Source organism: Numenius arquata, chromosome Z (assembly GCF_964106895.1).
Source record: "Numenius arquata chromosome Z, bNumArq3.hap1.1, whole genome shotgun sequence".
Classification (NCBI taxonomy): domain Eukaryota; kingdom Metazoa; phylum Chordata; class Aves; order Charadriiformes; family Scolopacidae; genus Numenius; species Numenius arquata.
This window is the reverse complement of record NC_133616.1, coordinates 65,592,277-65,654,620: the sequence shown is the minus strand read 5'-3', so window position 1 is coordinate 65,654,620 and position 62,344 is coordinate 65,592,277. Positions and strand designations below refer to the sequence as shown.

At 43.0% G+C, this 62,344-nt stretch overlaps 1 protein-coding gene across 1 annotated transcript; it reads left to right on the top strand.

Moving 5' to 3' along the window:
* The first annotated feature begins 4,732 nt into the window (after window positions 1-4,732).
* TRIM36 (tripartite motif containing 36) lies at window positions 4,733-21,269 on the top strand. The gene is made up of 10 exons (XM_074166052.1): window positions 4,733-4,759; window positions 5,743-5,981; window positions 12,871-13,192; window positions 14,728-14,874; window positions 15,893-15,988; window positions 16,932-17,185; window positions 17,839-17,966; window positions 18,506-18,796; window positions 19,101-19,398; window positions 20,915-21,269. The coding sequence occupies exons 1-10, from the start codon at window positions 4,733-4,735 to the stop codon at window positions 21,267-21,269; spliced, it is 2,157 nt and encodes a 718-aa protein (XP_074022153.1).
* Window positions 21,270-62,344: the final 41,075 nt, after the last annotated feature.

The following is a 62,344-nucleotide window of genomic DNA, read 5'->3' as shown; positions in this document are numbered from 1 at the left end:
CAGAACCAAAGGATTAAGATTTGGTATTTTTTGTTTTATGACAAGAAATTCTCAAGTCATCATTTTCATTTTGGAACACCCAAGGTCTGTAGGCCTTTGCTGGCTGTTCAGGGTGATGCAATTGAAGGGCAGTCATCAAGAAGACAAAGATGAGCCTGTATTCCTGTGCCAAAACAGGCACGTTTCTCTCAGGCAGCATGAATTCCTGCCTTATTGTTGAGTGAACGATAGATCTTTCAGCCTGCATGACTAAGAAAATCCCGGGGAAAACAGTGATCTTCAAGGTTCGACTTTTCAGGGCTAAGTAGAGAAGCGAATTCTACCACTGGCAATTTCCAGAGAGTGAGACGCAGGCTAAAACCCCAGTGCATCCGTCCTGGCAGAAAACGCTTCCATTGCAGAGGGAGAAGAGTGTCTCTGTGGTAACTCGGTCCCCAGGACAGTGACATTAGCATGGGAACAAATCCTGCTCTTCATCCTGCGTACCCCGGCATTGGCTGTGCTCTGATGGGAGCCTCGTGCCAGCCCAGTAGCAGTAGCTCAGTCTGAGGGGTGCAGACCAGCAGGGGCTCAGGGCTCAGGGCCGAGCCACGGCTGCAAAAGCAACGTGAAAAATAATGTCTTGGAAAGCTTTGGTCTGAGGACCTGAAGCCAGGAGAGGTGCTGCCCGACTGTCCCCGAGTGCTTTGGGGCAGGGCTGGGTCGCTTCGTGTGGTGGGACCCCAGCCGCTCTGTAAAACCCACTGTAGGATTTTTATGTCTTGTTGAAAACCAGCGCTGCATCCTTCTTTGGATTGTACTGGTGGCTCATGCAAATGAGGGCTTTCTATGATGCCATAACTGGTTGGCTGGATGAGGGGAGGGCAGCAGATGTCATCTACCTTGACTTCAGCAAGGCTTTTGACACTGTCTCCCATAAAATCCTCATTGGAAAACTAAGGAAGTGTGGGCTGGATGAGGGGACAGTGAGGTGGATTGAGAACTGGCTATGTGACAGGACCCAAAGGGTAATGGTTAATGGAACAGGTTCAAGCTGGATGCCTGTAACCAGTGGTGTCCCCCAGGGGTCAATACTTGGTCCAGTCCTGTTCAACATATTCATCAGTGACCTGGACGAGTGGACAGAGTGTATCCTCAGCAAGTTTGCTGATGATACCAAGTTGGGTGGGGTGGCTGACACCCCGGAGGGCCTTGCTGCCATCCAGAGAGACCTGGACAGGCTGGAGAGCTGGACAAGAAAGAACCTCATGAGGTTCAACAGGGAAAAGTGTAGGGTCCTGCACCTGGGGAAGAAGAATGTCAGGCACCAATACAGGTTAGGCGTGGACCTGCTGGAGCCAAGCTCCGAAGAGAAAGATCTGGGAGTCCTGGTAGACAGCAAAATGACAATGAGCAAGCAATGTGCTCTTGTGGCCAGGAAGGCCAACGGAATCCTGGGCTGCATAGGGAAGAGTGTGGCTAGTAGGTCGAGGGAAGTCATTCTCCCCCTCTACTCTGCACTGGTGAGGCCACAACTGGAGTATTGCATCCAGTTCTGGGCTCCCCAATTCAAGAGGGATAGGGAACTACTGGAAAGAGTCCAGCGAAGGGCAACAAAGATGATTAAGGGATTGGAGCATCTCCCTTATGAAGAAAGGCTAAGAGAGCTGGGACTCTTTAGTCTGGAGAAGAGAAGGCTGAGGGGAGACCTTATCGATGCTTATAAGGATCTCAAGGGTGGGTTGAAGGAGGAGGGAGCCAGACTCTTTTCAGTGGTTCCCAGTGACAGGACGAGGGGCAACAGGCACAAGTTGGAACATAGGAGGTTCCACTCGAATATGAGAAAGAATTTCTTCACGGTGAGGGTGACAGAGCCCTGGAACAGGCTGCCCAGGGAGGTTGTGGAGTCCCCTTCTTTGGAGATTTTCAAGACCCGCCTGGATGCAGTCCTGAGTAGCATTCTCTAAGCAATCCTGCTTCAGCAGGGGAGTTGGACTAGATGATCTATATGGTCCCTTCCAACTCTAAAAAAAAAATTCAGTGAAATTCAGTGAAATTCAGACTGCTGCGTACCACTGATTAAATCAACAAGCACATCTAGCCTGAGGTAGGAGGGAAAATCGGGTGACAAATCCCCTCCTGCCCCCCCTCCAGTGTCTGTCTTGTGCTGCTGTCTTGGGAACGCAAAGCATCCCAGTAACAGACCCTGCCTGCTGAGGGGGCAGGAGAAAGTCATGAAGGATGTGCTGGACTACCTTGGCACTTTCCAGGTATGACCTGATGCAGGAGGAGTCCCTCGTTAGCAGAACGGGTGTCCAATCCATGCGCACATGTGGCTAGAAACAAAGCAGCAGGGTAGGTCTGACTTCCATGGCCACGTTGGTGTTACTAACCCCTTCTGCAGAGGCTAACAACAGGAGACTCTCCTGACAGCGGTTTGTGCTGCTCTTACCTTTCCAATGTATCAGTGATTCCTGCTTTTGGGGAGGGGTTTCCTCCCAGTACCTTAAAGCTAATGCGGATTTTGGCATTGCAAATACAGTCGCCTTAGCCTGAGGATGGATCAAAAGGCTAGTAAAAAAGCATGAGTGCAGAAGGGGGAGTTTTGACCTCTGGAGGCCTTGTGTCATCCATTAACACCTTTATGTGGTGGAGGAGGAGGTGGTAATTAAAATCCTGCTCTAAAGTACCCCGAAGCCAGAGCAAACAGGCACACAAACAAGATAATACCTTAATGATCTATTAAGGGAATGAACGAAGAGTCAGTCACAGGTCCTGGCTGTAATGGTAGTTGGCACTGTGGTGTGTCTGAAGGCTGTAGGAGGACAGGAGGAAGATGCGTGCTCCAGGTTTGTCCACATTAGGAATGCCCACCTCTGCTGGCACCTACACCTCTGGCATGAAGTGTGGAACGGTTTGCCTCACTGTGCCACCAAAGGCAAAATTTCTTCACGCTGCTTCAAAGGGAGCAGCAGAGCCAAAGGGGCTTTGTTCTGGTCCGCAGCTGATGATAGTTTATTTGGCCCCAAATCAACCACTACCGGTGTCAGCGATGGGTAGCGTGCTAACGCAGACAAGGGTTTATTAAGAGCTACCTCCTTTAAAGCCTGCCTGTAACATCAGGAAATTTGGGGGTAGTAGAGGTGGTTAAGGGGTAATACAGTTATTCAGATGCTTGCAAATCATTACTCAAAAGATAGCTGAAAGGCAGACGACTCATGTTCTTACCAACCCGTTCTCCCCTGCTGCTAGGTTAAGTGACATGTTTCAGTTCAAATATAGATAATGTGCATTACTGGCATTATCGGAAGCATTTCAAGCACGGTACTCTGTATTTTTATGAGGGTGGTTTCTAAAGTAAATGTGAAATAGCATCTTTACATATGTTCTCTAAAAAGGGTTTTGTAGTACTGGACATGCAAAAACATCGCATCTGCCTGCATGATTTCTAAGTGTAATTTTCCATTCAAATTTCAGGTCCAGGCCATAGAAGCCCAGAGGTAAATAATGACCAAAACCCAAATAAGACATTTCAAGCGTGCTTGTTTCATTGATTCATATGGAGGGTAATTCTGAGGGGAAAAAAAAGGAACTGTTTATCCTGATGTTAGTCTTTTAAATAGGCAAGTAGGTCAAATTTAGGGCTCGTCAAACTGACAGCATTTCATCATTCCTGTAGTCCAGGCTCCATCCGTTTTAATTAACTAACCCCTCTTCCGTTGTGGAATGTAAGGACACTGTATGCTTTCACTCCAAGTTTCCTAACGAGTGATTTTTCTCCCTTAGCCTCACGCTATATTAACTACAGGCAGTGTTGTGTATCCACCCTTGCCAAAACCTGAAGAAGGCGGAGACTTAAAAGTATTTTTTTTTGTTTGTTCTGGCTGGTGGTGAAAAGGGTTTTTTGCTGCCCCTTTTACGATGGAAACACGCTGCAAGGGGAGGGCAGGAGGTGGTGCGGACAAGCAGAACCACCTCCCCACCTCTTTTTCACCCTAGCTGCCCCGAAAGCCGCCCGGAGCCTGCCTGCTGCCCCCTTACAATGCCCCGTCCCGGCTCGCTTTCCCGTGCCCAGCGTACCGGGATGTTCTCCTCTCCAGGGACAGACACACACACCTGTGTGACACCTCTGTCACCGGGGGAGGTTATCAATGGGAGGGGGGGGGGTTGAGTGGGAAATACTGAATACCCCCCGCCGCTGGGCTGGGCGACCTTTCCGCTTGGGGAAAATAAATAAATAAATGAAAACCAAATTTGAAATAAATTTAAAAAGGCGCGCCGTTTTTCCCTGGGGACTGGGGCGGTGCGGGCTGCCGGGGGATGGGGCGGGGGGGAGGGTGAACGCCTCCGGGGGTGGGGGCGACGGCCCCGGGGGTGGGGGTACGGCTCCAGGGGAGGGAGGGTACGGCCCCGGGGTGGGAGGTACGGCTCCGGGGGGGGGGGGGGAGGTACGGCCCCGGGGGTGGGGGTACGGCCCCGGGGGAGGGGGGTACGGCCAGACGGCCCCGCCCCGGGGGCGGTGGCTGGGCGGTGGCTGTCCCCTGCCGGCCCCGCCCCGCCGCGCCGGTGCCCGCGGCCGCGCCCGCTCGCCATTGTGCGCTGGGCGCTGACGTTGGCCCCGCCCGGCGGACGGCAGCCCCCCTCCCTCCTCCCCGATCGCCAGACGCACACCCCCGCCCCCCTCCCGAAGGCCGGCGGGCAGCCTCCGGCCCGGCCCCCGCCGGACGGCGGCCGCTGCGGCGGAGGAGCGGGGATGGAGGGCGATCAGACGGAGAGCTCGGTGAGCGCGGGGGGAGGCGGGGTCGCCCGGTGCTGCGGGGGGTAGCCGTGGGTTGGGGGGGTGTTGGTGTCGTCTCTCCCGCCTCCCCGTCCCGGTGTACCCCGGCAGCCTCCTCCCTGCCCGGCTGGCAGCGGGGGCGGGCAGGGCTCGCACGGAGACCTTCAGGCGCTGGGGAAGCCCTCCCGGAGGCACATGGTGAAAATCGGTCTGATCCCGCGGTTCGCAGGGACCCGGGAGGGGACGAGCCAGGCGCCGGGCCAGCCCGGTGTGCCTGCTCTCGCCACTTGATGCTTCTTCCCTGGCTGGGGTTTGGCTGGCCCTGGGCTCCCCCGGCAGGTACCCCGGCCCCGGAGCGCAGCGTGCCAGATGGCTGCGGGGTCATTAAATTACTGAAAAGCTGCAGGGATCTAGGGGCTGCGTGCTCTTTGTGCGGGAAATTAATAAATAAATAAACAATGTCCCCGGCTCGAACTATTAGCCCCATGGAGGCAAGGCAGTTTCAATCCTTAAACGTGAATTACAAGGCAGGAGAGCCTGTTGTCTAGCCAGCCTGACACTTAATGTTCCCCCCCCCGCCCCCTTCTTGAAAAGCGAACGAGTTGAGTTGAACGTGTGGATTCCTATTGTTAAGAAGTATGGTTGCTTTCGTTTCACTCGGTCCTTGAGTGGAATTAACAGTACTCCCCTCCTCTCCTTTCCTCCCCTGCAATGCAGACATGACCTAAAGATGAACTGAGTTTGCCTCGTGGCAGCGCTCTTTTCAGTTCAAACGAACGTTGTCGGTGCTTTCATAAATGTTAATTGAGATTTGTTTGCGGTGTTAGCCAGAGGAGCGCCTCAAACCAGCTCTAAAAGTGTGTGCAACGATTATTCTGCGGAGATGGGGTTTGGTGACATAGTGACATACAGCTGTGCGGCGAAGTCTTGCCGGCTCACGTTTTCTGAGCTTAACACTTGTTTTTTTCCCTCTTTTTGTCATGAAGGTTGCCATTAAGGGTATTGAAAGAGAGCTCATCTGCCCAGCATGCAAAGAATTATTTACCCATCCGCTGATCCTTCCTTGCCAGCACAATGTCTGTCACAAATGTGTAAAAGAAATACTCTTTGCCTATGAAGACTCTTTTGCTGATGGGGGCTCTGAATCCTCTAATCAGAGTAGCCCTCGAATTAGAATCTCTTCTCCTAGCACGGACAGAATTGACAGGGTTAGTAGATCAGGTACGTATTAGAATTTTTGTTTTCCTAATTTTATGTATTAGACTGACTTGAGCTGAATGGTGTCTGCATTGGTAAAATGTCTTCCCAGTGCTCCTGACACGGTCAAAGAGATGACTTAAGGATAGTGCAACTCTTGTTCATTCTGTGGCAAGAACAATGGGAATATTTTTAAGGACAATGTACTTTATTTCATATATAATAGACTTGTCTTTGTGGCATCCTGTAAATCTTTGTGACCATTGTGTTTTTTTATGTCTGTATTTCAGTTGCATCAAGAGCCAATGGCTTCATGTTCAATAGTGTTGAGATGTAATTTTCAGCAATTTTAATGTCTGTTAGCAGCACTGTTGAGGTGGTTCTCTCAGGTTTTGGCCAGCCTAAATTCAGTAGTTCCAATTTCCTTCTGAGCCTTTGCAGACTTTGCAAATGATGGTTTTGTCCTATCCGTGTCATTATGCTTACAATAAATCGTTTTCCATAGATGATGCTCGTTGCACAGTTGCAGAACTGGAGGACGGATGACCGTAAGAAGACTGCCCTGACAGTCTCTTTCGGTGTGGTCTGCTGGAGGCTGCAGGGAGCACTCAGCTGTAGGACTCCTCATGCTCTTTGTGGTGCCAGAGTAGAAAGATTCTTACAGCCGTCAGTGTAGTCCATGGATGAGCTGACCTGCTTTTACACAGACACATCGAAAGTACTTTGTGCATGTTACACTTCTTGAAAGGAACCTCTGGGCTTTTAGTCTTCCTTCTGACATAATTACCCACTTTAAAACCACAGTCCGCAGTGCTCTGGCAGAGTCACCCACAAGACAAACCCTGAAGCTGTACCTTGCATTTCCTATGTTACTTACTGTTTGGTTCGCAGCACTGCTGTAGTTGCTGGCTCCCCTTCTCGAAAGGTTTAGCTGGACTGCTTTGTTCCACCCCTCACGACAGGGCAAGGAAATTCTACTGCTCCTGCCCCCCCCCCCCCCCCCCAACCCTGAGATAACACCCAGGCAAGTTGCTGCAGGGGTTGTAATCTTTGAATCCACGGTAGTCTGCCACCATCCCGGCAAACTGATGGGAGGTTACGTGTGTTATCTCCTCATGTGACATGCTAGCAGAGGGAGATGGATGCTTTCCTAAAGACTTCATAACAGTTTGATGAGTAGCAAGATAGTGTGGAGGCTTGGAAATAATGGACTTCCCTCTCTTCGTGCCCCCCCCCCCCCCAAAAAAAAAAAGCATTGGGCAGATGCACATCACAGGAAAATTATCCTCTCAGACGGGTCAGATTTGCAAAAATGAAAAGCATATGGAAATGGGAACTTTAAAGAATTCGTTTGGATATTCAGGTTATACTGTCTTTGCTTCTGATGTTGCAGGCGTAGCAGCTCCCTTGCTGTGTGGGGCGTGAGATTTGCTCTCAGGCGTTTGGTACCGGTAGTGTTCAACCAGCTTGCAGCTTGTATTCGTACCACTCTCCTCTTGCACTTGAAGTGCCCACCCTGTGCGTTGCCTCGCCTAATTCGTGTTGTGATCCTTAGGGGAATTTGTAATAAAACAGCCCCACGAGAGAGGAAACGCATAAGAAAACATCCAAAGTGGGGCCTCACATGTGTAACAAAAAGCCATTAGAATTTCTGGTAGCCTTGTGCAGGGCATGTCACTGTTAAAACTTTGCTATATTTCAAAATGTGGATGACACCTTCCTCCCTCTGTGGGTTTTTTTTTCTTTTTTTTTTCACTTAAGGAATCTCTGCTATCTTCATGAGGAGTATCATCTATTTAAAATGATTTTGGCATTTAAATTCTTGAGATGCCAGAAGGAACTGGTCCACATTCTGTGTTTGTTGTGCACATACAGCTTGCGTTTACAAATGCAATTTATGTAAAAAAGAGAGAACTCTTATTTTTTCAGTTGAAACGGAGCATGTGTGCTTCTTAAAATCTAATGTGTTGGTTTAAAAAAAAACATTAAAAAATATGTTGAATATATAAAAGGATAAAAAAAGATATTTGTTATTGCTAATCAGTTTTCTGTAATGTTAGTGTAATTGCAATGTTGGTGTAATTAGAGTAAAGGATGTAATGTGGTTATGTTGACAATTGTGCAGCACTGATGGATGTTGCAGAAACTGAACGTTTGAATTATCTCTCCCTGCCCCATTCCCTCCTCCCCCCCCCCCAATCTCTTCTTTCTCCTTTTTTTCTGTTCTGCTTAAATACTATAGTTGTTTCATGTGCTAGGAAATTAAACATTCTTGCCTTTCAGCCTTGCAGTAGTTTAACAGCCACAGGAGACAAAACAGTTGATGCTTTTCATATGGACCATTGTAAACCAATGGTGTATCATCTCATTTTTTTGATTTCTAAACAGCTTTCTATTCATTGTTCACAGCCTCACAGAGGAGGTCTTTTGGGTGGAGAGGTAGAAATGCTTCACTTCTTGTATTGGCTAGAGATAGTCTAGCATTTAGATCTCGAGTTAAATATTGTTGGTTAGCATATAGCTTTTTGTCAGTGGTCAAGTCCACAAAATGGCTTTTGCAGTGAGCAAAGGTACAGCAAAGGAATTCTATAAGGAAAGCTTTTCATTCTGTTTAACACTGACTTAAAGGTCAACTGGACTGGAATTCAGATTGGGTTATTACTCTTTTTCTTGTGTGTATGGATGACTGACCATATATTGATGGGTGCAAAAATGCACGTTCTCTCTTCCCTTTGAAGCAAAATCCCAACAGTCACACCCCACACCCCCCCCCCCCCCCGCTTTTTAATTTTCAAGAGTTTACACACTCAAGTTTCAGTAGAACTGCTGTCTACTTACCGGTAGTGAAGTGTAATTATTAGGTTGATCTTTGTAACATTGGGAGGTCGTGGTTGGCCATCGCTTTTAAATGGAAGGTAATACCCGTTCCTCATTGTATCTCAGCCCACTTAATTTGATAAAGCAGCAGATTGAAATTTGCACCATGTTAATCTTAGTAGATAGTTCTAGATCTGGCAACTGAGCACGGCACATGAATATATGAGGAAAACTAAATATTTTAAATTGATACGCTTGCAATGTTTGGCATGCTTAGTGACACGGTCAGGTTGGAGGATAGCCAGTGTCTCTTTAAGTACATCTAATTTCAAAACTGAGCTAGTCGGAGCATCTCAGCCACCGCATGTGGCTTGTTGATATAAATACTTTTTTTGATGTGATGCTCTGTCAAAAAAAGGGAGAAAAAACCAACCCCAAAGCTCCATGTTGCCGTAATATTGGCAGACATGTGAGCAATCCATAGAAATATTGTGTCCTTCAAGATAGACGTGTACCCAGCTGAATACAAATCTGAATTTCACACTTGGTGGAGGACAAAGCAGCCACATCGGAAGGGGAAGTTTAAATTGCCTCAGCTGAGGACTGAAAGGGTCATAAAACAAAGATACCGTAGGACACCCTCAGAGTTCTTGGAAAGCTGTCCTTATCTGCTCTTTTTGCAGAAAGCACCCTTGATTTTGGGGAAGATTAAAGTATCTGAAAATGATATTTTGCAGCTACTGTTTTTTTTTTTCTTTTCTTTCTTCCTAAAAAAATCCATCCAAATGCATTAACCGAGTTTGGGGGGGTGGCAATATACATTTATATTTTAAAAAAACCCAACTTCTGTGAGAATCCAGTTGACTTTTAAAATCTTTATTTTTTTAAACTCTCACACATTTAACTTCCATGTCTTCCATAACCATAGAATTCTGGTGATACTGTTTGCTTGGAAAACACAATTTTATCTTGAAGATGTCTTATCCCTTTGCAAACAATCAGCTGCAGTTTGAGCTTTTCAACATTTTAAGTGCTGGTACTTCTCCTTGGGAAGAGGACCTTTAAACATTGTCTTTAAAAGACATACTTAAGATTGGTCTTTGACTTGAGTCTTTGCAATCTGTATCCTAATATTTGGGAGTTTGGAGTCTGAGAATAAGCAGATGTTGTGCTAATTTTTTAGTTACTGATTGAGTTATTCATTGCAAGTGAAACAGTCTGTTTACAAACCACAGTGGAAAATTAATTGTGATGATTCCTGATATTTCACAAAATACATACTTGTTTGTTGTAAACCTGATTGGCAAAGTGTGAAAGAGAATATAGGGAGGACCTAAGTTTCTGTGAGCCATACATCTAAAATTACTACAAAATCCATGGGGTTTGCTGCTCTGTTTTTTTGTGGATGGAGTTGTTTGTTTTTTTTTTTTTTAATATAAGCAGAATCCAGTTTTAGCAAACTGGACACAAGATAGGAAAGATAGTGCTCTAAGTAATTTATCACTGCATCAGTGCTTTCTTTTTAAAATACGAGTGTAGTCATCCTATAAGCAGAAAGCAGACTAATTCTTACTGCGTGTTAATATTTTAACACTCACTAGGCAAAAAGAGAGTATTTCCGTACTTTTTAAGTATTGAAGTGGCAGAGCACGCCCAGAAGCTTTGCAAGTAAACTTCCAGGGTTTAAAACGGGAAAAAATGCCCAACCCTAGGCTCTTGGAATGCTGTCAGTGAAAAGGGATGAGACATCTGAAGGTGGGCAGGAGTTCCTTGGTACTGGGTTGCTTTCCGTAAGCAGGGTGTCACCAGACTTCGCAAGAGCATGGCTGGTGGCCACGGTCTGGTTTCGGTCCACCACGGGCAGAATGAAAGGCCTCCATTGGGATGCAGCTGAGCTCACCTTTGAGTCAAACAAACACCCCGTCCACGTTTGAGCCGCTTGGGCCAGACTTCAAAAGCATGCTACTGGATACCAATTTCGGATTGTATTTTTAAACTTGACCACTGCATCATGTTTTTGTTTGTTTTGTTTTTATCTTGTTACCTTGCTTTGTCATTGCTTGCTCTCTGGTATAGCACACTGTTTCTAGGCAGTCCCTGTACCTATGATGCTGTATCATTATTTTCTTAGTTTTAGCAAATGTTAAGTACTCCAGATCTCTTTCTGTAGCTGTTGTCTGCATGGCACTGCATGCAAAATCATCTTTTTGTGGAGGCCATTGTAGAAGTCTGTGTAGCAGGTCCCTCTGTGTGCAGTGCTGGCTCAGAGCATACGCTGCAAGTGCAGTTTGCCTTTCACTGCTGTTGCTGTGCGTTGCATGAGTGTGTTGATGTGTGTGCCAAGTTACAGGTACTGCAGGACATGTAGTTTGGGTAGTTAATTCAATTAAAGTAAGTACTGAAAAAAAAATAAAAATAAAAATCTCTGCTTCCCTTAGCTAGAGAGTTGTATGCTGGTGACACAAGGCGCTTGTGTCACCCATACCATTCTGCAAATGCAGTCCAGTTGTTCTGCCCAGAACCTACAGAGAGGCACGAGACCAGCTGAGTTTGAGACTCCCAGCATACACACACTTATTCATGCTCTGATTGTAGCTTCTTAGCTGATAGTCATGCATAGCTATCGTGGGGCACATTTCAAAGATTTTTAAAGGACGTAGCTCCTTATGGGTTGGTTTGTTTGCCATTTTTTTTAATGAGACTGTAAAGGCCATGGTAGGAAGGGAGGTTTTGGATTATTGGATGAAGCAGCTGCAGGAGAGCAGCACCTTTCGGGTAGCATCAAAGGACACTTCAGAAAGAAATGAAGCATCAGCATTTCTGATTGGAAGATACTGACTAAATAAATAGATGAGAAAAAATTTCCCTTTCTGAAGAAGAACCAGTTTCAGCACAAAGAATTCAGTTTTTAAGTCAGAACTCCATTTCCAAATTTGTTAGTTGTACCAACATGCAATCCCCTCAAAGGGATTTTAAAACCACTCTCCAACTACAGAGGATGGTTTTTTGTTTCTTTATAAAGGGAAGCTGATAGAATGCATGTTAAGCCTAAACACTGTCTTAGCCTTCTTTAGAAATACATAAAGGACTCTTTTTGACAGTTCTGCCCTGTGTGTTCGTGAGTGAAACATGGGGATGCAATCCCTGTTGGGTAGCCTCAAAGCATTACCCCCTAAATAGCTTTTGGGTCTGCGTGAGCCATGCCCTTGAACAGCCACCATAGGCTCGTGGCTTTACTTGTGCTTTTGGTCACTTTATTTTGTTGGAGGAGGGGAAATTTGTGCGTGGCTCTTGGGTAGGAGTGCAGCTTCTCTGCTGTCCACTTTTGAAATGAAAAGCAATAGAAGTACCTCATGTAATCGTGCAGATGTGTGGTTCCCTGCTTCAGGGTAGAGGAATCTCCCGGGTATAACCATCTCAGCGTCCCCTTTGGTTGTGCAGGGCTTCCTTAGCAGCCCCTTTTTATCAAGGCCATTCATCAAGGGCCAAGTCAGCCTCTGCATATTTTGACTAAGTGATTTGGCTGTGATTTCGCACTGGTGATACCTAGTTCTCTTGTCTTCCTCTATTTTTTTATGATGCCTCTTGGGATGAGCCAGATGAGTTTGACTCAGCCAAAGCAGACTTCAGGGAGCTCGAAGTTGCCTATATTTGTCTGGGAAAAACTAGTCTCACTCTGGGAATAAGCATCATTTGCTTCAATATGTTAGGAAGCTGTTGCTCTCTACACGAGTAGCCAGTTAACCTAAATCCAACTGGTTTCTGGGAGGTTTTGTGTTTAGTGTATTGAAAGGCTGCAGCCTGAGTGCAGGCTCTCTTCATATATGAAGAATATGGGATTGGGACAGCTAAATTCATCTTAACATAGAATTAAGTTTAGAGTAGGAGTTTGTAATGTCCCCTGGACTCAGACATTAACACTGCCTTGTCATGGCAAATGTATTCTCTTTGGCTTGGCAGACTGCACATGAGTTGGTATTGTACTGGTTGGATGATGTAGTTTGGAATTGTTTCATAAATTCCCGTGCTTCTCCCTTTAAAATCTAAACTTCTTCTGTTTATGCTCCTCCTAAATCAGGATCTGCTGTCTACTCAGGCAGAAAGCGCAATTCACTGACTCCTAGATCGAGTCTGTTTCCTTGTCCGGGTTGCCAGCGGGATATTGATCTCGGAGAGCGTGGCATCAATGGCCTATTTCGCAACTTCACTTTGGAAACCATTGTGGAAAGATACAGACAGGCAGCCAGGGCAGCCATTGCTATTATGTGCAACTTCTGCAAACCTCCACCTCAGGAGTCCACAAAGAGCTGCATGGACTGCAACGCCAGCTATTGCAATGAATGCTTCAAAATACACCATCCCTGGGGGACAGTGAAAGCCCAGCATGAATATGGAGGACCAACCACCAACTTCAGACCCAAGGCAAGTATACCTTATCATATAGAATCTGGGTTGCAGCATTCGCATATAGCTTCAGACATATCTGTGCAATGGTGGTTGCTTTTTAGGACCATCGCAGCTTTACTGACTATTGCTGTTACTCATTAAGTGAACCGTAAGATGTTGTTTTTGATGCTGAAGCGAACTTCCCAACAACAGTAAATGGATCTTTACTGTGCTCTTAAAGAGACTTTTCTGGAGGACATTTTGGGCTTCATATAAAGAAAGAAAAGTGCATTTTTGCATTGCACTGCATTGTTAAGACCTGAACCGAATGCATGGAGTATTTGCTGATCTCCTAAACAATGTTCCCAGTCATCGCTTTAATTTACAGCCAGACTGGAGCTCACTTTGTAACGTGTGTGGTGGGGATGGGAGAAGCACATACTGGGCTGATTGTTCTTGAATTTTGAGAGAACTATACAAGGTGATCTGCTGACGTCTTCTGTCGCTAGCTTGCATGCTGTAATTCTTGCTTATATGAGCTGAATGAAAATATGTGGTTTCTGTTAGGTGTGACTGTGCACTGCTGTGGAAAAATTACTTCCACAGACTAACAGCATGACTGTGGTTTTTGGAGATGTCTGCCTGCACAGCTAGTTTTCCTGAAAGTTTCCCTTGTCCTTGGGCTTTTCACCATAGCTGAAGATAATATTTGGGGCTTGAGAGCTGGTTTCGGAGATGGTCCGCAATTTTAGCTTAGAGTGCCCATATCTATGCTACTTTATGCGCCTTTTAGATGCTTTTATCTGTTGCTTAATCTCAGAGTTGAGCAGCACTTTTTTTCCCCTCTTTGAGCAGTTATTCCAACGTGCTCAGTTTTTGGAAGACGAGTTCTGGCGAACACCAGCTTTTTCACAATGCTGCTTAAGCTGATGCTGGAATTAGCACTCGGCATGAACAACTTGTAATTGGAGTCAGACAGAAAAAAACTGACACTGGAGCCTTTTGTCTTTAAAATGATTGTGACTGGTGGTGGTGGCTGCATTTCATTTCTTGCTCCAAGAGCAATGGCTGTGTGGTTGATCACAGTCTGGCTTATACTTAAACCATTGCAGTATTATGTCAACTCTCTCTTTAAGGAACAGTTCATAGCTGTTTTGAGAGATGCTGGTGTGGATACAGTTAAATTGGACAGGGTGGGTTTTGCATTAGATTTGCATATAGAGGGTGCATATTGCATTTACAGCTCTGAACAGGAGTGTAGGGAGCTTGAGGCACGCAAACAACTTGAGGGATTAGCAAAATGGTTGATTGCAGTATGGAGGCTGCGTGATGTGTACATAGGCATTGCTACAGGTTTACTCACTGCAAACCTGGTGAAGCTGTGTTTTCATCTGCTGGCTTTCACTGGCACGAACAAATACAGAAGGTGGAAGAAAAACTGAAAATACAAAAATACACTGATGAATCAGGTGCTGCTGTGGGATAATTGAGTATTTTGATGGTTTATTGAGCACGTCAGTTTTTGGAAGTATACCTGCATATTCTCTGCTCTCTTTTTTTTTTTTCCCCAGATTTTGATGTGTCCAGAGCATGAAATGGAGAGGGTAAACATGTACTGTGAAATCTGCAGAAGGCCTGTTTGTCATCTGTGTAAACTGGGTGGATGTCACGCAAACCACAGAGTAACAACCATGAGCACTGCCTACAAAACCCTTAAGGTAAAAGTAAATATTGTTGGGCCTGGCCTCAGGAAGGGGAAGAGTGCTGAGCTTCTGGGGTAAGGGCAAACTCCCTCTGGCAGGCAGCCAGGATGTGTGTTCAGAGGACACTGAGCTAGTCATGAGGCATGCTGTTGCGCAACATCTGTTAATATATATATTAGTGTGGCATAGCGCACCTCTGAGAAGCTAAGCTATATTTTCTATGAGCTTATTCTAGCCATCTTTACAGCAGTACTGACCAATGCAGAAGGTTTAAGCAGTTAATAGTTTACAGTCTGGCTTTTTTTGAGATGAGCATCCTCACGGTCTGGGGTTAGCTATACTTTACGAGCACTCCCAAAGAATCTGCGTCTGAACTGTCTGTTGGGACCTTGCATGTTCCTGAAGTTGTGTAGCTGTTAGTTCCCCAAGCACAGTGCAACAGGGAAGACTTGCAAACGTTGCTTTGTTGTTGAAGAATGATTGCGGCTGCCTCCTCTTCTTCCTTTTCTTCCTCTCTTGACCAGCCCAGCCTACCTTGTGCTCTTTGCCTTCTCGCCTGTTTGCAAGGCTCTTCCTGTGCAGCTGTTAACTCTTGCAACTGAGGAAGTGCAGGGATACTCATAAGTTCGTGTTTCAAACCTCTCGTTTTTCTGGCGAATCTTACTACAAATGGGTTAATAACTTAACAGGGCTTTTCCGTAAGTTTTAGTAACGTCTCGCAGCCTCGTGTTGCTAGCCCAAGAGAGAAGGCGACTGCTGTGGCAGGGAAAGAGTGAGCCGGCTGAGGCTGTTACCTCTTCTCCTCAGAGGCTGTGCCCCAGTACTGCTCACAGCAGTGGCCTGATGTCCCTGACCAGTCACCGCAGGTCACCGAGCAATCCTCCGTGAGGTTGCTGCTCGTAACTGGTGGCAAGCTCTTGTCCCTGTAGTGCTAGCTTGTCCCCACTGTAGCTGGATGTCCTGCCTGTGCTGGTTGTCGGTTTGGGTGGGATGCCCGTCTTCTGCCTGTCAGCTTGCTGCTTTGTTTTAACAGGAGAAGCTTTCGAAAGACATCGACTACCTCATCAGTAAGGAGAGCCAGGTGAAAGCTCACATCACACAGCTGGACCTGCTGCTGAAGGAAACAGAGGTACGAGTGGCTTGTGGGTTGTCTGGGGATGGCCCTCGCAGGGACGCAGCAGGGACTCGAACTGTTTTCAGTGAAGTGTTTCAGATCCTTTGGGTTTTTCTCAGTTAGCCAGCAACACCATTTCTGAACAGTTTGTGTTAGTCCTGAATCACACATGGAAAGACCTAATCCCGTCAGTGTGGGAAATTTGGGCAACATACAGGGGGAAGTTAAGTTTTGGCTGCTGCTGTGAATTTAGTTGACATAAAGCTTATTTGATATCTTAACCAAAGAGAGGGGAGTAAGTCTTACAGTTCTTGTGTATTAACAGAGCTGCACAATTTGCGTTGTCTGCTTACCTTGAGGATGTTGCAGTAATGTCAGAATTAAGGGCAAAAATCTCCCTGCAGAAGAGTCAGAGCTGGGACCTCACATACAAGCTGAAAAACACGATGGCAGAAATTGCAGGAGCTCCTGATACAGGCTTGTGTCTCTCGATACAGATGGTCTCCATGCTTTGTGGTTTCTTTTACCCAGGGCACTAGTCAGAGGTGGCACTACAGTTCTGAGGGCATATGTGAGAAGCTGGGCTAGACCCCCAGTTCAGGGTGATTGGGGAAGGTGGAAAAGCATGTAGCTCTTGGGCATGAAGATTTCAGAGACCGACCTGCTTTTACAGTGCTTTCCCGTGAGCTGTTCAGACAAACGCTGTGCATAACTCAAGACATAATCAGAGGAACACTGTCCTGCACTTTGTTCTCTGTGTTAAGACAGTAAATGCTTACTAGCTTGGGTGCGGTGCTGATCGCATTTTCAGTGCTGAAGAGTGTAGCAAAGCTCATTAGTCTTGTCTGTCAAATGGATGACTAGATTGCTCTGGTATCTTGGAACAACCCGAAGTATGTTTCTGTACACAGCCACAGTGCTGTGGAATCTGTCTAAAATGCCATTTGTTCCTTCCTAGTGTAACAGTGAAAGAGCTAAAGAAGCAGCATCTCAGAGTTTTGAGAAATTATCTCATGTTCTGGAGGAGAAGAAATCTGCAGCTCTTAGGGCAATTGAAGCTTCTAAGAATTTAAGGCTGGAAAAATTGCAAACACAAGCCGAAGAATATCAAGGGCTCCTGGAAAATAGTGGTCTTGTGGGATATGCTCAAGAAGTGCTTAAAGAAACTGACCCATCTTGTTTTGTTCAAACAGCAAAACAACTTCATGTCAGGTATCTTAACTGTCCTTTGTTTGAGGTACAGGTACTGTTCCAGGATGTCTGGTCAGTCATATTCTTTTGACAGCTGCTAGCAAAGTGCTGAATGCAGTACCTTGTATTGCAGAGGCTCAGAGACAGTCCCAGTAGCAGTCAGTGTAAATTACTGTATTAAGAGTGTGCACTAAGAAACAGCACACAGGAGGGCCTCTGTCCTGTGACAGCCCTGTCCTGCCTTGTTCAGTAGGACTGCAGCAGAGGGGTAGCCCATTCAGCTCACTGACACATTCCTTTGCTCAGAGATTGTATCGAGTATTTGCAAGTTAATCTAACAGGTCTCTTTTGGCTTTAAACTCTTTGATCTTAATAGGTGTTTTCCATTAGTGCTTCCCACCTATTTTGTTCTTTGAACATAATGCCCCGAATTGTTAAAATGTTCTGCCAACTGAACGATTACCTGTTCGTTATCTTTACAGTGATGTACAAAAGGCCTTTAAGTTTTGCATTTGAATTCTGTCTAGAGAGACAGAAATGTCTGGGGGACATCAGTAAGTAGATGAAAACAGAACTTTTTTTTTTAAAGCAATACCTAGCATTTTTACTTCAGGGAATGCACACGTGAATACCCTTTTCTCTCTTCTGCCATCCCTCTGCTTCTGTGTTTTCAGAATCCAAAAAGCTACTGAATCACTGAAGAGCTTCAGGCCAGCAGCTGAAACTACTTTTGAAGACTTTGTGGTGGACATAGCCAAGCAAGAAGAGATCCTTGGTGACTTGTCCTTCTATTCCAATGGTAAATTGCGAGAACTTCAGGTCTTTCTTGAGTTATGACTATAAGGGCTTGTTGGGAAAGAGGCATAACTTATGCAGGGCTGCAGCTGCAGAACTGAGTCTTGTGACTTTCATTGTCCCTTCTACTTCTGTGACCCACAACGCATTACGTGGCAGCAGTGCTAGCTTCAGCTTTGGTAAAGAAGTGAAGATTCTGTTGCATTCAGTATCACTTTACATTGGCTCACAAAATATTGTAGTTAAGTAATACTAGGTCTTTCTAGAAGCATTTTGTTGCATGACAGAAAAGAGTAGGGTTTTATATGTTTTTTTAGCTGCCAGCAAATATAAATAATACAACTTTCAAAGTAAAAACCAAAAATAAGGGACTGATTTTAAGTGCATGAACAGAGCCATACTCATCTGCAGTCTTTGACTGAGTCAGATATGCCCCCCCCCCCAGTGCTATAGCCACTCAACAAAGGACTTGTATGGTTAATTCTAGAACAACATGTATCTAAATTTGAGGTTTCTTTTTCTCCTGAATCTCTGGCATTCCACGTCTAGAAATACCAGAAATCAATGAAGAGCAGAGCAAAATTTACAACAAAGCTCTGATCAGTTGGGAATGCCCTGGGAAGGCAGATTCAGCTGATGTCTATGTTCTTGAGTATCAGAAGCTTAACAGAGAAGAGGAGAGTGTGATGCGGAAGGAGATCAAAGTTTGCAGCAAGAGCAAAATAATATCTGATCTTGATGATGACAGCAGCTATGCCTTCAGAGTTCGAGGATGTAAAGGGTCCGTCTGTAGCCCTTGGAGCCGAGAAGTTGTTTTGCGTACGCCTCCAGCTCCAGGTATTGTTTTTTCTTAACGTCCACAAGCTGCTGAATCTGTGTCTGTTGGTTTTAAGAGCTGTAGGTGGTTTCCAGTAGCTCCCAGACTTCTACTACGCTGTTACTGGTTGCATAAATGTTTAGAAGCACTGTTAACAAACAGGTTAAGTAGGTAGCATACTGTGACGCTGTTAGCTTGCGTGATGTTTCTGGTAGCCTTTAAAAATGAGAAATTCTAGTGCCAGTTGACTTAAAGTGTAGTTTATAAGCACAGAAGTCCAAATACTTAACTAAGACGAACTTTTTTGGGGATACTGTTTTTCAGTTTTCAGTTTTCTTTTTGATGACAAATGTGGGTACAACAGTGAACATCTCCTGCTGAACCCAGAAAGAACCTCTGTGGAAAGTATGGCTGGATTTCCTCTGCTGCTGGGATCTGAGCGCATGCAGGTCGGATGCTACACAACCCTGAATTACATCATTGGTGACACTGGGATAGCCAAAGGAAAGCACTTCTGGGCTTTTCGTGTGGAAGCCTATTCATACCTGGTGAAAGCGGGAGTTGTTTCTAGCAACAAGATACAGAAGTTGTTCCATAATACCCATGATGTGACCAGCCCAAGGTAAACTGCAGACTGTTGATTAATACGTATTTTATATAAGGAGATGGCTTTTTAAAAAAATAAATTAGGAGCAAGTCTGGTCTTGATGAGTACACAAGGTGAACCTAACCAGTGAAAAGTGGCTTGAAGGATATAGCATAGGCAGATTGTCCTGTTCATCCCCTACTATTAGTAGAAAGACGTTCTAATTATCCAGAGTCCTATTTTCTTTCTTTTTGGGAAAGAAATCAGGTTCCTGTAGGTACCAAGATACGTCAGTTAAAGCAAGAAGGTAAAAAAAAAAAATCAGTTGCAAGATTGAAGCAATGCTTAATTGCCAGTAGTAAGACTCTGGCTTAATTCCCTTAGCATACTAGGTTTGGCAGCCATTCAGAGGTACAATGTTCACTGTGCATATCTGTGTATCTTTGCTGTAGCTTGCATCCGGGTGGATTCCAAGTCACTGGCTTATCCCAGGCTATTCATTTGCATACGGTACTGGAGTGCTACTGAGTACAAGCCAAAGTACAGTGGACAAACCAGCAAAAAGATTTCCAGCTCTCAATTACAGTGGTAGTGAGCCTGGATGTGTCTAGGAACTGCAGGCTGGGAGGATATGTCCTAGGGGCTCTTAAGTTTTTCACAAATCTAACAAATGTATTGGCTTCCTCCTGTATAACATACTGAAAGTGCAAAAATGCCAGTGTCATGAGCTTCTGAAAGTCAGATGGAGCCTTTTTGAAAAGTGAGAAATTAGATCCTGATTTCCTGATTTCTTTATTATCCACACAAATATCTGGAAGACTTTAGCTGACACACATCCAACCTTCCCCCAAACACCTCAAAAAACACAAACCTAGCTAGGGATTGACTGCACAGAAGAATGTGTGATTCTCCAGTCTGTCTTGATTTGGGGATGGAAGTAGAGGGAAAAGCATGTAGACCGAACAAAGTTGGCTACAAACTTTCCCCAGTAACCAGCTGGGAAATGGGTTCAAGGAAGCCTCCAGACAGAGCACTTTAAAAAAAAAAAGAAAAAAGAAAAATATCCCCCAAAACAAACCCCAAAACTTAAGACACTCCTTTTTCTGTCATGAATGTTAAAGACCATGTAATACAGCAGCGTCATGGAAAACTCATAGGACAACAGTAATGTTAAATGTATTTACTGGTGTCCTGCTTAGTCATGATTAGTCATATTCGCTAAATTACTTCTCAGGTCAAGTCATTTACTATACCTGTAGGTTCATTAACGATTGCCTAACATGAGTACATTCAGGTATATCCACTCCTCAGTAAAGCTTCTGTGGTCTTGTCCTCCTTAGTGTTTAGCAGTTATTAATTGTTTGAAGTGGCCCAAGTGAGTGTCTCCACCTACCAAGTCCATCTTCGCTCCTGGCTTAGGTATATTTTTACCCCACAAGGTTTTGCGGGTGATTGTGGTGTTAGCTACCTTACGAAAGTGTTTTCTCCAGTTCATATCACTGATCCCACTTTGGAATTCGACAAAAGCAAATGGTTGTTTTTCCTATTCTAGATATGAGCAAGACAGTGGTCATGACAGTGGGAGTGAAGATGCCTTCTTTGACTCATCACAGCCTTTCACACTGGTCACTTTAGGCATGAAGAAGTTCTTTATCCCCACAACACCTGCTGCCCCCAAAGATCCAGCAAGCAGAATCCTTCCCTTGCCATCGTGCTTGGGCATCTGCCTTGACTGTGACAATGGCAAGCTGGGGTTTTACGATGCGGGCTGTATGAGATGCCTTTATGAGTGCGAGGTGGACTGCTCTGGCATAATGTACCCAGCATTTGCCTTAATGGGCGGCGCGGCAGTTCATCTTGAGGAAGCCATCACAGCAAAGTACGGCGAGTACCACGACGACATCTAGTGCGTGAATCCCTTCCCATTGCTGCTCTGAGATGGAAAATGAGAGCAGAAAAATTCTACCTTAGTTTTCAGTCCTGATTAGTTACATTCTGTTTGTGTGTTGCTCACAAGCCTCTGGGCCGTACTTTTTTATAAACAAATGGTGGAGACACTTCCCACACCAGTGGGAAATGTCCTTCCAGAAACTCTCCTGCCTTTCTTGTGGTCTGTGCAATGCTGTTCTCCACAGACTTTCTTCCCAGGGGGAAGCAGGGAAGAAGTTTGACTAGCAACCAAAATTACTCTTCAGGGGTAGAAATCTGCCTTTTATGTAACTTAAATCCTTACATCGTCAGTTTTGCATTTAATGAAGTCAAAGCTGGCAGCGTATGATCGCCATTCTCCTTTTAAGAAATCTGTCTGTCTGCCTCTGGGGGGTCAAATGCTTTCCAGTTAACCCCTGAGCATCAGGGGTTGGGCCTTTCAGCATGAAGTAACACTTGCAAAAATACAATAACAAGCAGGGAGAAATCAGAACTATGTCTGAACATTTATGTGGCTGTCCTGGTTTGAAGTAAAACAGAACCAAACTACAACAGTCGTATTTAGAAAGAGGACCGTAAACTAGAGTCTGATTGCATGTCATGTACCTTTAATGTGACTGTGAGCTAAAGCTAATTCTGACACCTGATATCATATAGTTGGTGGCATAATGGCAAGTTTCTTTACTCTTCCAGGCTTTTATTATAGGCTGTATAAAAATATATAAAGTGCAATTCTACCTTAAACATCAGACTTTAGAGTGCAAAATCAGAAGTGTTTGCATGCATGAGTAATAGTACCTGGTATTTAGGCAAAAGCAAATGAGTTATTGACATGAGTAATAATATGTGAACTCTGAAAAAAATCAGGTATTTCTTTTAATACTTATTTCTATAAGTTAATTTTTTGATGTAGTAGCAGCTTGTTTTTTTAGTAAGAATCTTAAAAATGCACTGATTGAGTTTTGAGACCCAATTTCTGCCTTAAAGGATGTGTCCCTCAAATTTCTGTTCCTCTCGTGTTAAAAACTGTATTGCATAGTAGTTTTTCATAGAATCGTAGAACCACAGAATGGTTTGGGTTGGAAGCTACCTTTAAAGATCATCTAGTCCCCCTGCCCTGCCATGGGCAGAGACACCTTTCACTAGATCAGGTTGCTCAAAGCTATGTCCAACCTGACCTTGAACACTTCCAGGCATGGGGCATCCACAGCTTCTCTGGGCAGCCTGTTCTAGGGTCTCACCATCCTCATCGGTAGAAATTTCTTCCTTGTTCCTAATCTAAACCTGCCCTCTTTCAGTTTAAAACTGTTGTCCCTTGTCCTGTTCCTACAGGCCTTTGTAAATGCCTGTCTCTGTCTATCTTAAGATTCTCCTTTGTATATTGAAAGGCCGCAATTAAGTCTCCCCAGAGCCTTCTCTTCTCCAGGCTGAGCAATCCCAACTCTCTCAACCTTTCTTCACAGAAGAGGTGTTCCAGCCCTCTGACCGTTTCTGTGGCCCTCCTCTGGACCCGCTCTGAGCTCGTGGCGCCAGAGCTGGATGCAATACAGACCAGGTTGGGTCTTGGGAGAGTAGAGTGGGAGAATCACCTCCCCTGCCCTTCGGCCCACCCAGCAGCCCAGGGTACAATTGGCTGTCTGGGCTGCAAGTGCACATTGCTGGTTCATGTCCAATTGTTCATCCACCAGGATCACCAAGTCCATCTCTGTAGGGCTGCTCTCCATCTCCCAGTCTGTATTGGTACTGGGAACTGCCCAGACCCAAGTGCAGGACCTTGTGTTTGGCCTTGGCGAACCTTGTGAGGTTCACATGGGCCCACTCCTCAAGCCTGTCAGGGTCCCTCTGGATGGCAGCCCTTCCCTCTAGCAAATGAACTGCTCAGTTTGGTGTCATCTACAAACTTGCTGAGGCTGCACTCAATCCCACTGTCCTATGTTAATGAAGATACTAAATAATATCGGTGCCAGTACAGACCCTTGAGGGACACCACTTGTTACTGGTTTCCACTTGGACATTGAACTGTTGACTGTAAGACACTCTGGATATGGCCATCCAATCAATTCTTCATCCATTGAACTGTCCATCCGTCAAACCCAAATCTCTTGAATTTAGAGGTAAGAATGTTGTGGGGGATCGTATCTAAGGCCTTACAGAAGTCCAGGTATATGACATCTGTAGCTCTTCCTTTGTCCACTGGTGCAGTCACTTCATCACAGCAGGCCACTAGATGAGTCAGGCACGGTTTGTCCTTGATGTACCTGTGTTGGCTGACTGTAATCACCTCCCTGTCTTCCATATGTTGTGATATATCTTCCAGGAGGATCTGTTACATGATCTTGCTGGGCACGGAGGTGGAATGCATCAGTTCATAGAAGTCTACGTGAAAAAACATTTGGGTACTTGCCCTGTTAACTTGTGTTGTGGAAAAATAAGGATCTGAAGTGAAGGGTGTTTCTAATACATACTTGGTGCTTTCTAATTTGGGGATATGCTTTCTAATTTGGGGATAGTGTTGTATCTTGATGAATGTGTGTGAAGTATGCTTACTAAGTACATGTATACAGCTGTAGAGCTATGAAATGGGACCTGAAAATCACAATACACTTTAATGAATGTAGGTCACAATGCAAAACCTTTGTGTGCTTTGCTGTCTGAACTGTTGTACTGATCTGACCTGGAGTCCAGCCCTCCCAGTGTCCTTCCTCCTAAGCCTCTGTCTGGTAGCAACTGTCAGGAGGAATTGGGCAGAAATGTCATCTGGGCCAAGGTGTGTATGACAGCCCTTTCAGGGCTAGAAAGGCCCAGCAAGGGCAGCTTCTTGTCTGGGTCTCACCCGCAAGTGTTTCTGCCTTGGTAAGAAAGGGAATACATTCCACAGCTTCGTTGTGTGCTTGTTGGAGAAACACTTTGGTGTCCCAGGCAGCAGCTGTGAGGCATTTGGTATCTTTTGGAACTTTCTGCTGCAGGAGAAATGGCAAATTCTCTCTTGCTAGTTATCCTTTAGGTCATTTCTTTTTGTAACAGGTGGTTATCATAGCCTTTCTTTCCCATTGTTCCCCCACCCACTTCATGTTTCCTCCTGCTGGATGGAAGCCATTCTGTACTGGTGAGCATCCTGCTGCATCTCCTTCTCCTCTCACCTTCTGAGGCTAATTGAAGGAGCCCTCCACACAGACATTCTGTTGCTGTGAAGGATGACAAAATTCTGGGGTTTCCTTCTTTCCATAGTCCTAAAATCGTATTTGCCTTTTTGGTCGATCTGCATATTAAGCTGATGTTTGCATAGTTTCTTATGCAGTGTTTTCCACACAATCCTGACGGTTAGTTGTGAACAAGCTGTGCACATACAGGGTTTCCCCACCTTGTGTGTTATTTTGCATTTGCTAATGCTGAGTTTCATCTGCTCTTTTACCTACTCACTTAGTCCTGAGGACCTCCTGCAGCTCTTCAGTTACTTCTAGACTTGAATGTTTCTCAGTAGCTTCAGAGGTAACACAAACATGGTCATTTCTTTGTTTGCTTGCTTTTCCAGATCTTGGAGCAACTTATGTTGTTGTGAGATGCAGTAATCTCTTTCTGCTGTTAAAATTTACTGTTCTTCCACATCCCCCCCCCCCCCCCCGACTCAGTCATTTATTAAACCATGATTAGCTAGTAAAGCACTGAAATCTTTTACACGTCAGTACACTCTCTGGAGTAGATGACTCGTGTTACAGTGTGCGTGAGCCCAGTAGTCAAATGGACTCAGGAGATGGGATTCTGTCTTCAGAAGCTGTGACTTCTCCCATTGTATAATCACCGTTTGTTCGTTTATCCACCAAACCTAGTATGGGCTTAAATATAGAATACATGGTTGAACTTTCTGGTTTGTTGTTCCCAGACCAGATCTCCTTCCACAGGCGAGTTAGTCACTTTTGATTCCTCTGTTTCAGAAACTGGTTTAAATTGGAGGTTTTATGTCGCAGTTAGCACTACACAGTTCCACATCTGGATTCTTTATAAGCATCTGGACTGATACCACCAGGCTTTGGCCTTTCATCACTTTCTGGAAATATTAATAAATTGAACATTCAGTCATAGCTATGAAGACAGTCTCTCATTTATTAAAAAAAAAAAAATAAATTTTACTGGTTTGACAATATAAAAGTAAGAAATAAAAAATTTAGTTTTTTTTCTACTATAGCTGTATTTACATTCATTTAAGATATGCTCTGCTATGCAATTACTTGTTCTACTGGACAGAGACTGACACTACTTTAAACATTTATCTACCTTTTGATATGTCTGTTTGTATTTATCTCATTCTGAGTTTAAAAATTGATTTGGCTTTTGGTGTTTTTTGAATACTAAGAATGCATCCATTACAGTACTCTATGGTGCTTACTCCAGCTTATTAAATGAAAAAAAACACACTATCAGAGGCACTGACAACACACTGTCAGATTTTTTTCACTAGAAGTGTCACCTTTGAGAAATACAGTTCAGCAGTACTTGCCTATCCAGATACTTACTTATCCAGAACAAGTTTCTTCCTATGAAACAGCACTTTACGATGTAGACTAAGCTAAGAATGGTGTGGTATTGTGTGGATCTTTGTGCAATATAGCTGTTTGGTGACTACTGTGTGATTTGCAAAGCTCATGCCGGTGTGAATCATGTATTTAGATATCTAAAGCTTTAACAAAAAGGCCTTGTTTAAAAATATTCTGATATGTAAATGTGTTGTCTTTTTCTTTTTAATAAAAACTGAAAATACCGTAGCTTGGTCATTCACATTATTACATCTGAGCTCCGAAGCACCCCAGTTGAAATAGTATTTCTTACACTAGATGACAACAGGTGACTTGCAGGGAGAAAGCACTGCTTTTGTTTTTCAAGTCTGCCCATATACCAGTGCCTCTAATTTTAGGAGGACTAAAGAGTCTACTTTGGACTAACTGCCACATCAATCTTTTACTGAAGATGCTGATGTTAGGAATGTGGCTGCCTGAGGCTCCCTCTCCAGGCAGGGGGTGGGAAATATGTGTCCAGAAGGAGATTGGGCTCTTAGGCATTTTCAGGGGAACCTACGCGTTCCTCAAGGGAGGGAGCAGATGCTGCTTAGCATTCCAGCCTGGGCAGCCCAGCCAAGAGACCTGCCATGCTCTGCGATTCCAAAAATTGGTGCCACAGCTTAGATCTGCAGGCCTTTGAAAAGTCAGTGTTTATGTTGTTCAACGGTATAAAGGACAGGTTTGTTTATTGCTTGAAGCTGAGTAAAACCAACCCTGGGGGGGACAGAAGGGTGGCTGAAGTAGCACATGAGAAGGGGCTCGGACTGAAGAGTGTTCTTGGTGCCACGTCAGCAAAGGAATGCAGAGCTGACTGGTGCTTCCTGAGATGCTTGCCATCAGGGGAAGAGTGAGGTGGTGCGTGGACTTTGGCTCAGCTCCTGCTCAGTAAAAACTTTCTGAAATCTTATTTTGAGGTTCAGAAAAACAAATTGCAAGAGAGAGAACTTCAGTTTGCGCTGGAGTCTCAAATTAGAAAGAAGCGGCTTTGACTTGGCCTGAAGGATATTTCTAGCTCCTTGGCAAAATAATAAGGCTTTTTGTGTATTTGTTGCCCAACTATAAACATTGCACTGGGCAAATCCAACTTAGCATGAAAGGATTCATTTGTTTTAGCTAGCCTGCCTGATTTGACAAGCTTAGTCCTTGTTCTTAACCCTTATATTCCCCCTGCCTCCTGTCTCCTGTAAGACATTTGTAAGGGAGAAATGGAAGGCTCAAACACCATCAAAAAATATTTCTGTCAAAAATCCATCTTTTCCTGCCTGTTTATTAAATTCTGCCTCTTTTGCTCCATCACACCTCTATCAGCTCAGCTTTGGTGCAGTTACTGGATTTCCTGCTCTTTTCAGCAGCAGTATCCTCAGTTTCTCCATGCACTGCAACTGATATAGGAAGAAGGAAAAAAGATGCAGAGCTATCCTTAAACCTGTCAGAAGGAGATGGAGAGAACGTGTCCTGGGTAGACAGAAAACTTTCACTTTGGGGGAAAAAAAAAAGTTTCAGAGGAGAGGAAAAATGTTTTCTTCTACGGAGTCTGTAAGTGACCATTCTGCGTGGGTTCCCTCCTGTGCTGCTAAACGTGTACAATGCGCAGCACAGCTTGGCATGGTGTCCAGAAATAGATGTTTCTGGGGTTGGTAACCCACTGTGACCTGGTGGATTAAACCAGGAAAGTTCAGTGCACTCCTCCCAGTTTCTTCTGATACGGCAGATAATGTGCCAACGACTGTTTCTGCCTGAGCTTAAGTAAAAAAATTATATTTGGCCTCTGTGTCAGTTGATTTAAAGGATGTCTGTCTCCAACAGAAAAACTTGTCAGAATATCTATCCATCCTTCCTTAAGAAGAGAACTGCATAACTTTTACGAGTAGAACGTATATTAATGCAATTTAAATGAGTCCTCATACTTAGTTATATAGCATGCCACAAAAACACCACGACTAAACCAGTGGAATGAAAAATTTTCCTTTCAGAAATAATCTCATAAATACTCCTTCAAAGCCAAGTTAAGTGACGAATAGAGATTAAAAATTAAGAATTCACCTGAGATGTCATTTCAGAAGAGAATTGCAGTGATCTGAACTAACTACTTGGCTATGGAAAACAAGCAGCACTTTCATTTCATTCGTCACTGAACCTACCTATGTATAGACATGTGGGTATATGCGTTTATATTTTTGCAAATATGCACGTCTCTTTTTTCTGGAAGGTTGCTCGACTACTCATGAAATTGAAAGGAAGGTCAGAAAACACCTAGATTCGTTCAAATAATATCTACAGTTGCTCTTAGGACCATCTTATTCAGGATTTTGCATATAGCTAGGCCAAGTGTGCTCACTGCATCTGGGTGACAGAGGAGGGTCCTCTCCTGTGCACCTGGGGGTGTACGGGGTGAAGGGACTGTTTACTGTGAGGCAAGGACCTGACGGGGTGCTAGTGGTGCAACTCCTGTACACGTGAACACTAAGCCAGAAGAAGATGTGAAGGTGTGACATTGCATCCCAGTGGAGCTGACGGGATGATTTTTCCTCAGCTTTTCTTCCCTGAACCTAGAGACTCCGCAGATGCTTGTCACCTCCCTCCCTGCTGTTTCTTGGGACTTAAAAGAAGACTCTGGAGCTGGGAATGGCGGTGGGGGTACCTTTCAGACCTGATTCCTGCATCTCTGCTCTGGCAGTAGTATTCCACGTCCACGTCCACAGGACACCTATGCGGGATCTGGACCTCACAGGATCTGCCTGTGGAGAAGAAGCCTTCTCCACTGACCACCCGGGAGCTAACTGCAAAGGAAGCTGGTTTTGCACTGTCATTCCAGACTTTGCCTGAATTTGTCACATCTTCCCGTATTTAGAAGATGTTATCTATCAGGCACCCTTGATACTTCTGGGTATTTATGCAGGTGTGAATTCATTTATTAAAACTTTTTTCCTGCCTCACAGGGGAACAGGCAAACCCTTACTCAAAGTAAGTCTAGCTCAGAATGTTAGTTGATTTTTTTTTTTAAGTGACAATAGGCTCCATTTTAAAGAACTATTGAGACAAAAAAATAAGGATCAAGAAGGATAAAATGGACATTGTTATGAGGAAAAAAAGCATGTATAGTACCAGGTTTGTACTATTTTAATTTTATTTCATAACACTTTGTTTCTCCTAGACATAAAAAATTACGAAAAAAGCATTTTCATTACACTAGTGAAGAAAGGATGCAGTGGTAAGACTCCTCTCTGCAAATCTTACTTCTTCTCTAAATACCTTAATTGACTTGGTAATTCACAGACTGTTTTGGTTTGGTTTGGTTTTTTTTTTGACTTCATGCAGCTTATATTTTGTCAGGCTCCACGGAGGCAGGCTGGCATCACTAGAGCTCCCTCCAGATCCCCATCCAGCCCCTGGCAGCCACAGCACCCAGACTGGTGCACTAATGCTGTAACCAAAGGGCAATAACATACGGCATGGGGATTTGCAGTGTAAACGCATTCAGGAAGTTCTAATCATGAGTGTATCTTCCAGCACCCCTTTTTAACTTGCTGTGAGAGCAGCCGGTACAACAGGACATATGGGCTTGGGGGGGGGCCTTTCCTCAGGACCCTGCCTTCGTTTTTTGTTGAGTCCCAGGTGCTGGTTTTGGAGCTGAGTAAGCAGACCGAGTGTTGAGTAGGCTTCACTTCCATTGACTTTCTAGTGTCTCCCCTTTTATTTAGCTTTTTTCTTGTCCTCAGGTTCTCCTGTTTAGCTAGGTCCTGGATTTGTAGTGTTAATGCAAAGCAGAAGGTTTTTTTAAGAGGAGCAATGCAAAGAGCATGCCCTTGGAGGCCCCACATAATCACTTGTAAAAGGAGAAAATACTAATATTCACTTGTTCAAAGTATTGACATATTGCCTGTTTTAGTATTTTATTATTGCAATCATTTAAAAAAAAACCTAACACATAAACTTAGTTTATGAGATTGATTTTTTTTTTTTTAACTTTAAAGAAGACCTATTTTTAAAAGTGCAGGCTATATTGTTTTAAGAAATACTAATTTCTTAATTGTGATTTTGTGGTTTCTGGTGCAACCATTAACTGTGCCCATGTTCTTTTCAAAGAGAGGGCAACAGCAACCAGCATTAGCACCAACCCTCAGCTCAAGCTGCTGCTGCAGTGTTGTGCCTCCTCTCGACTCACCCCTTCGTCACCTTTGGGGACATCGTTCCTCACAGGACCTCTGGCTGCAGGTTCATCCCAATAAGGCCAGTTATATGTGTTGATAAGACTGGAACATGTAGCAGAGCAGCAAGGATGAAAAGTTCAAATATTTTTAATACCGCGTATTGGCTGATAAGTAGAAACTAAAACATTTAGGAGAGATGGGCTATGTGGTTTCACAGCAGCCATTCGCAGTGTTTCCTGGGAGACAGGCTAAGCCTGCTTTGTTCAGCTCATGTATAGTCAGTGTGTGCTTTGCTTTATACAATCTGCAGTCTCACAAATACCCATTTGCTTCTCAAGGTAGAGGCGCAAGATATAAGATTGCACGAAGTGCTCTTTGACATGAGACCAGCCCAGACTTTAATGTATTTTCCAAGGTTGCGGGTAGCATTGGGCTGTCCTCCACAGAACATATGCATAAGGGCTGGCTGCTTTGAAGTAAATCTAGGAAATAGTTCTTCTCCTTTGAAATGCAAACCTGATGGCAAGCCACTGCTCCAGTGGCTGCCATTCCCTTTGATATGGCACATACAATGCAAATGAATGCTAGACAGTGACAATCAAAGGGCTTTGAGAAGCAAAGGACCAGAGAAAACATATTCTTATTTTCCACAGCTGTTAGGCTAAGCAATACTCAGCCTGTTGAAATGAGTTCAACAAGTAATTCTGCAGGGACTAGCCTGTTGAAAATTAAGTTAAAAGCTCGCACCTCCCCAGTGCGACTCAGTGGAGGATTATACTGTGTTTCACTGTTGAGATCACTGCTGCTCACATTTACAATGTGTTTGTAATGAGAAATTTAGGTTTGGCTTTTCCAACTCCTATGCATGTTGTTAATAAATCTACTGGAAGTTCTTTAGTCATTAGGGTAAACGGTGATGTATAAGAGTTTTCTTTATCAATATGGTACAGATTTCTTAGTCACTAGCTGACATTTGTTCCTGCTGTGGATTTAGCAAAAGGTGAATTTCTTACACTTGGTTATTTCTTTTTAAAATGATACAAAAGTTGTTTTTTTTTTTTTTTCCCCTGTGGTTCCATCGTTTGCTGAGTGTACCAAAAGGCAAAGCAAGTTCTATTGAGAAAAAAAAAAAAAAAGAAAGGAAACTTTTCCTAATTTCTAAACAATATTAAATTTTATTTAAAAGAGACAAAAGTTTAAGAAGTGACCACAATATCCTATGGGTTGCATCTTCCTGAACTGAGACATCACTAAGAAAGTAGATGTCTGATGCAGGCATAATTATTTCTCATTTTTAGTGCAAACAGGATTTTAGCCATGTTCTTTAACCCAACATAGCTATTTTTATCATCAGGATTTATCTAGTTTACAAAGCAAGCTTAGATTTCATTCTCACCTGTTTACATCATGTGTGAATAAGCCAAAACATGTTCAGCCCCAAATTGGCTGAAGTTAAGAAGTGGGCTTTGTTCCAAGAGTTGCTGAAGCAAATAAGAAATCAGAGAAGAGCATCTTTAAGTCAAGATACTGGAAAAGAAAAAAGGATATGATCATTAATTTTGCAGAAAATTTAGGAAGTGTTATAACCTTGTCATACAGAAGCCTGCCAATTTTTACTTCTCTCTTCCATAATTGAGTTACTGACCAGAACATTTATATTTCTCTGCCCTTCCCCTTATAGTAGGTTTAATCTAAATGCTAGCAAAATATTGTATATGTTGACATAAATAGTAGAAGAAGTACTTAATAGATAATTAATGTTAGGTTGTTCTGTTTAACAGCTGGGGCTTTCAATATTATTGAAGTGATAAGACCACAATATTGCAAATTATCAAACTATTTGTTGAAGAGGAAGGAAATCCCTATTCTACACCTTCATTAACAAACTCCGATTTCATCCTTGGGTAGTTAACATTTGACACAATTAATGTTAACAAGCTTCAGATTCTTTTTTATGCTAGGTTTTTTGCTAAGTTTTGCGCTGTTTTGCATATTCAATTGCTAAAACCTATTGCTGGATTCAACAGAAGAGACACAAAATACGTGTTGAAGCTCAATCAGAAAATATTGAATAATCTTTCTTATTTTGAAATACAGCTGATCCCCTCCAGGAAAGCTCAGCTCTCCTGTATTTAAGAAAGTGTACTCTACTGGTGAAACATCGACTGATCATTTGCTTTTGCAAAACATCTTTCATACAACAAGGTTGTCAAAGACAAAGCCAAGCAAATGGAACAAAGCAAGCTTTGAGAAGGTAATTCAAACCCATCTTGCTTGCATTAACTTCAAGACCTCATCGAAGCATTTCAGTAACTTCATAAATTTCAGAACAGACCCTGAAAGAAGCCAAGAACAACATATTTCCTTCAACTCCAAATTAGCTTTCTGCTGGAGGGATGAGAGTGTCTGCCCACATGGATGAATGCCCACACCATGGAATGATGAAGATCTTTCCTTAATGACAGCCATGATCTATGGCACATTAAAAATAAAACCTAGATTGCTGCAAACACATAGCCTTAGACTCCTTTGTGTTCCAAAAATCTCCTCCTCACTCACCTGCATGTTTTACCTCTCATTGCATGACCATTTTTATATAGGTGATGTCAGGTGCCTGGATTTTTAATCTCTGAGATCATGGCTCTGGGCAATTAACTTGCTCATCTCTGCTTCTACTTAAACACACAGATTCAGTTTGAAATAGGTATTTCTTCACCTGAAAAGCCAGATTTTTGTGGCACTGTGCAGTCTGCAGTCTTCCAGGTCTGACAATTAATATAATTAAGTCATGAGCTTAGTTCCATTAAGTTGCTGTCATTAAATCACGCAGCTGGCAACCACAACACCTCTTGTGAACTGCGGTGGGTACAGGGCAGTCAGAAACCTTCCTAAACATAATTTCTAGTGAAGCAAAGCATTCAGTCCCTTATTTTCATTAAATATATTTTTGTTTAATACTGGAAAGCAATAGTTAGAAGCTGTAAGTTAGCGTCTTGCGATTTATCTATTTGTAAGAGTAGCAAGCAGCAAAGTCTGCTACAGGAGACCAGCAGAAGCATGAAGCATGTAAACTACAGCACTGGAGCCCATTTTCTGGGCCATTGGCGGTGTTCTTGCTCATTGCATGTTGTTCACAAAAGTTGGCAGCTCTTCACCTGGTTTGGTTTTTACTACCATTTTTACTACCAGACTGAAGGTTAATAGAGGGCAGTGCTGTCCCAGCATGCTGGGCTATGGGGGTTATACTGGGCGTCCTCCCAGAGTGTCTACAAGGCAGCTGCCTGGGGTGAATTACTAGGGAAAGATCAGGTAAGACCACACGGGCACCCTTTCTGCAAGAGCACTGGTGGGGCCTTGCCTGTGTCCTGGCCTTGGCACGGCTGGCCAGCAGCTTGGGGGCACCGGTGGGCTGGGGCTGCTGTCCCCTTGTAGCTCACCCAGTGCTTCCCCTGCAGCAGGGACAACCTGGAGAACTAGGAGAAGGCTGTGGATTTATGCTGACAAGCAACCGAGGTTTTGTTTTGTCTGCTTTTTTGTTTGAGCTGGTTACAGACCATAATGCCATAAAGAAAAATCTGATTAGGACATATAAAAGGCTAAGGAACATGCATTTCTACTTGAGGTGCCATGCTGGGCAAGGGGGCTGGGATAAAAAAAGGGAACATTAAAAGTAGGATGCCTGCTTAAATTTTAAACCTGCAGCTACAATCAATATACTCCTCTGTTCAAAGTCAGCTACCAAATTGCTTCAGGTGGTAGAGGTATAGATGTATTAATTTGCGATGTATGGGTAGAGAACACTCTCTGTTAGGGTATATTTCAATGCAAGCAAATATAGATCAGCTACTATGAAGGCAAAGCATTTCTAAATGTCAGTGAGGAAAAAAAAAGGAGCAAATACTTAGGAGACCGAGGGCTAGCGGTATCTGAGCCGCCTGTTCCAAAGGGTCTCTGGTCTCCGGTCTCCAGCCCCCGCAGTCGTTTGATGCCGGTGTGCGCTGACGCGGCGCGGCCGGGAGAGGGCAGCCCCGCACCGGCCATGCCGGCGGCTCCGTGCGGGAATGGCCACGGCAGCACCCCCAGCGTTGCCCGGGGTGGGTCAGCCACCGCCAGCCTCATGGGAAGCACTTGGGGGTGCTGCAGCCCCTCCAAGAGCTGAGGGGTGGCAGAGAAATCATTCTGTCGGCAGACTCCCACCCAGAGCAGAAGACGGCAAAAGGCAAAGTCACCCCGGGGTTGCCGAAGAGCTGCCGAGTCTTTCTTTGCTTACCCGCATCTCCCACGCAGAAGGGTGACAGGTGAATCTTTGCACCTTACTGGTGTGGCCATCTACAGGCCATCTAGATGTGATAGGAGGTGCAGGATTGGGAATCCTGCACCCTGTGTCCTGTTGTTGCACTGGTACTAAAAACTGGCTCAAAGTGCAAGAACAGATGGCAGGATGTATACACCCAGTAGACATTAGGCATTAGGCAGGATGTACACATTAGGTATACATTTTTACAGGGGTAAAAATGCTCCTGTATGCCCTAGTTCATTTGATGAAGAGAGATTTCAAAGGCTACCCAGCAGGCAAACAAATAAGACGGGTGCAGTGAAGACAGGTGTAATGTAGGAAAAGCATATGTATTCACTTGGCAGTGCTGAGAAGCAGGACTATTGACAGCAAAACAGATTTCTACCCAAATTTCGTTAATGCATCTACCAAACATGTTTCAGGCCTACAGGCCATCTCTCTTTAGAAATGCCAGAAGCACTCAGCTTTCTGCCAGCATATGCTGGACTAAAATGGGGTGCTCACACTGTGCGATAGGTCTGCTTTCTCGACTGCTGGATCAGCAGGCGATCAGGGGTTGCTCGCGTGACTACACGAGCCACACAAAAAGGACACACACCGTGTCACTCGCCGAAAGAGTGCTGAGTTCTTGGCATGCTTTTGAAATCCCTTTTTTTTTTTCACCTAAGAGTGAAGTTGAAGAGATACTGATTTCCTTCCGTCTGCATCCCTCTCATGTTCATAGTCCAGAGGCAGCATCCTGTTCACAGTGCCAACTGTTCCCGCAAAGGCCTTTGCATCCGCAGCCCTGTGCTCGCGAATGTAGAGGGAACAATATGGTCTGTGGGCAGCAGCCACCCCAGGTGGGATGAAGCAGAGCCTTCCTCTGGCTGAGCAAGCAGGGACTGTGCTCCGGTTGTCTCAGCTGGAGGCCGTTCTTAGCATATGTTCATGACATTTCCAGAAGCTTGTTCTAGTACTGAACACTCAATTTGCAGTCACTGTGTGTCTCAGGCAAAGAACATGGAGAAGACCGCACTACCATTTCTTAAACTGCTAATGAAAACAGCTGGAAAGGGGACACAATACCTATTTATGCTGCAATGTCCTCAGTCAAGAGGACAATTTCTAAATTTGTTGTCTAGATGGTCCTGTAGCCATCTAAAGCAGTGCTTTGGATATCTGAATCTCTTTGAAACTTCTACTAAACAACACAACTGCTGAGGGTAGGAAGGGAGACCTGCAGGGTGCTGCCGGCCAGCAAGTATACCAGCGAGAATATTATTAATTTTTTACTTTCTTTTCCTCAAACAGAAAAGATTTTTTTTTTCCATTATCAGCTCAGTAAATGACTGCTTCATAATAAAGAGTCAAATATCAGAAAAATTGACCCAGAAGGGTCCAGAGCCGTGCTCTGAGGTGGGATTGATAACTCTGTCCTGACAAAGGGTTACCTAACATGTCCTTAACCCTCCCCAGCATGGGAGTTTCCACAGATTCCCTGAACAGTCCTAGTACTGTCTCTTTCTCCTGCAGCAGCATGGCTTCCCTGATTGTTTTATGTATTATGGACTTGAGCAAATCACCCCTTTTTCTGTGCAGAAGCCTCCTGAGTTTTTGAAGAGCTTTAGCACATCCCTTCCTCCTTCGTAATTTCTTTTTTAAGTACACCCTCCTATGTCCCCAACTTTAATCTGTCTCCAAAAGTCAGGCTTTCTAGTTTGCTGATTGCTTGCCATCTTTAGCCTGCTCCTGGACCCTCTCAAGCAGCACCTATTTGTATGGAAAGACAGCCCCAAAACTGAATCTGTATCCATATTGTGGAGAGCAAATGACTGGTTCATATGTCTCATACATGCAAGCCTGTGAGATAGAGTCTGAATTACCGATGTTTCTTTTCCCACACTCTTAATGGCTTTCTGTCTGTAAATTTCAGCAGATATACATATTTTTCTTAGGCAGGAAAGAAAATGAATTTAAGAAGGTACCTGCTTCGCTAGGGGCAGATGAAAAAACTTCTATTTAGTTAGACACATAGAAATTATGAAACCAGTGTTTTTGAAGGAGTTGATCAGAAGACTATTATTTCACCCAGTGTTACCAAGCCAGTCTCTCCCTAGTTTTACAAACCGTGTGCTTGAAGAGGCCTGCGGGAGAAGAACGGACTGTTTTTGACAAGTTCAACTATTGCAATGTCCCTCAGTCTTTTATGGCTCACATTTCCATAGGATCCAGCACGCTGACTCTGTATTTCCCTATGTGTTTTACCTGCTTTTCCTGTCTTTGTGCTGTTTTTGTGACTTGTTTCGTTAGCCCCACTTAGGAGCATCACAAGCCTACCCTACAATTAGCACAGAAATTGTTGTAGTCATCTCTTCCTCTCTGACACATGCATGCTTGTTCCTCTGAAGCATCTGTGTCTTATTTAAGGACTATGCCGTCAGCACTGTGACATGATTAAGTGAAGAAGAGATCTGTTTCAGGTCAAGGCTGCTAAGCCACATTTTCTCTAAAGAATACCAATGTAATTCTGCAGAGCTGTTTTAAGATGTTTCTGGCCACGCTGCCACCAGCCTCCCATTCCTGAGACCCCCGGCCTATGATTTTTAAAGGTATGGTGACTGATACTGCATGGATGAGAATAAGCAACATGTAATGGGAAAAGGGTAACCTCTTTGGCAATGAAACCACATTATGAAAGTGTAAGACGCAGTTATGTGTTAGGTACTCTATAACCAACTAGCGCTACAGGCATGCAGTGATCTCTTCTTTCTCCATTTCTTTTTTCTTGTATGATTTATTTCAGTCCTGATCTCTTCTGATTGTCATTTACTATAAGCAATGTTGCCAGGTTTGTGGGATTCTGCCCATTATTGTGCTGTAATTTAATGAGACAAGCAATTTTGTGATAACTACACCAAGCAGCCTACTGGGAGCCTGAGCACTAATGATCAGCGCTGACCTCCAGAGCTGAGTCCCCTCTAGCAGTCTGAAAGCCCAGCTTCTTATTAAAAATATGTATTTATATATTGCATAATAGAATGTGAATTGATTTTACTCCCCAAGCTGTTTCTATAGGTGTTTTAGAAGTCTCTTCTGGCAGTGATTTTTAGCAGTGATGCTTACTCTTTTGGCCTGCTGATGCTAACCCATCAAATAGTAGAGAGCTTTGTTACAGTCTATGCCTGCTTCTGAAACAGGGTGCAACAGAGGATTTCCTCCACAGGTGGCTGAGTAGTTATTTTATTTTGGGAAGTATAACTAAAATAATCCTGTATGGGGTGGCAAAAGAGCACACAGCCACCTGAAGGCTTCTTCCCAAGGAGTCCTGGCTGCCCAAGTGCGTCAGGGTAAGCTAAGGCCGCTGGTTCCTGGGAGCAGCAGTGGCAGGGTAGATGCATGGGTGATGGCTGGCCAAGGGTGGCTGCAGGAGGCCACCCTGTCTGGGAGCACTGCCTGGGGCACAAGGGAGTGACAGCCATGGAGGAATCTGGGCTCTGGGGAATCTGGCAGCTGCAGTAGTACAATGTGACACAGCAGAGATTTTTCACTCTCCATAGAGAGGAAGGTTCATCTAGTGTGTGTGTGTGCGATGGAGGGGTAAACAGGAGAAAACTTTAGTAAGCTTGACTTGGAACATCTTGGTCTGGGACGTTGCAGAGAAATGTGGGGTTTGTTTTTCAGGACAGTTCCTGAGAGCCAAACTCCCACGTACATGAATCATGAGTTGGACCTTACAGCCAGATAACTGCAGGAAACAACAAAATATTTGCCAGGTTCCAACTTTGCCTACACAGTTGCAGACATTGTACATAAATGCAGATGTTTAATGCAAGTGGCTATCACTTAAGAAAAGCATTCTGAGAGATATATTTCTTCCTGGATGTTTATAAAGATACCCTCATAATGGTCCTTAGTTTATAAATTTCTTCCTTTAGCAATTCGGCTTATTTGCTATCATTCAGTTAACATGAGAAAAGTCTCTCTAACTCCAGACTGATACACAAAGGAGACTTTATAAACATTACATCATTTCTCTGCTTCGGGACTTGATGTTATCATGGTTGCTGCTCTGTGAAGGTAGTTGGCAAGAGGAATAAAAATGGATTTTTTTTTTTTTTTTTTTTTAGAAAATTCTTGTGTCATGACACTTCGGTATTTGTTTTGAATTGCAATGAAGTGTCCCAGCCTCAGCCAGTGTTGTACTGCTTCCCTGCAGCGGAATCTTCCATGAAGGTCTCTCGAAGATGTTGCTTTTTTTGAAGTACAAATACACAACGGTTTCCAATCAGTTTCTTAATGAGTATATTCACAGCTCAAATACAGGAGACTGTATTTCAGACTACAGAAATACTTGATTGTATTCCCATGCATGATCAAACACCTGCGTGTACCAAGCACCTGTCTGGTCATGCTCAGAAATGGGTTGCTTCAGTGCTTCTCAGTCCCTGCTTCTCAGCCACTTAGTGCTGATGAACTTAACAAGGTATCTGTTGGGGCCTTTTTAGCAAGCTGCATATTTTTTGGATAGAGCAAGATGCACAGGATGGTGACAGTTGCTTTGCTGAGATGCCTTTTAAGTATTTAGTGCCCTGCGATGACTTTTCATTCTTGTAAAAAACTGCTGCGGAGGCTGAAGTGCTTCCTCATCGTGCTGTATACTCATTTTGGATAATGAGTATGTAAGCTTCCCTGTTAGTCATCCTGCTCCTAACTAATGCCTTCCGCATGAGGAATGACAGATAATTTTGTGGTACTTTCATGTTCATGCTTGTGCCTCAGTTTCCCCACCTTGGAGTGTCCTGTGATATCACTCGGTGGTAGGTCTCCCCTGGCAGTGAAGGTGATGTAAATTCTCCCTTCCTTGTTGCTAGTATCTGTTTTATGCTATAAAGCACTGCATACTTGGGTCTTTGTGCAGCTACACTGAGGACTCCCTCAGAGTTAAGGCTGGCCTATGAAGATTTCTAGGAAGTTTAGAATATGCCTAAAATTCAGGACCTGCAGTCACAATGGCCAACAGAAATTCAGCTGGTGATGGAGTCACCAAGACACTTGGATTTTTCCTGCTAGAGTGGGGGAAACCCTCGGATAGAAGTGGAGAGTATTGTGGTGAGGGTGGGGAGTGCACTTAGTTGCTCTTGACCTGTCCATGAGTCCCAGTGAGCTCAGGGCTTACCTGCTCCAGTGCTAGGCCTGTCAACCAGAGCAGGGTAGCCAAGGGGTGATACCAAAGGATTTGGGTGAACAGTCCTATGAGAGGAGGCAAAGTCCCTCAGTGCACTGAGCTGTGACACCTTCCCCATTTGAGGAGAAACACCTAATTTCTTAACTTTTATTGCTCTTTCAAAACTGATGTGCAGACAAAGGGTACTGGAGGTAATGGTGGATTTGTGAGCTGAGTATTTGTCCATGACACTGAGAACACCACTTTGCTGATTAAATGAGAAGTAATTCCCTGAGATACAAAGAGCTGTGTCCACTTACATCAGCAGAGAACGTGGCCCTGTTTTGTTAATGATTGTGCTCCTCTGCATGGCAGATCTTCAGTTCAGACGCTGATGTCCTCTCTAGATTTGGCAGTACTCTGGGGCTCCTTTTTAAGTACAGAAAAAAATTAGGTTCTGCTCTTACTCCTGGTTCTGCCTAAAGTGAAATTCTATGCTGATGTCTCCTATTTCCTGATTCAGAAAATCTCAACCCATTATCAGCAAATGTCATTTCCCTTCAAAGAATGTTGCCGCAATTCAACTGTCCAAGACAAAGTTGTGTGTCTGAATATCCAAGCTGATCAACTTCAATAGCTTTGCTCCTTAGCTTGCTTCCTGGCACAGCCTGGATATGAAAAATTCATCCTCCTGGCTGTCCATACATTCCCTTGTTGATTGAAAACACAAGAATGAGTACTAATAAAAGAAGGAGAAGACCTCCTGCAGCCAGTATCACAGCCACCAAACAAGCAAACAGAACCAGTCACTAGCATCTTGCCTTTCAGCTCTCCCCATATTGTTAGGATTACTCTTATAGCTAGGTGGAAGGTGAAAATTTCAAGCCAGAAAAAAATATCTGTACCCTTAGAGTACCCAGCCCTGCTGCACACCTGGCCACTGTCTTCCACTGCTTTTGCTTTTGAATCTCCCACCTGGATGAAGGACATAGTGGCCTAGTTGATGAGCGAAAAAGAAATTAAAAAGCACGGTGCAGATCAGTTCAAGAGACGATCTCACCAGTCTCAAAGGCTGCTTGTGTTGTGATATTTAAATAGACGTTTAGTGCAGAATAGTCAATATTGTTCATGTCTCTATATAGAGATTAATAACTAAATAGTAATAAACCCATTAAACCAGCGGTTTTCTGCAATGGATGCCCTCGATTAAGATGCTGGAACATGGAGCTAGCAGTGATTTGCCACAAAAAATACATTTTATTTGCAGTTTCCAGATACTGGCAAAACAAACATAAAGCCTGGGCCAAACATGCCTCAGTAGAGAGCTTCACTTCTGACTTTAATGTGGCTGAGATGTTCCTCACGGTTCACCCTTTGGCCTTACAGTGTGCAATGGGCCAATATCACACTGGGGCCTTGTGACCTTGGTGCTGGGCTTCATTTATTTCTTAGCATGGCTTCACTGGAAACACTGCATGACTTTGTGAATTTTTGCTTTCATGTTACATAACAAAGTGAGTCTGACTTGTGAAAATCCCTCTGAAGACATCAGCAACATGCTCAGTTTGCTGTATTGTCCTGAAAGTTAGAGACAAGTCTGTTACATGAGGAATCACTGTGTAAGGAAATGTAGCAGCTACGCTCATCTGAAGATATCTATGTCTTTTACTTTCAGTCACTCATTTAATGTTTGGGATTTTCAAGCCTTCTATCAGTCTGACATGCACTTTGCTGTAAGTATTAATTATTTTGTAGAGACTAATTACTGTTCCTGTCTATTCACCCCTCCCCAATATTCTTTTCCGATACTGTAGATTTTATTATTATTATTATCATCGTCACCATCAACTCTGGAGAGGGTTTTGATGGATGTGGTTGTTAAGGTATTCATAATGAAGAAGACTCTTTTGAAAGCAATGAGATGGTGTTCAGAATGAAGATGAGACAAAACCCAGGGTCCTGAAATAAAAATTAACTTATAAGGAGTCAGAAATTTAATACTACTTCAGTCAGAAGGAGAGGGGTAAATCCAAGTATGGAGAAGGGTGAATCCAAGAACAAACACCTGGTAATGCTATGAAATGTTAAGATTCAGGTATTGGTTCATAAGAGAAATATGATGTAAGCAGTGTATAATCCAGAGTCGGGACAAATTATATTTGAGAGGGACTTGTTTATTTTACTCAATGGTCTTGCATTCCCCTTAATCTGCAGCATACCCTATGGGGCAAATCCTCTTCCCTCCCCTGGGTATATTGACTCATGCTGTTTTCCCAGCACCCAGGCTTTTCTTTACAGGCACAAGTAAGAAGCCTGAAGAATTTTGCAGAAGTACCTATTGCAAATTTCTCAGCATAGGACTGACTGCACCCTAGTATGCATTAAGATTTTGGGGACAGATTGGCCAAGAAGGCCGTATGAAAGCAGTAGGGATTAATGAGATACCATCCCCAGCCCTTGAGCTGGAGTGGGCAAACACCCTCAGATGAAGAAATGCACCAGTTGGAGGTCCAAATTCTTTCAGTGTCTTCCATCCTTTTGACTCCAACAAGGGTACCAAGATGACTGAAAAATGCTTGTATTTGTAGTAGGCATCTCTGGGCCGTGTCTACAATTTCTTGTAAATTTATACCTCTGTGCGTTCCAAGAGACTAGGGGCAGTATGAAAGTCATGACAACATTTTTAGAAAGGTAAGTGAAATGACCTGAGTAATTTTAGGTCAATCTTGCATTGATTTGTGGCCCAAAGATGGAATGGTTAAAAGATTGAAGTAGAATTAATGTCAGTCAATAAGGCTTAAAAGAAAATAGGTCTTGTCAAATGTACTTAATTTAATTGCTTGAGATCACAGGTTTGGTTGATAAAAGTATAATGGTTTTCTTGGGTTTCACTGTTTTGGACACGTGCCAGTTGGCTGTATTGCTTCCACCGCTGTGGCCATTGCCTGCTTTAGGACTTTGAGGAGATCTCAGGTCTTGTTCCTAGACTGGTGGCCTTTATTTACAGCTGCCTGACCCTTGGCATGCAGCTGACCAGGCAGCCTTGCCTGCAAGTCACAGATACCTGCTCTGAGAACCCCAGGTAGCTGAGGGGCCTTTTGGAGTACAGCAATTCCCACTGTGTCTGCAGCATAGACGTGTTTTTTTGCCTTTAGAAACTATTCTTCATGAAATTGCCGCATTCTTCTGTGATCTCATGTGGCTGCAGTTCTTCATGTAGGTTGTTCTGGTGACTTAGGTTAAACTGAATTTAGATGCTGTCACATTGAAATGGATGGTGAAAATGTGTGGGGTTAGGAAAGCACCACAAGAAAGTTTTGAAGTCTGATCAATGGCCCTACCAAGGGCAATTTAGCATTTTGGTCTCTGGCTTACTTTTATGGTACAGAAGTGCTTATTTGGGGTGTTGTATCTAACTCTGCATTCTTATAATCTATTAAACAAAATCATGAGGAAGTATAGAAGTCAAAATGAGAAAATAAATGCCTTGAGTTATCCTATCAAGGGCTAAGATAAATGGTCAGTAATTTGGGAAGCATATGCCAGTTGACTGATGTCTTTCTCTAGGATATATGTAGATTGGCCCCCATTTGGGGGCTTCTGACAGAAGGTACGTAGTGTCATTTCATAGCTTCTGCTGTGTTGGCTTCCAGACACTTATGAACCAACCACACCTACAGCAGAAAGCACCTAGCATTAATTACAGAAGTACTTCTCTTCTCAGGTCTGATTCTTGAATGAAATGGCTGAGCTCATACTAAGATATGCACTATGCTAGATCCTCAGCTGTTAAGGATTTATTTAGCACCATCAACTTATCTGGGGCTATGCTCATTAACACCAGTTTAATTTTGCTTATGAGAATGCCAATCAAAGTGAAATTCACTTATCTCTGGTATCTATATTGAGCATCAAATGGAAAATTTTTATCAAAGCAGACACGTCATCTCTTGGGAACATACAGAGTTCTCAACTTCCTTCTAACTTCAGTAAACTTTTCACTTACTGTTTCATAACGTGGCTGACTAGATTCGTTTGTCATAGTGCCCCTGTAATTCAATGTTCAATCCAAACATGACAAAAGGGAAATAAATAGTGTACCTTTTTTTATGCCATAAACCCCAAGGCCTTTTTTTTAACTCCTACTTTGACTACACCAACTGCTTTAGTATAGAATAAAACCAAAGATGTATGAACACAGTCAGCTATTCTGTCAGCTCTACAAGGTCAGTATTTGACACAGCCAGAGGAGTACAAACATACACAAAATTCAAACAGTTGAAAGGATAATGCTTTTGAAAGTGGAACTTGCAACATCTATCTAGGGCATGAAAAATGCTGTATTCCAGTGAGATTCCCACAGAGATACTGAGCTGAAATAAAGATTCACTATAGTTTTTAAGGCAATGAGAATTAAGCACATGCTTAAAAATTTTGCTGTCTGCAAATGTACTTGAAAGCTTACCTGAATAGAAATAGCCAACTAAATCAGGGGCCTATAAGATTTCTGCTGATATGTAATCCATAGCAAAAGGTATTCTGTGAAAAAAACCCCACCAACCTGCTATCCCTGTCTCTGTTAAGCATCTCAAAATCCTTACTTATCTTTACGTTCTGTCATCTGATATTACAGGAACAAAACAACATGTAGGGAAGTCCGTTTAATAAATCACAGTCTGACTTTCTTATCTGTATTAAGTAGATATGCAAGATGCCTAGTAATTTCTTTAAATAAAAAGAAACTCAGATTTAGAAAATTCTACATAATTTCACCATGATAAAATTTGCCAATAGTTTACAATAAGGAAGATAAATTTATATACTTTTAAGATCATCATATGTCTTATTACTACTCAATCTCGCAAGATTTGTCTGCATTCACTGTACTCAGGAGAGCACCCAACTTCATTATGATAATTTTATAACCCAATATATTTTTATCTGAGCATTTTTTTTGTGAACAGTTATAATATCTACTTATTCACTTCAGTGGCTCTGTTTATAGAGAGAAGACGACACCAGAGATGTAAAAGATTTAGCATTCCGCACCTGAAAGAGTGGTTGTGCATTACTTCTCCTGTGCTCTCTTCCCTTGCAAATACACTTGCCTGTTTGTCACAGCTGACAATTCTGGTCTTTTGGCCAGTCAGTTCAATGCTTAGTTCAGAGGCATGTTTCCTTTCTCCAAAGTTGTTAAAAGAACTTGCAGCAGTCAGCAAGCTACATCAGTATCTCAGTCAGGTTCCCAATGGACAGCCAAGAGAAAACAAGCCACTGGAAAGAGCTCTGCTGAACTCAGGCGGCTTTGGATCAAGTCTTCAGTGAGGAGATAGCAAGAAAAGAGAAATGACATTTTAGTTCTAATTTTGAGTGAAGAAAGCAGGTTATTAGGTCATGCCAGTTATCTGTCTGACGGGAGTTACTCTTTCATGCTTTCTGGAGTTCCATATAACTTTTTATCTAGGGGGCATGTACAATTCATGAGCAGCTGAAACAAATGAAGAAAAAATTTAACAAACAAAATAGAGAAGACATTGAAATAGAAAAGGCTATAACACAGCAATAACTGAAAAATAATACAATAACAATAGAATAGCAGAGGCAGCCATTCCCTGCTATTAATCATGGCTGTAGTTTTAAATATTAGTAAACCCAAATAGCTGCATCTGTTAATTCAGTCACTACTTTTTTGAAAGGGATTTCTGTCATCAAAGACAAAATCAGTTTTCAGCTGTAACTCCTTGGTTGATCTGGGGAGATATGTCAGTCCGTGTTTCAGTCTAGATGCAGCTGGTGGCTCCTGTCTCTGATTGTAGGGTGGAATCGGTGAGACAATAACGGATGAACCCCACTTAAGGGTTCCTGAATTTCTACCTGGTGATCACGAAACATGTATCTCTTTGCCAGAACTTGGCTTATAAATGTGGTGTTAGATGAGGATAGAGAAAAAGAACAGGTGGTGAAAATCTGAGCTTTCAAAAAACATGCCATCACAGCAGAGGGAGGGAAGGGATGGGACTGTGGATTTTGAGAACCACCTATGAAAATTACTGCAGAGCTCAGAGTCCTCTGGGAGATACAAGGGCCAAATTAATTGCCCCACTTTAGGAGAGGACAAATAGCTCCTGACTTAGCGTGCATCTGTGGGGAGCAGCTCAGGTAAGCAGGAGTTTACCTTAGGGTGTGCCTAAAACATATTTGTGATAAACGATACCAGAACTGTGGAAAATAAAACAGCAATGCTCCACAGACAGCCCAGTTCTGCACACATATTAAACTCTGAATTTTTGTAGATCCAAAACCAGCCTACCCCATCCCATTGCCTGCTATAGGTAGACAAGATTCGTATTTATGGTTAGAGGCCCATATACCTTATAATTTGATGGGCATCAAATAGATCCCTTGGAAAAAACCCTCTGTCTTTCATTTCAACGAGTGAGCCTTTATAGCTGTGAAGAAAATAAAAGTCTAAACCGTGAGCTGAAAGCAGTTTTTCTGATCCTCCGGAGAACTGAAACAATTGTAGTGAGCGGTGTCAAGTGCTACAGCCATGCAACATGAAAAATGAACATTCAAACATCTGCAACTATAAGCCAACCACTCCAATGGGAAAGTCTCATTTGCCTCCAGGTAAAAACTTCCTAGATTCTAAAACCTCCATTTCTTTCCCCAAACAACTGCTCCAGTTCAGCTGTTAAATATTAAAACAGACCCGTAGGGAGATGCCTGTCAGAAGTGTGGGGACAGAGGAAAGCAGGAGTGATTGAACGGGGACGCTGTGCTGTGAGCTGAACACTGGGGCGATGAGCACTGCCCCATGTCCCTGCCACCGAGGACAGCTGGCAGAGAGTGCTGCCAGAGGGCCCGTCCCTGCTGCAGTCGTCGGGATTTACTGCGTGGGCTTTGTACACAGCTTCTGATTTTTATCTTCTCAACAAGACGGATGTGTCAAGAATATCCCTAGTGAAAGGCATGTGAAGGTTTGAGCGTTTACTTTGCAAACTATTACATGCAAACTGACTGATTTTTCCAAAGTAAATTTGGTTCTTTAAGCTTTTTCCTCTCTCATAAATAAACAATAAATTTGTTGTTATCATTCAGGCTGTTTCCCCCAAACAAAGGATCTTAAAGCAGGATCTAAACATTAACATTAGCATATAACATGCTACAACATCCTATTGTGAAAGCATAGCCAACCACAGAAACATTTCAGGGCCTGACCCCTCAGTCTTAATTCACAGGGGCTATCACTTCTCACATGAGTAATCCCATTCAGCTGACAAAAAAGGATGCCAGTTTAATACTAAATATTTGCTACTTCTTAAAGGGAGTTTTTTTGACATAAAATATTGTTTTATTGCTATTTTGAAAGATAGTACTTCAGGAAATGGACCAAAGCAAAAAAGTCACATTTTGGAGTCATTTTATAAGTGTTTATTTTCATAACTCTATTCTGCTGATGCTTTCTTGATTTACGCTGTAACTTAGATATAAATGTAGCAATGCTGAGGCAGTACAATAAAAGACAAGTGAGCAACAAAGCCTAGAAATATTTCAGCATGTTTTTTGCACTGCAAAACGTGATAGTGATAGTGTGGAAGCCTGGGTCCTGAAAATATTTTCTGAATATCTCTGTGCTCTTCCATGTTTTAACAGCTGGTATGATATTAAATATTTTCTTAAGAATATTTTCTTAACATTCTATATTCTGTATAGGAATATTCTTAAGAATGTTTTCTTAAGCCTCTCCTAGCTTTAGGTAGAGAAACACAAGAGGGCACTTTAGTCCATTTATTTATTTAAGCTGATATCAAGGAGAATCCTCTCCACTGCTCTGACCCCTTAAAGAGTTAAATCAATGAAAAGACATTTTTAGCACTTTTCTTCCTTGCCTAACAGAATGAAACCACAGAGCGTTTGTAAAACCACCAGAGGTGGTGAACTAGGCAAGGGAATGATAAGAGAGAGAATCGAGAAGAAAATGCATGCTGTGCCTTGAGGATGGAAGTTGCCTCTTGTTAAACAACTGGTGATCACACCTATTTAATCTGTGGTGTGAAACACTGGGGTTAAGCACAAGTGGTTACAGGCAACATGCACAAAGCATCTTAGAAAAGGTTTTCGAAAATTATGTTGCTGATTAGGTGACTTGCTTCCCTTTAGGTCAAAATCAGGCTGGGAGTACTAAACTTCTGGGAATGTAAGCACATGAAGTATAAAATCAAGGCTTTTTAAAGATATTTTAAATGAAATTTTCCTTAGACACAAAGTTGAATCCAGAGGTCCAGTAGCAGTCATTCTCAGGGGAAGTTCTCCTTACCTTCTGACCTGGACAGTGATTATGAAAATGGGGTTATTCTGGTGAGCGTTGCTGTATTCAGCTGCAGAATGGCTGCTATATTCATCAGTTGATGCGTGAAGATTAAAAAAAAATGTGCTGGGAGAGGGTGCAAGAATAATGGCAGTAAACTAATGCCTCAAGCACCAAGATTTTCATTTTGCTGGCTGTAATCAGATACTGTCAACAGCACAGCACAAGCAGAAAATTCCTTTAGCCCTCCAGCAAGCTTTATGATATATGTTGTTGTTCTTCAATGCAGTGCATTTCACGTCTTTTCATTTTTTCTCTTTCTCGTCCCCCTTCTCAGTCTTTATTATTTTGGAGCAAGGGGGGTATTCCAAGCTCCCTGAGTTTCAGTTGTCCTTCATAATGTTTCTGTAGCGCAAAAACATTTTACTGATAGCAGTAATCCTCTTTCTTTGTCTTTGTCTTTCTTTGTCTTACTACAAAACCATGCTTTTCGATTTACTAGCTGGGCAGACTTGTCTTAAGTATCTAGCTGTATAGCTACCTGCCACAATGTGTTGAATGCCTTATTAGGCCATACTAATGAAGGCTTCTGTCATCTACCTCCAATACACCTGTGGTCCCGCCTCCCGTAGTTTGGGTGCATTTCTGTCTGCATTTCTTTGTAGACCTATTACCGTTTCTGATTTTTTATTAGATTTATTGGTAAGGAAGCACTGAGTGTTTGTAGAAGAATGTCACCATTTTCTGGCTGCTCCTCAAGACCTACCACACCGCCAAAGGGTTCTTTGGAGGACCAGAAAGGCAGATAATTTGACAGGAGCTCAAAGGAACTGGAAGCTAAACTGCATAGGATCATAGAATCACAGAATCATTCAGGTTGGAAAAGACCCTTGGGATCATCAAGTCCAACCATCAACCCTACTCTACAAAGTTCTCCCCTACACCATATCCCCCAATAGAACATCCCCTCCAGAACATCTGCTCCCATGAGTGATGAGATTTTGGAATCTGCAGATGTGTGGGCACTCTTGGCCTCCATTATTGCTACCTCAAACTGAGTATAACAGAAAAACTAGAACTTTCATAATGAATCTGGAGAACTATACCTTCCTGTTCAAGCTCATACTCCACTCCTGACCCTCTTCAGGACTGTTATCACAAGTTACATTCAACAGAGAGAGTATTTTTTTCAGGTAGATGATATAGAACTATTTCCTTCAGGATGTAGCAGATTGCTTCTCACCAGTTTTCATCGGTATTGGTAGTTGCACGGCAACGAGTGAACAAATTTGAAAGTATATAACACACACTCTTACTAGTTTAGATTCCCTAAAAATGCACTTACCTAATTTATTGGAGAGTGTGTATGATCTATCTTGAATATGAGTTTATCCATCAACAAGCTTGTTTCCCTAGTTCAAGCTGTAGAGACACATGAAGGGACTGTTTGACTTATAAAGGTTGCCAGCTCAATTCCTAGTGTCAGCTGGGTTGAAGATGCATCGTATATCATAGCAGCAATATGACATGAAGAATCCATTGAATATTAAGCAGTGCATAGTAAAGTCAAAGGGAACCAAAGTAAAAAGACCTAATTTATTTATCATCGTACAGCAAATCTAAATATAGGCATACATGCAAGGCAACAAGGAATATATTTCTTACAGCTGAAAGATTCAGAGACAGGTTGTTATTAATTTTTTTAAATATTAAACTCTCATAGGTAATAAACCATCTCTCTATATATAATTATAACCATCTGTAGAAAAGATGCTAAATTACAAAAGTACTAATTTCTTAGGTACAATGTTGACCTCAGAAATTCTTTTTAGCCTGTGAGGTTCAGTCTAATTTTATTTATATTGTTTATGAAGTGGTCAAGACAAAGTTTATAATGGAACCCCACTAAGATGATATATTCATACCTGGAAGGGAACAACTTTTAAACATGTATTATTGAAATTGACTGGAGTGCCCATGGTACATAGGGTGTTTTTTGAAGCATGCTGCACTTGGCTGAGAATCTTTTATTAGTGCTAGCAAGCTAATTGGAGCTGAGTTGCCAAAGGCCAGAGTGAGACATGGGCATGACCCTTAGCTTTGGAATTACAGGCAGGGTGGTGTACCTTACTATGTCACATTTCTCAGAGTTCAGTTAGGATGAAAACTAGCTAGCATACAAAAAGTACTGTTGATTATTGTATATGTAATACAGGAATATATATTGTATGCATATTATAGACAGAAAGTACAGTGATGCATATATATGCTATATATAACATAATATTTTAGCTGTAATGACATTGTGTATTTTGGTGTCAAACAAAATAAGAAAAAGCAAAATCAAAAACATTTTGGAAAATGATCCTCTAGATGTTAACGCCTTTGTAATAGATTACATTTATTTGGCTTACCTTGGTCTTCTCTGCACAGCTATAGAGGAATAAGAGAAGATAATGTCATAGCAGGGTGTATGCAAGTATTGTATTAATAGCAGACATATGCCTGTTCACATTTTCATGCTGGTGTAAGAATGGCTGGTATGTATTAGTTATTACAATTTCCTTAATTTATGTTGCAAAATAAAGTATAAAAGATCACATGGGAAAAAGTTCTAATCGTGGTTCGTTATAAAAGCGTATACATAAAGAATTTATGAGGAAAACTGTAACTTACAACACTGGTACCTTTTGTATTTAGGAAAAGCCTGCTTTTCACAGAGTCATGGAATCACAGAACTGTAGCGGTTGGAAGGGGACCTTTGAAGATCATCTAGTCCAACCTCCCTGTCCAAGCAGGGTCACCTAGAGCAGGCTGGACAGGAATGCAACCAGGTGGGTTTTGAATATTTCCAGAGAAGGAGACTCCACACCCTCTCTGGGCAGCCTGTTCCCCTGCTCTGCCACCCTCAAAGTAAAGAAGTTTTTCCTCATGTTCGGACAGAACTTCCTGTGTTCCAGCTTGTGTCCATTGTCCCTTGTCTTGTCACCAGGATGGGGACCCCATCCTCTTGACAGCCACCCTTCAGATATTCATAAGCATTGCCAAGGTCCCCTCACAGTCTTCTCTTTTCCAGGCTAAACAGACACAGGTCTCTCAGCCTTTTCACGCTCCTTTGAGAAGGGGATGGAATTGCTTTTATCCATCTTTTACAAGAACATGGGACTCTCATTCATTCAACCCATTCATGCTTTGAAATCTAACAGTCATGAGGGATTTGTGAGGGATCAGGACAACATTTGCTGATGCCTACATTGGCAGTCTGTGAGACCTGTGCTTTGCTGTGCCTCTGCTGCACTATCGGCTGAAATTACCCACTTTCTGGCCCTTCCCTGTCCTGCCCCCAGGACTTTCCCAGCTACTCTACAGGTCAAGAGAACTGTTATATTGGCCACGATATTGTTTGCATTGCTGTGCTAACACAGTCATACAGGCGGGCAGGGGGGCTTGCTAGAAACACCCCTCTGTTTTGCCTTGCGCTTATCTCTGGCTTGCTCTTGCTTCTCCTTCCAGTAGCCACAAACCTGTAGGTTCACTGTGGGGAGACTCACTGACATTTGAGAGAAAGCTGGAGAGCAGCAAAAAGGCCAGGAGGCAGCAGGGCCAGCAGTTGTGGAAACCTAATTTATTTCCCTGACTCTGTCACCTGCTAGCTGTGTAACCTTGAGGAGGCTGATTTTATCACTTAGCCTCCGAGAAAAAAAGTGAAGAGGGCTGCAGAACCGCTGTCTCGAGAGATGCGATGGCGTGAGGCCTCGTGCAGAGGCAACACGACTGTTATCGCCAAACTCTTTGGGCAGCGCAGATGGCCCATGGATTGCTGGAGTCAGGGGTGGGAAGTGAGGGGCTGAGGGCAGGCTCGATCTGATTAACTGCAGCTTGCAGCAGTGCAGCCCTGAGCCAGAAGGGTCCCCCGGCACGCTGACCTGCGATGCGTGGCTTTGCGTGCTAGCGAGGAGATGGAGCAGTGGCTGGTGGGGGCGAGGGGTGCTGCACTTAATTATGTCCAGGCCAATTGCCACAGAGTAATAGGATTAAAAAGCAAACCCATTGATGTGTAGGGATATTCAAACAGCTTTGTCACACCACATCTGAGAGTTACCTGACTTGACAGAAGTGCCACAGGCAACAAGCTGAGGATTTTTGCGAATGTTTTCTTCCTTTGCTTTACTAGTGAAGCTATGAAACTCTACAAGCTATGAGGCTTCTCCTATAAAGGCAGGCTGAGAGAGTTGGGGTTGTTCAGCCTGGAGAAGAGAAGGCTCCAGGGAGACATTATAGTGGCCTCCCAGTACCTAAAAGGGGCCTACAAGAAAGCTGTGGAGCAATTTTTACAAGGGCATGTAGTGATAGGTTATGGCTTCAAACTGGAAGAGGGGAGATTTAGATTAGATATCAGGAAGAAATTCTTTACTCTGAGAGTGGTGAGACACCCAAACAGGTTTCCCACGGAAGCTGTGGATGCCCAGTCCCTGGAAGTGTTCAAGACCAGGCTGGATGGGGCTTTGAGCAACCTGCTCTAGTGGGAGGTGTCCCTGCCCATGGCAGGGGGGCTGGAACTAGATGTTCTTTAAGGTCCCTTCCAACTCTAACCATTCTATGATTCTGTGAAACTGCAACAGCATGGTGTTTTGCTGCGAGAAGGCACTTTCACCAGGGTGTCCCTGGGCACAGGTGAGTGTTGGGGGAGGCATTGCTTTTCCCAAGTTGTCTCCCCACAAGTCACAGGGAGCAGAGTGGGGGTCTTGCTTTTGCCTGGCCCCACAGCCATGCCCCCGCTCTGTGCACCTTCTGGTGCTGACATGACAGCAAGGAGGTGTTTGCCTCCTCTGGAGAAAGCCATACCCTTCACAGCTTGGATTTAGCTCGTTTAGGATTCCCTAGAAGATTGAACTTGGGTGGAAGGATAAGCCAACGCTGCCATTAGCTTTCAGCTAACAAAATCAAAGTGCTCATAAATTACCTACTCGGTAACGAGGCCCTGTGAATGAATTTGAGTACCCCAGTACACTTGAGCTATACTTCTTTTAAAACCCGGGGGAGGAATGAAAACCACACAGAGGTCTTTCTCTGCAACCCCAGGGAAGCCACCTGGGGTGTCTTGGCCACCTGGGCTGAGGAGGTCTCCTCTGGGCCTGGCCTTCCCCCTGGGTCAGGGCAGAGGGGACCAGCAGGGCTGAGGGAAGTTTAATGCCAAGTTCTAAAGGTTTATTACAGGCTGGTGGTCTTGGCTTGAAGGCTGTGCTTGGTGCGGTTGGGTGGGGGTGGCAGGGGAAAGCTGTTGGTGTGGGAGAAAATGAGGGGCACAGGTGTGCTGGGGCAGCGTGCTCCCCCAAACCTCTGGGAGGGGAGGATGGGGAGAAAATGGTAGCACTTCCCCTGTGGAGAGGGACAGGTACTTCAGCCATTGCCACCAGACAGTCAGGGCCAGCTGCCTTGAAAACAGAGAAAGCAATTTTGCTGGCTAATGAGTTGTTAACGAAGTCATTCAAATGCAACCTGTCCTCTCAAAAGGAAAAAAGGGAATGGAAAAAAAGCAGAGGTAGATACCTGCTCTGTGAAGGAAGTCCCGCAGGCTTAGGGGAAGTCATGCAAGGAGAACGAAGCATGCCGCCTGTCTTGCATCATGTTGGCCCTATGAAAGCTGCAAGCACCAGGCAGCTGAATGGTCAGGGCATCAAAATTGAACACTAAATGTGAAATTGTATCAAGTTTGTAGAAAGAATCAGCTTTCCAGAGGCGTATGGGTGATGATGACCTGTGGTTCCCAGCGATGTAGAAGTTGGTGTCTAACTCTTCACAGCATCGCTCAGAAATTCAGAATAATAAGATATTTTTCTTCTCTGTTTGCAGTTTCTCCCACGTAATCTCCCTGATCTCTCTCCTTTCTTCTGTGTCCCTGGGGGTAGGTAGGTTGCATATAGAACAGCCTTTTACAATGCTTAAGTAATCTTTTCTTCAAAACACTGCTGAGAAGGAATGTAATACAAAGCAGGCACTGTAGTGTTTCCCGAAAGGGCTGCAGACCTTTGCTGGTTATTAACTCCACATGCATGCCGCTTTGCTGTCAGCGGGCTGCTGCGGTGGCTACCCGGACAATACTGTCCTGCCGGGTCAGCTGGGAGCCTGGAGAGCTTTGATGGAGCTTCCTTAGTGCTGAGCAGAATCGCGGGTGGGGAACTGCTGCATTTTATTGCTACGCTAATGGTTACTTTTTTGAGAGAGAGAGAACAGCTTTTGAAAATTAAAATTCTTAAATGGGTGTTAAATTTTGTCAGGCTTGCTATTACCTTCTGGATTAATCGAGTACTAACTGCTTCTGAATAATATGCTTATTGACATTTATCTGCTGATTGACAGGGCTAGAAATGCACAGGGTTTTTTGCAGGATAATAGCTAGGCACTTGTGAGTAAACCAAAGGCTTTCCACCTACTGGTAGATGTCTTGTTCCAAAGGGCTATTTCTCACCAGCATACCACTGAACAATGGGGATGGGAGTACTTGGGCATTAAAATAAACTCTGATTTGAATAATCAGTGTCCTGTTTGACTTGTACAGTGAAGGTATAGCAATCCGGCTTGCAAAACCTGGATGGCCAGCCACTGAAATGGTAACTGGCCAGATGTACAAGCATCACTTTAATGCAGAAGCCCTGCTGCGTAGCTCAGCTGGGACAAATATGCTTCAAATATACTACCCAGAGAAAAACGTAAGGCGTGGGGTGAAAGGGTGCAGTACTGCTGCATCAGGACTCACAGAGGGCTGTACATGCGGATTTCTACTCAGAAGGACTACTGCAGATTGTTCTAGATGTGATTAACCTCTTGGACTAGCTAGTTCCCAAGTAATTGTCTTGGCTGATTGTTATAGCAGCAGTTTTCTTTACAGATAAATGTCCTCCGTAAGTAAGCTAGGTAAATACTGCAGGCCTTAAGACTCTGGGGTTCCTGGTCTTGATGTTTTCTCAGCGTCCTTGAACTTCTGTTTATAGAGACTACCAGTTACTTTTTGTGATTCCTGTATATCACCAGCATTCCCGGGGCTGTCCATGTTGTTCTGGGTCACTTCCATAGGGATTGGAAAGAACTGTTCAGTGCCAATGCTGAGGGGTATTTCTGTGGCCCATCCTGTAATGAGAGGGCAGCAGTAACAAGCACCCCTACAACCCTTTTTTTGAACACTGCTTGGTGACCTGGAACATGAATTGAGTACGTAGTGGTAGTCTTATTAACACCAGTAATTAATTACTTAATCTTTCATGCAGCAGTGGCATTCTGAGGCACTTTTCAGCCTTGATTTGGCTCTAAGGCCAAGGGGCCATCTTCTCTGTCCCAAGTCCCTGGTAGCATTTTGGTTTTTTGATACTACCTGTAGAGAAACTGTTTCTTTAAAAATGCTTAGTGCCTATAGCATTGTTATCAACAGAATAGTTCAGCAGACAAAAAGCACCTAATCAAAAGAATTATGCCAGTAGATTTTCAAGAAGAGCTGTGGTGTGGACACTATGATATGTATAGCAGGGAGTACTAGGAACACTGTGTTAATGGTTTGTAGCTGGGTAACTGCATCTGTTTTTCTTCCAGTTCAAGGGCATTTAAATACAGGCAACTTGCTTTTAATGCAAACATGTATTTTAAATTGTACACTGTAGTTGTTTTTATTGCTATGGAGAATACTAAGCAGGTGTATCCATTGCAGCTGATGTAAGATAATGCAGCAATAAAAGATTTTTTAGAAAAGAATCAAAACAAAAGAAGCAATTTGGCTTCAGATGCATGCATGCATTCAAAAATTATTCAGTATGAAGATGTACCAAAGGTCTTAACCAATACAGTTTCTGATATGTTATAGCCTTTCTTGGAGGTTTAACAAAGCCAATCTTCCTGTTTTGTTTTGTTCTCACATTTGTGATTCAGTAAAATGGATAAGGAATTGAGCAGTCAACACACTTCTTACTAGTGAAGTTTTAAAAAAAATGCTGTACAAAAAAATACACAGCACTTCTTTGACCATAAGTTCAAACATTAACTTAAGTAACTTGCCTATTGCACAACTTTGTGAAATCAGGGACAGTGTTTTTAGGTTATTGTCTATAGGGCAGCCTACTAGGCAACAAGTGCAACATAATAAAGGCAACACAAGAGAAGTAATTTGAAAGGTCAGACTTGAATTGCAGGAAACTGAATCAATACATATTTTTAAAGTTGGAAATGCAGCTTAAAATTCACAAAGACAAAATTATTCTGTGAACTGAACTAGTTTCCTTCCTGATTCCAACTCCATGCACATACAGGGAAGAGGGATGTTTCATTTTGTCTCTGTTTCTAACGAAAATCAAACCAAGAGGGGTAATTCTGACCCACTACAGTAAGCAAGTACTGGCATTTGGAGAAACATAGGGAGCTTACGTGATTTACAGTCTGCATGTCAGTTGGTCATTAGCAATGTTTTGAAATATTCCAGAAGATGTTGTGGTATTTATTAATGGTTTCTATTATAGTCACACCTGTTTTATCTTTCTCTCTGTATTTTGAGAAGTCGCTGTGTGGTGGAAGCTGAATATATCTGTTAGCTGAAAATGTAGTTAGATGTCTGCCTACTGATGTGTGAAGTCTTTAAGTTATTTAACAGAGCAGGAGAAAGAAATAAAGAATATATGTGCGTAGGAGAGAGAACACAAACTTTAAGAAGTTGAAAGGGTGGCTTTGAAAGTAAAGCCGTTACTTCATGATGACGGTTAGTAGTAGATTTGGGTGTGTTTTCTCTGTTTCATTTGCCTTGAATGCAAAAAGGATAAAACAAACTATTTTAAAAATGTGTGCTATAGGTATTATTGCTGAAATGTCTGGGCACAGCTCCAGAAACTTATGACAGAAAACTGTAGAATGAATTCAGATCTGAATGCCATTTATTTTAATGAACAGTGCTATAATCAAACTTCATGCTTGAAATAAAATCTCAAAATATAAAAAACAGTGAATCAAAACAGAAGTACCAAAGAATACAAATTTGCATATGCTGTAAATAGTGACTGATAAATGACAACTCTGTGACTATTTTTAGAACATATTTTGAAACTAGTAATAGTGACGAGATTGTTTGAATAAAGATGCGTAAGTTACTGTAGGCATAGTTATATATTGTGCTGAATGCCCTTGGAATAAAATGTTGCTTTGTTAAGAACCTAATGTGATTAGATTTCATATAGAAGACTGCTCATTTTGTGTATTCAACAGGAGTATTTGCAACATAATCATATATTGCAACTGCCAGGGAATTATTTGGGAGACTTTTCTGTAAATCAAGAAGGAATGGTATAAAAGGCATGACACTACTGGATCTGTCAGGCCAGCCTTTACAGAGTCTGCTTTGCCTTTGTTGAAGCTCCTCAGGATCCCGTAGTCTCCATGTCAAGAATAGAGGTCAGACCTGCAGACTCTTCTCACCTCACTGTAGGTAAGGACACATAGATTTTAAAACACAAACACAAACTGCTAGTTGAAGGGTAGCATTTGAAGTAATGTTCTGCTGGTGCAGCTGTGTGCTCAAACAAATTTTGTTCATTACAGTCTCCTTTTGAGAACGTCATTGCAGCCGAGTTACCCTGGTACAGAAAAGTGACACTTGTGTTTCTCCCACGGGTGCTGAGTGGTGGGGAAGCGTGCTTTTGGCAGATTCAAGGGAAGCCCAGCCTGTGACTTCAGACCTCTGAGACCTCGACCTTTCTTGTAAGTTGGCTGACCGTTTACATGATTCCAGGGTTGGAAGTTTGGTTATTATCTCTGAGAGATTTGTGATTGCAGAACAGGTATTGGCTTGGGTGATCTTGGTCCAACATGATCTCCAACATGGTTAATGCTATACTAGTCACACACTTAGGCTTGCTGTTTCCCTGGAAGGAAAAAACCTCCACAAAAAGAACACGATGCGTCTGCTCATAACTTTTCAGCTATCCACTTTAGCAACTATTTTTTCTAGTCTTTGTGAGTAACTATAGCAAGTACTGGATATTCTATACTGACTGCCTGTCTCCTGACCCTACGGCCACCGTCAATCCTGTCCTGTAGTATCACTGATACAAATGCACAAGCTTCTGGGAAAGCCTGATGACCTGCATCTCCTGTTACAATCTGCTTTGGGGTCGCCTCTTGCAGGAATACTTGGGAGTCATGAAGACTGCCTGACTCATCTCTCCGGCTATAGCTGTAATTTTCCATTTATACAGGGCAAGTGCACGGAAAGTGTTGGAAACTCTGATTGTCTGTCTCCTGAGCAAGGTCAATGCCTGACTGGATGCCACGGACAGAAACCATAATGCAAACCTAACATACATAGTCTATTGTGAGTCACTTGTGTGCACATGACTGCTTCCAATCCAAATGCTTAGGATCAATATGTCTAAAGACAACAGGCTAAAGAGAGCCTAGGAAGTATCTGGAAGTTGCCATCCGTTGCTCTGTTGTCATGAACTAAGCTGATAGCACCCATTTTAGAAAACTTTATAACCAAACTCTGGATCCCATTAAAATCTCATGTTATTATATAAAAGACCATGCTCTGCTCTGTCTCTTGGCAATGATGAGCAAGTCTCACTCTCCAGCTGCACAGTCTTTTAGCAAATTGAGATCTCCTTCTAATTCATCTGAATATTCAGACCTCAGAATAGCACAGAGACAGCACTTCTGAGGATAACTAATGATATTTTACAAAATTCAAATTCTGGCCATCCACCAGCATTCATTTTGCTAAATCAAAGTGCAGTGTTCCTTTGTGAGCTGATACTAAAGCTGAATGCAATTAGAGGCATGCTGAATAGTTTACCAGAAATCAAGATCTCTCTTGACTCTGGAAATATTTCTGGCTCATACTAAGAAGAGAAAAATAAAAACTTAACTCCTGTTCCCATGCCCAAATGTACTGTCAGCGTTACGAATTATAGTGGGACAAATAGACTGTGAACTTATGTCCTGCCAAACCCTGTAATACAGAATCATCTTTACTTAATGATAAAAACAAGGCGTTTTTTTCTATTTGTCACTGTGGGGTAACCTGTTAGAAACCGTCTGGTGTCTACCACCATATGGGACTATGCATACAGCTATGTTGAACAGCTGCTACACAGTAATTTATTCAGTGCCTGTACACTGTATTTCTTTCTTTTGGAAAGGGAAAGGAATGTGTCTGTCAGACACATAGCCTGATAGCCTGAGCACGAGGACAATGTAAACTAGGGGTTCCCAACTTTTTTATTCCTTAGGTAAAAAATTCAGCAGCAAGAATGGTCATACATGAATTTTCAGTTGGGTGTGTGCCAAGACTCTGAATGCCAACACTCTGAAATGATTTATAAACTGCAGTCTGACGACTTATTTCATACGCTTCATGTCTTTCATGTGAAGGTAAGCTTCCTTCATTGCAAAAGAAAAAAAGTAAAAAAAAAAAAAAAGGTCAGATGGGAGAATTGTGCAAATATAGAGTATAACAGGTATTATTAATCAGCTCAATGTTGATTTGCAAATGTACTCCTTATCATCAGGGAACTTTTAAATTCAGTTTTGGGTGAGCTAGAAAGTTTCAGCCAACAGCTGTCTGTGTGATTTCTGTAGATCTGAACGTTCTCTCTCAGACCTGATTGCTGCATAATTATAGTGGCAATGACAGCCTCACTGCCTTATTTTTCTTCCTCCACATACTCCCCTTTGAATAAAGATTTGTTTGTGCGTGACCTTTTCAGCCATATCAGCAAGCATGCTTTTCTTTCCTAAGTTTTGGTAGGAATGTTGGAATTGCCTATTCATTTCCTTGTAACAAGATTGATGGCTGACGTTTGCTCCCCAGTGGCTTCCAGTGAACAGCATGGCCTGAGGATCTTAGGGTTATCTTGTCCTTTGGGAATATCTTTCTTTTGGATGAACAAATGTGCAAAACCCAGAGTCTTGCAGGGTATTCCTAATAGAAAGAAAATTTGATGATTTGGCTAGACTGTCTTTACATTTCTGTTCTTTACAAGCATACACAGAGTCCTGTCTGCTTGAACACAGGAAGAATCAAGCACTCAGAGCTTCAGCTCTGCCTCCAAAATTCTGTCAGCTGAAAGCCTGACTCAAAAGTGTGCTTAATGCTCTTGCACTAGCAGAGGTTTGACCATCTTTTCCCCATTTGTTTCTGAACTCTCTTTCTCAGCCTGTCTCATATTCAGAAAGCCATTTTGCCTATGAAATGTAGATTTCCAGTCAGACTCGGGTGTTCATGTTTTGGCCAGGCACATGCACTCTGTGTTTTAGTTGCTTTCACCCATTCTTATGGGTTACAGCAGTGGAGAAAAGTCTCCCTAGCATTATGGAGATTAAGCAAGGCTATCCCTACCAGATGCAGGACTCAACTCCAATGTTGGTTATTTCTAGCTTTGTTCCTACGCAGCTGAGAATGGCTGCAAGCCCCAGGAAGGAAATCTGTTTGTTCAGGGGAAGGAAGTGTCCAAATGCATGGAAATCCATGTTTGAAAGAAATATGTTAAAGAAGTGGGAATTCAGATGGCTGCTCTGGTTCCCAGTCTTTACCTCTTCATTGTCAGTCTTAGGTGACAACAGAGTATCTCACCTGGATTTGACTTTCTAGGTGATTCTGTACCACAGCACACCTTCAGCAAGACATCTCAGCAAGTAAAAATGAAAAAAAAATATTTTTTTTGAATCCTCCAGAAGACCTAGAGTTTCCTTCCCATCCCACCTACCCAGCCATTGCAGGTTCTCCAGTGATATGGACAGCTTGCTGGTTGCAGTGGACCTGAACAAACCTCATAACAGGCTAACAATGCTTTGAGTGCTGAAACTCAGAATAGGTAAAAACTCTAATCAATACCCATGCTGAGAAACAAAGTAGATTTTCTCCTGTCCAGTGAGAAGTGTTCTCATGAGGAATCATTTCCTTTGTTCAGAGCATTAATAGGGTCTATATCTTCTACCCGGCTGCCTGCTTTCATTAACGCTGAACAAAATTTAGAGCATTAGCATTCTGTTGTACAGTTCCCCACTACTTATTCACATCTAGTTGTGCTGGTTCAGCTATTAGCAAGGGTAGTATGGGCCAGTAAACAAGCTCGGGGAACTAGTACACATCTAAACTATCCCAGCAAGAGGGTCTAGCTGACTGCACAGGAACACAAGCAATTGTATTGCTCCAGTTAAGGGGCAGTACAGAAGAAAGGCAGTTGTGCAGCCCGATATTGCCACCAAAAGAAATATTTGTTAAAGGTATTTGCGCAGATTGGACTGAAATCAGACACTCAGCTCACAAGTTAGCAGGGACATGCATGCATGCACATGTGCATGGAGGAGATGTGTGAAAAGGAGGCAAAACCAGAATAATCTTTTTAACCATCCTACTTATTAGATGCAGTAGACATCTAGCCAAGTCATTAGTAGAAAGTGGCATTAGTGCAGTGGAAGGCCTGCATCAAGTCTATGTGTTTCTACAGCTTGTGTTGGTGCCTGACTTACTTAGATTCTCTAGACCCATCCTACCAGAATACTTCACTACAAACACTGACAGAGACTAACTGGCTGTCCTATAAATCTACATTACAGACTTCTCTGGGCGCATGACTTTGTGCAAATCCCGACCTGGTGCTTGCAGTTTTGGATTCAAAGAATTCTGCTTTGTAATCTAAAATATCTTTTACTTTTGATTTTTGTTATAACCAGGTTAATGAAATGGAAGGGGAGACATCCATAAATAATAATAAAAAAATGCCTAAGAAAAATTAAATATACAATACTTCAGTCATTCCCTAGTGACTAATCTGCTTGTTTCATTGAATTGTCACCAACAAGGACATTATTATTCTTACTTGTGTATGTCACCCTGCTGTTTTAACAATTTAGGTGACTCATACTGAGGAAATAGAGAAAGACACATCTATTTAACTTGATATTCAGCCATAGGTGGAAGCCATTTAGGTTTTCTAATTTAAAATGCAACTAAAGAGAAATCACATTTGCAACTGCCCTTGAAGGGGGCAGGGGGTAATTAATCTAACTAAGAATATAACTCACTCATTGAGATAATGGAAAAAGTTTGGGATTATGAATGTGAGAAATCACTAGATTCCGGCAAGGGGCAGAATGTCCTCAATTTAACTTGACTTCAATTAAGTGGAAAACACGTGGGTTTCCCAGAGGTTTGACTCCTAACTGGGGAAAAGATAGAAAATTATCTCAGATCTAGCGTCTGATAATGCAATACACCAAAGTCCTGAATATTATTATTGGTGCCTAAAATGACACCTTGTCACTCGTGTTTTAAGTAGCAGTTAAAGTGACAAAGTAATTTGTAATTTCCTAGTAATTGTCTTGTCATTGATTTGTTAGCTTAGCAGGAACAGGCTCTTCTAGAGTGCCTTAAGACCAGCCTCTTTGTAGGTATGCTTGCTTAAGAATGGTGTGATTTTTTCCTATTTTATTTTTCTTTTTTTCAGTTTGTTCAGCCCTGCTGCTAAACAAGAGCTGATGATCAGATCCAGCCCCCTGGAGTCTCTGGGCACTTCTGATAAATACACAAATCTCTGTCGCATGCATATGCCTACCTGGGGTACA

Excerpts from the sequence above, each read along its gene's own strand:
- TRIM36 (XM_074166052.1), top strand. The coding sequence starts at position 4,733 with ATGGAGGGCGATCAGACGGAGAGCTCG. Across the intron at positions 13,193-14,727 it reads CCACCAACTTCAGACCCAAG|ATTTTGATGTGTCCAGAGCA; the intron begins GCAAGTATACCT and ends TTTTTTCCCCAG. Across the intron at positions 17,967-18,505 it reads GTCCTTCTATTCCAATGGTA|TAGAAATACCAGAAATCAAT; the intron begins AATTGCGAGAAC and ends GCATTCCACGTC.